The 60948-nt window shown below is 71.7% G+C and overlaps 13 protein-coding genes across 13 annotated transcripts; 9 read left to right on the forward strand and 4 right to left on the reverse strand.

Annotated features, from left to right (window-relative positions):
• Window positions 1-3042: 3042 nt before the first annotated feature.
• Window positions 3043-5658, forward strand: AURANDRAFT_37153 (hypothetical protein; the record flags this gene model as incomplete). Its single annotated transcript, XM_009037403.1, has 2 exons — window positions 3043-3198; window positions 3383-5658. The coding sequence occupies 2 exons, from the start codon at window positions 3085-3087 to the stop codon at window positions 5582-5584; spliced, it is 2316 nt and encodes a 771-aa protein (XP_009035651.1).
• A 1154-nt stretch (window positions 5659-6812) lies between these two features.
• AURANDRAFT_63290 (hypothetical protein) lies at window positions 6813-9868 on the forward strand (the record flags this gene model as incomplete). The annotated part of the gene is made up of 4 exons (XM_009037404.1): window positions 6813-6886; window positions 7107-7359; window positions 8413-8699; window positions 8875-9868. 4 exons carry the CDS (start codon window positions 6813-6815, stop codon window positions 9866-9868), a joined length of 1608 nt encoding a protein of 535 aa, XP_009035652.1.
• A 1195-nt stretch (window positions 9869-11063) lies between these two features.
• On the reverse strand, window positions 11064-12878 carry GPM (hypothetical protein; the record flags this gene model as incomplete). Its single annotated transcript, XM_009037477.1, has 1 exon — window positions 11064-12878. One exon carries the CDS (start codon window positions 12876-12878, stop codon window positions 11064-11066), a length of 1815 nt encoding a protein of 604 aa, XP_009035725.1.
• Window positions 12879-14997: 2119 nt separating this feature from the next.
• Window positions 14998-15600, forward strand: AURANDRAFT_23936 (hypothetical protein; the record flags this gene model as incomplete). Its single annotated transcript, XM_009037405.1, has 1 exon — window positions 14998-15600. A coding segment is annotated over one exon (603 nt), but the record flags the coding sequence as incomplete, so codon positions are not given.
• Window positions 15601-16164: 564 nt separating this feature from the next.
• On the forward strand, window positions 16165-16896 carry AURANDRAFT_24247 (hypothetical protein; the record flags this gene model as incomplete). Its single annotated transcript, XM_009037406.1, has 1 exon — window positions 16165-16896. A coding segment is annotated over one exon (732 nt), but the record flags the coding sequence as incomplete, so codon positions are not given.
• Window positions 16897-27642: 10746 nt separating this feature from the next.
• AURANDRAFT_63293 (hypothetical protein) lies at window positions 27643-31164 on the reverse strand (the record flags this gene model as incomplete). Its single annotated transcript, XM_009037476.1, has 2 exons — window positions 27643-28011; window positions 28276-31164. 2 exons carry the CDS (start codon window positions 31162-31164, stop codon window positions 27643-27645), a joined length of 3258 nt encoding a protein of 1085 aa, XP_009035724.1.
• A 4526-nt stretch (window positions 31165-35690) lies between these two features.
• On the reverse strand, window positions 35691-36575 carry AURANDRAFT_2438 (hypothetical protein; the record flags this gene model as incomplete). The annotated part of the gene is made up of 1 exon (XM_009037113.1): window positions 35691-36575. A coding segment is annotated over one exon (885 nt), but the record flags the coding sequence as incomplete, so codon positions are not given.
• Window positions 36576-36815: 240 nt separating this feature from the next.
• Window positions 36816-43652, forward strand: AURANDRAFT_71386 (hypothetical protein; the record flags this gene model as incomplete). The annotated part of the gene is made up of 7 exons (XM_009037407.1): window positions 36816-37569; window positions 37785-38013; window positions 38170-38944; window positions 39480-39665; window positions 39769-40063; window positions 40164-41865; window positions 42077-43652. 7 exons carry the CDS (start codon window positions 36821-36823, stop codon window positions 43613-43615), a joined length of 5475 nt encoding a protein of 1824 aa, XP_009035655.1.
• A 3040-nt stretch (window positions 43653-46692) lies between these two features.
• AURANDRAFT_53310 (hypothetical protein) lies at window positions 46693-47569 on the forward strand (the record flags this gene model as incomplete). Its single annotated transcript, XM_009037408.1, has 2 exons — window positions 46693-46926; window positions 47126-47569. Coding segments are annotated over 2 exons (678 nt in total), but the record flags the coding sequence as incomplete, so codon positions are not given.
• Window positions 47570-53098: 5529 nt separating this feature from the next.
• AURANDRAFT_7667 (hypothetical protein) lies at window positions 53099-53545 on the forward strand (the record flags this gene model as incomplete). Its single annotated transcript, XM_009037149.1, has 1 exon — window positions 53099-53545. A coding segment is annotated over one exon (447 nt), but the record flags the coding sequence as incomplete, so codon positions are not given.
• Window positions 53546-53552: 7 nt separating this feature from the next.
• Window positions 53553-54284, reverse strand: AURANDRAFT_24113 (hypothetical protein; the record flags this gene model as incomplete). The annotated part of the gene is made up of 1 exon (XM_009037475.1): window positions 53553-54284. One exon carries the CDS (start codon window positions 54282-54284, stop codon window positions 53553-53555), a length of 732 nt encoding a protein of 243 aa, XP_009035723.1.
• A 2382-nt stretch (window positions 54285-56666) lies between these two features.
• AURANDRAFT_24664 (hypothetical protein) lies at window positions 56667-57011 on the forward strand (the record flags this gene model as incomplete). Its single annotated transcript, XM_009037409.1, has 1 exon — window positions 56667-57011. A coding segment is annotated over one exon (345 nt), but the record flags the coding sequence as incomplete, so codon positions are not given.
• A 1436-nt stretch (window positions 57012-58447) lies between these two features.
• Window positions 58448-60240, forward strand: AURANDRAFT_24092 (hypothetical protein; the record flags this gene model as incomplete). The annotated part of the gene is made up of 6 exons (XM_009037410.1): window positions 58448-58692; window positions 58795-59019; window positions 59073-59233; window positions 59280-59427; window positions 59482-59706; window positions 59784-60240. Coding segments are annotated over 6 exons (1461 nt in total), but the record flags the coding sequence as incomplete, so codon positions are not given.
• Window positions 60241-60948: the final 708 nt, after the last annotated feature.

Consider the following 60948-nt stretch of genomic DNA (forward strand, 5'->3'; position numbering starts at 1 on the left):
GGTCTCGGGGGCGGGTATCGACTCGCCTGCATGGTGAAACGCGCGTGCTTTTTCCGGGAGCTCGGAGCTCGCGCAGGGCCTGGTCGAGCAGCGTCGTGGACCGATACATCCGAAGAGAGAGAGAGAAGCGTGTGGGTAGCATCTCAACTTGCACCGGCGGCGCGCGCCGGCCGCCGGCGAGACGCCGCGTGCACGCCTCCGCGAGGCCTTCCGCACCGGGAGTCCCGAGACCTGCGCCCTGGGCTAGGGGCCACAGGCGCCCGCAGCCCCCCCCCCAAAAAAACACGAGCCTACGATACCACGCAGTCCCCCCGCGCGCGCTTCTTCACCAAAAACGCCTCGCCGGCGTCGACGACCGCGGCGAGGAACTCGAGCGCGGCGAGGTCGACGGCCGCGTCCGGTTCGTTCTTGTGGACGTGGTAGTTCACGAGCGCGTGGATGTGCCCCTCCGGGAGCAGGTCGCCGCCGATGGCCCCGGCGAGCTGCTTCTTGATCGCGCCGAGGTCGTCGTCGAGGCCCTCGCCGACGCGCCGCGGCGACGCCGTCGGCGGCAGGTCGTCCTTGCTCCGCTCGAGGACGTCGACGTGCGTCAGGACCTGCGAGGGGGCGCGTCACGCGTCGCGCGCGGCGCACGACCTACCGCGAGGCAGCCGAGGCCCTGGGCCTTGGCGTGCGCGGCGATCTTCCGGTAGCAGCCGAGCTGCGGGTCGTCGTCGCTCGCGCGGAGCATCTTGAGGAAGCTCCGGAGCGTGAGGTCGAAGACGAGCACGACGACCGACGGGCAGTCGGCGGCCTCGGCGCTCCGGAGGAGGCCGCCGAGGCCGACCTTGCTGAGCAGCGCCCAGTAGCGCAGCGACGCGCGCTCCTGCGTCGACCCCTCGCGGACCGCGCCGTCGACGAGCCGCGCCGCGAAGGCTTGTTCTTTCGCGTCGAAGAACTGGTGGCCCTTGGTGTCCTGGGCGTAGAGGCCGACGGCGCCCGCGCCGAAGATCGGGCCGTCGCCGGGCGGCTGGCGCCGCTGCAGCGCGTAGGCGTTGAACCGCGTCGTGCCGTGCTTCGCCCGCAGGCCGCCGCCCTTGCCGCGCTCCGCCGCGCGCCGCGCGGCGTCGTCCCGGCTCCAGCCGAGCTGGAGCGCCGCCATGAGCGCGTCGCGGTCCTCGCCGCCGGCCTCCGACGGCCGCAGCGCGCGCCAGCACGTGTGGATCAGCGACGACTTACCCACGCCCGCCGGCCCCAGGAGCAAAAAGTTGACGTGGCGCTGCTTGCACTCCGGTCGCAGCTCGCGCGTCCGCAGCTGGCGCCGCGCCGTCGCGCAGAACGTGTCCGCGCCCCAGCGCGCCGCCGAGGCGTAGGCCGCGGTGGAGGAGGCGGGAGAAGATGCGGCGTCGTCGTCGTCGACCTGGCCGGCGGACGACGCCGGCGACGCCGGCGACGCGTCGCCGCCGTCGTCGTCGTCCCGGGGCAGGGCGACGGCGACGTCGTCCGACGACGAGGCTGCCTCCGGGCTGCCCTCCATCGTGCACCGAAAGTGCTCTCCGAAGCACGATGGGCTGCATCTCTATGGGTTGCTCTCCGAGGCGATGATGCGAGGCTGCGGCGCCGCGGCGCATGCGGCGTGATGATGCGCGGGTCGCTGCTGGTCGCCGCCGCGGTCGCCGCCGCCGCGTCGTCGTCGTCGTCGTCGTGGCTCGACGGCCACAAGGCCCTCGTCCGCGGCCGCACGCGCGGCGCCTGGGCGGCCCTGCTGGCGAACTACAGCGCGGTCCAGCGCGCGCAGCGGCGCCGCGACGACGGACGCTACGTCGTCGCCTTCGCCGACAACTACGGCCTCGGCAACCGCGTGGACACCGTCGTGTCGAGCCTCGCGCTCGCGATGCGGACCGGCCGCGCGCTCGCCGTGCGGTGGCCCCGCCAGGACTGCTCGAAGCACCTCGGCCACAACAAGCCCGACTGCGCGTTTCGGCGGCGTCCGAACTCGCGAGAGAGAACAATCTCGCCTCCCTCGAGACGCCGCCGATCGCGCGCCGTCTCAGGCGACCCGACGGGCATCCAGGACCTCTTCGAGCGGAACGGCCTCGTGGACTGGTCCCTGCCCGCGGACTCGCGCGTGCGCGACGCGGTGCGCAAGTGCCAGGAGGACGTCTTCCGGCGCCCCGGGCGCAAGGGCCTGAAGCGCTGGGCCATCAGCGACCCCCGCGACGCGAAGACGGCCGCCGGGTTCCGCGACGTCGGCGCCGACTGGCGCGCCAAGGATCCCGTGCTCTGCGCCTTCGGGTACTACTGGTGGGGCTGGGCGCCCGCGTGCGGCCTCGCCGCGCCGGAGCCGTCGCCCTGGGCGCGCTTCGGCGCGCTCCAGGACCTGCTCCTCACGCCCGTCAAGGCCGTCGCCGACGCCGTGGAGAGCGCGCTCGGCGGCGAAGCCTGCGACGTCGGCGTGCACCTGCGGAAGGCGGACGTCGAGGTCGGCCGCCGCGGGACGCGCGCGCAGGACAAGTGGGTCAAGCGCGTCCGCGACGCCGCGGCCGCGCGGCGCGCCGCGACGAACGCGACGCCCCGCGTCTTCGTCGCCGCGGACCCGCAGTCCGCGAAGACGAAGCGCCTCCTCCGCGGCGCCGCGCGATCGCTCGGCGTCGCCTTCCTCGGCGGCGACGGCGGCGCGGCGACGCGGTCCACGGTCGACGGCATCCGCGACGCCCTCGCGGAGAACTACGTCCTCGCGTCCTGCGCGGAGCTCCTCCCGCGCGAGGTCGGGTCCTCGACGTTCCACGACGTCGCCGCCGCGCGCGCGGCCTTCGAGCGCGGCTGGGACGCGAACCGCGTGTCCGCGTTCGTCGAGGGGACGAAGGACCGCCACCCCATCTTCGGGCCGGCCTTCTGCGCGGCGCTGGACGGGGGCGACTGGGGGACGAAGAAAGGTAAGAAGGGGGCGTGAGGCTGCTGCACCTCGCCTCGTCGTCCGCGTCGCCCCAGGCCGGGCCGGCGGCGGCCCCGGCCAATCGCGTCCGTTACGGGTCCTCTGCAGCGCTTCGGCCTCCACGCGTCCACACCAGAGGCGAATCGCCGCGAGCTTCGGCCAGCGCACCAATGAAGCTCAGCATCCTCAAGCTCGTCGCGCTCGTCTTCGGCGCCGTCGCGTCGCTCGGCACCGTCGCCTATGCCGAGGACGCCGGCGCGGCGCCCGAGACCTTTGAGTTCCAGGCGCGCGCCGGCGTCCCGTGGATCCGCCGCTCGCCGACCGCGCGCGCCGCCGCCGCGCCGTCGCGCCGGGGCGCGCGAGGCCTCTCCGGGCGCGCCGCGAGGCCAGAACGCCGCCCGGACGCGCGCGCGCGCCGCGAGCGCCCTCCGAAAGAGCCCCCGGACCGACGCTCGACCCCCGCCGTAGGCCGAGGTGAACCGGCTCATGGACATCATCATCAACTCGCTCTACAAGAACAAGGAGATCTTCCTCCGCGAGGTCATCTCCAACGGCTCGGACGCGCTGGACAAGATCCGCTTCCTCGCGGTGTCGGACGCGGCCGCGCTCGACACGAAGAAGGAGCTCGAGATCCGCATCTCGTTCGACAAGGACGCGCGGACGCTGACGATCCAGGACAGCGGCGTGGGCATGACCAAGGCGGACCTCGTCGCGAACCTGGGCACGGTCGCCAAGTCCGGCACGACGAACTTCGTCGAGGCCATGTCCGGCGACGCGTCGGGCGACCTGTCGCTCATCGGCCAGTTCGGCGTCGGCTTCTACTCCGTCTACCTCGTCGCGGACCGCGTGCGCGTGCGGTCCAAGCACAACGACGACGACCAGCACGTCTGGGAGTCCGCCGCGGACAGCTCCTTCACGGTCTGGCAGGACCCGCTCGGCGACACGCTCGGCCGCGGCACGGAGATCAAGCTCTTCCTCAAGGAGGACGCGGGCGAGTTCCTCGACCAGGACCGCCTCGAGGAGCTCGTCTTGCGCTACTCCGAGTTCATCACCTTCCCCATCTACCTCTACAAGTCGAAGACGGAGACCGTCGAGGTCGACGACGACGAGGACGAGGACGAGGAGGACCTGGACGAGGAGGAGGAGGAGGAGTCGGAGGAGGACCTCGAGGACGACGAGTACGAGGAGGAGGAGGACGACGAGCCGCGCACGACGACGGTGACGAACTGGGACTGGCACCAGGTCAACTCCGAGAGCGCGATCTGGAGCCGCGACGCGTCCGACGTCGACGACGAGGAGTACCGGTCCTTCTACAAGACGCTGAGCAAGGACACGGCGGACCCGACGACGTGGATCCACTTCAAGGCCGAGGGCGAGGTCGAGTTCAAGTCCATCCTCTTCGTCCCGGGCCAGGTGCCCTTCGACATGTACGACTCGTACCACACCAAGTCCGCGCAGCTCCGCCTCTACGTGCGCAAGGTGCTGATCACGGACGAGTTCGAGGATCTCGTGCCCCGCTACCTCAACTTCCTCCGCGGCGTCGTCGACAGCGACGACCTGCCGCTCAACGTGTCGCGCGAGACGCTCCAGCAGCACAAGGTGCTCAAGGTCATGGGCAAGAAGCTCGTGCGCAAGGCGTTGGAGATGCTCCGGAAGCTCAGCCAGCTCAAGGAGAAGGGCGACGACGACGAGGACGAGGACGACGAGGAGTCCGAGGACGCCGACGAGTCCGAGGATGACGACGAGGACCCCTACATTGGCTTCTGGTCGAAATTCGGCAAGAACATCAAGCTCGGCATCATCGAGGACTCCGCGAACCGGTCCAAGCTCACGAAGCTGTTGCGCTACAAGTCGAACAAGAGCGGCGAGGGCTACGTGTCCCTCGAGGAGTACGTCGAGAACATGAAGGACTGGCAGAAGGCCATCTACTACATCGCGGGCGAGTCCGTCGCGGCCGTCGAGGAGTCGCCCTTCCTCGAGAAGTGCAAGGCCAAGGACCTGGAGGTGCTGTACTTGGTGGACCCCATCGACGAGTACGCCATCCAGCACGTCACGGAGTTCGACGGCAAGAAGCTCCAGTCCGTGACGAAGGAGGGCCTCAAGTTCGGCGACGAAAACGAGGACGTGGAGAAGAAGCGCATGCAGCTCTACAAGGAGACCTTCAAGCCCCTCACGGACTACCTCAAGGCGCTCTACGGCGACGCCGTCGTCAAGGTGTCCGTGTCGCGCCGCGTCGAGACGACGCCGACGGTCATCGTCACGTCGCAGTACGGCAACAGCGCGAACATGGAGCGCATCATGCGCGCCCAGGCCTTCTCGGAGAAGCAGGCCATGGGCCAGATGTCGTCGCAGAAGACGATGGAGATCAACCCGCGCCACCCCATCATCGCCAAGCTCAAGGAGCTCGTCGCCGCGGAGAAGGACGACGAGTACACGTCGGACCTGAGCTGGCTCCTCCTCGACAACGCGCTCATGCAGTCGGGCTTCGAGGCCTCGGACGTCGCGGCCTTCAGCGAGCGCGCGCTCCGCATCCTCAAATCCGGCCTCTCCGTCGAGTCCATGGACCTCCTCCCGGAGATCGAGGTCCCGGACGAGCCCGAGGAGGAGGAGGAGGAGGAGGACGCCGTCGACCTCGACGACTTCGAGGACGCGGGCGAGGGCGAGCTCTAGGGCGCGACCGGACCATCCCCGCCGCCGGGCCTTCGCCGCCGCGGCCGCCCCGCCCTTTAAACTGACACCCCACCACCGCTCCTAGATGACGGGCAGGTCGACGACGCAGCCGAGCGGGGACGCCTGGAGGAACGCGGCGCTGACCTGGCCCTCGGTCGCGGCGTCCGCCGCCCGCGTCGCCCGGAGCGCGACGCCGCCCGAGTCGGGCACGTAGAGGGCGGCGCCCGTCGCGCCCTTCTTTCGCGCGAGGAACGGCGGCGCGGCGAGCGGCGTCGCGAACGTCGCGTGGGTGAAGGCAAAGTCCTCGCGCTGGTACCACGACGCCAGCGCGCAGGCGTCCGCGCGGCCGTGCGCGATGGGCAGCACGAGCGTCTTCAGGTAGTGGGGCGCGACGACGTCGTCGTCGCGGAGGCGGACCAAGACGTCGCCCCGCGCGCGGTCCCGGACCGCGGCGGACCCGTCGCCGCGCGCCGCGACGACCCGCACCTTCTTCCGGGGCACGTCGCTCGCAACCCGGCGGGGCTTGCGCCGCATCTCCTTGACGACGACGGTGGACGGGGCCACGGACGTGCCGGCGACGGTCGAGAAGTCGTCGTAGAGCTCGGGCCGGACGTTGACGTCGTCGCGGTGGAGGAGCGCGTTTGCGCGCGCCTGCTCCTCGTCCTCCTCCTCGTCGTCGTCGCCCTCCTCGACGAGTTCGAGGAAGTCGTCCTCGACGACGAGCTCGCGCCAGAGCTCGTCGTCGTCGTCGTAGCGGAGCACGAGCAAGTCGACGAGCCGCGCGTCGTAGTCGAGCGCCGAGAAGACGCGGAAGGCGTTCGTCACGCCCGCGGGCGTCGTCCGTTTGGCGTCGACGACCACGGTCACCTTGGGCCAGGCCACGCTCCCGGCGGGCTTGTGGTCGTCGCTGATCATCGTCTTCGGCGGCGCGAGCGCGTCGCGCGCGCGGTTCCTGCGGGTTTTGACGCGGTCGACGCGGTCGCGGAACTCGTCGCGGTTCGGCGCGCGGCGCCACCAGGCGAGCGCGCCCTCGCAGTCCGCGACGGCGACGAGCGCGTCGCCGAGCTCGAGGTCGCAGGCGCCGCGGTTGCCTAAAAGCGTCGCGAGCGCCGCGGCCCAGCGCTGGCCCTTGGTGAGGCCCTCGGGGAACGCGGACGCGTCCTCGACGGGGCACGCGGCCCGGCGGCAGCAGGCCAGCGCGTCGTCGTAGAGCGCTCGCGCGTCCGCCATGCCGTCGCGCTTCGACGCTTTGTCGCGGCTCCGCTGGGCGCTCGAGAAGCGCCGCGAGCCCCGGGTCTTGTGGTCGACCCACTCCTCGCCTGTGTGCAAATCAACCAGTGAGCTGGGACGTCGGGGCCAAACTTTGAAATTCTCTAGCTTGGTCAAATCGACGTCGATTCGGCTGACTTTTGGACGAATCGATTGCTCTCATCGAGTTCTCGAAGCACAGCGGAAGTGCTCGTGTCAAAACATTCGAATACGCTCACATTGAAGTCGAGTTGAATATTTGATTTGCACACAGCTCCTCGCTCGGCTTGCCCTCGCCGCGGTCGATCGCGCGGAGCTTCACCTTCTTCGGCGCGGCCTTGGGCGCGCGGAAGAACTCGGGCTTGTCGGCGTCCCTGATGGCGCCGGACTCCCACTTGGCCTGGAAGTCCATGGCGCCGTTCACGGGCGCCCACCTGGGCACGCGCTTGCGGCGCTCGTTGACGGCGACGAGCGGGTCGAGCATGCGGTCGAGGTACGCGCCTCCGTCCACGGGGAAGATGTTCGGCGTCCCGTAGGCGCCGACCTTTCTCAGGTAGGCCCGCGCGTCGTAGCCCACGGTCGCCGCGGCGGGGTCCACGAGCACGGGCCTCCCGCGGCCGCCGCAATTGCCCAAAACGCACGCGTACGTGTGGCACGCGACGACAAACCAGTCGACGCGCGGCGCCGCGGCCCGGAGCAGCGTCGCGGCGACCATGGCGGAGACGCGGCTGTGGCCGAGCATCCAGAAGTTGTCCGCGTCGTCGCGCTTCGCGGGCCAGCCGAGGTCGATGCGCTGGAAGCCCATCTCGCGGGGCACGAGCAAATCCGCGTCGTAGTCGTCGTCCGCGGCGCTCACGTCGAGCGACACGCAGCGCTTGATGTCGTTTCGCACGGCGGGCAGGTGGGTCGCTGCCCGCAGAGACACGCCCGCGCGCGGCGGCGCGGGCGCGGCGCCGGGGTTGCGCTCGCGGAGGAGCGAGACGGCCGCGGGGCGGTCCGCGGCTTTGAGGAACGCGACGACGGCGCCGAAGTTCGCCTCGGACGCCGGCGATCCGCCGAGCGCGTCGGCGACCGTCGCGCCGTTGACCGCGACGAGGAAGTCGCCGGGTCGGATGTCGCCGTCGTCCGCCGCGCCGCAGACGACCGCGGCGCCCCCGAGCGGCGCGAGCTCCACTCCCAAAGCCCCGTCGACGGTCACCTCGACGGCCTCGTAGTCCGCCTCGAGCGGGCGGCCCAGGGCCGCGTGGAGGTCCTCCGCGTCCCAGACCTCGCGCAGGTCCAGCGCCTCGACGCCGCCGACGAGCTCCTCGAGGACCCGGGCCTTGCCGTAGGAGCTCAGGCTGTGCGGCTGGTCCTTGTCCTCCGCCCCGTCGAGCTGCGCGAGGTAGTCCAGCCGGTCCCGCAGGGTCTCGAACTCGAGCGTTGTGTTTGGCGCCTCTGTTGCAGCGGCGAGCTCGGCCATTTGCGACGTCGAAAGGCGACTTCGGGCAGCCTCCGGAGAGCCTGTCGTCCATGGATCCATGGTTGAGGTCGATATTGACCAAAACCCGCCCGCGATGTCGATGGCTGATGACGCAGAGGCTGCCCCGGCCGAGCCGGAGACCGTGGGCTCGCGGGCGGAGCCGACGCGGAAGCTGAAGCGCGCCTGCGTGCTGCTCCTCGGGTCCCACGGCGACTGCCTGCCCTTCCTCGACCTCCTGGAGAATATTAGGGACTTCATGACGCCGTGCCTCTTCTGCAGCGAGGAGCAGGTGGAACTGGTCGAGAGCCGCGGCTTCGAGGCCGTGCCCTGGATGTCCATCGCGCAGTTCAACCGCGAGAAGCCCGACGTCTGGCGCCACCTCGGCATGCCGTTCGTCAAGGTCTGGTTTTCTTTCTTCTGCCAGCGCGACGTGATCTCGTCGATGACGGCCAAGGTCATCGCCGCCCACGAGAAAGAGCCCTTCGATCTCTTCTTCTCGCCGGGGAACGCGGACTTCATCGCGCGCGGGCCGGCGCCCGACGGACGTCCGCGCGGCGCGCGGCGACGGCCCCGTCCGCAGGTACCTGCTCCACGACAAGATCCCCGTGCCCTACGTGCGCCTCGACGTCGTCGAGTTCACGCCGAACCCGCACGCGCACCCCATCGTCGACGTGCGCTTCGTGCCGTCGTTCCTCATGCCCGTCGTCTGGCGCGCGTTCTACGCGTCCGTCCACGGCGTCGTCATGGACAGCGGCTACGCCGAGGCCTGCGAGGCCCACGGGCGGAAGGTGTTGACGGCCGGCGAGATGTACGCGAAGCAGCTCAACACGCCCACGGTCATCGGCAACGACTTCTCCGCCGCGCGCGTGGACCGCGGCATCGCCGAGGGCGGCGTCTGCAGTTTGGGCGGCGCCTTCGAGGACCTGGGCACGCCGACCTACGGCGCGCACGTGCTCTTCACGCCGCGCTGGACTTATAGGCCCGTGGAGGTGCCGTCGGACGCGCAGCGAGAAGCGGTAGACGCCTTCCTCGCGGAGCAGGGCGCCGCGGGCCTCGTGTGCTTCGGGTCCATGGTCCTCGTCGAGGAGACGGTCGCGGCGCTGCTGGCGTGGATCGAAAACTTCGACGGCGCGGTGATCGTCATGCGGGGCACGTCGAAGCTCGAGAACAATCTGATCGCCGCGCTCGAGGAGCGGAAGCTGCCCCGCGTCTTCCTCCTCCTCGAGGACTGCCCCCACGCGTGGCTCTTCCCCAAGTGCTCCTGGCTAATGTGCCACGGCGGCATCGGCACGACGACGCTCGCGCTGCGCTGCAAGCTCCCGACGCTCGTCGTGCCCTGCGTCGCGGACCAGGAGCAGACGATGAACGACCTCGTGAACCGGGGCCTCTCCGTGCGCATGCCTGCGAGCACGAAGGTCACGGCGCCCATGCTCGACTACGGCGTCACGGCGCTACAGCGCGACCACGCGGCCAACTGGAAGGCGCTCCCCGACGAGCCCGAGGTCGACTACAGCGCCATCGAGGCCTTCGTCACCAAGCACACGGCCACGGGGCGCTACGAGGGGCTGCACTAGGGCGGGGATATTAAAGGTCCAGAGCGTCCCCCTCCCAGTGCCCGCGTCTGCCCAAGGTAGGCGCGTAGGCGGGGTGTGTCGCATAGTGCGCTAGAGAGGCTCTAGAGAGAGAGAGAGAGCGCCCGGTCGATCGCCGACGGCCGGGTCAAAATCTCCACACCGGGACGGGCTGTCGACAATGGACGGCCCGCCGGATGAGGCAACGACCGCTGAGCTGCAGGCAGCGCTCGCACATGTTCAATCGGCTGTTGCGAACCTGGACATCGACAACGGGGCGCCGCCCCCGGTCTTCCGGCCACTTTCGGCTCTGTTGGGGCCGGTTCTCCAAGGACTGAGCAGCGCCGCATTGGTACGCCTCGCCGATGATATCGGGACCGGACAGCGTGGCGCCTCGTCTTACGTCGTGAGCATGATCAAAGAGGCGAGTGAAAGCGGCCCCGTTCTGATCGACCGAGTTGTGGATTTGCTCGCGGCTGTGGACGTCGACGCCGAGGACGAAGCAGGTCACACATTACTCTGCGCGGCCTGCCAGATGAACGCCGAGTACGCCGTGCGGATACTGGTCGAGCGCATCGGCGCGGGCCCCGACCTCTCTGACGAGCGCAACAAACGGCCCCTCGATTTTGCGGCGAGTCACTCGAATCTCGAAATCGCGAAGATCCTGATCGCGGCGGGCGCTGAGGTGACGCCTCAGGTCGTTCTGGTTGCCTGCGCGAGGGGTCATGTCAATTTCATGCGATGGCTGTTAAGCCAAGGCCATTGCGATGTGCCCCTCGAGCCAACAGGGCGAGAGCTGCTGAAAAGTGTCGCGGGGCTCGGGCTCGCTTTTGAGGACGGCGGAGAGACCGTCGAAAAGTGGCAGTGGCGGGCGGAAAAGGGCCTGACATTTCTTCTCCATGTCCAAGCCGCGGGCTCCTACGCGAACTACTTCGCGGAACCGCGCTACGAGCTCGTCCTCCTGCGCGCGCTGTGCTCCTCCGGCCGCGCGAAGTCGCACCACGAGCAGCCGTGGAAAGCAACGTCTGACTCTTCCTTCTTCAAGGAACACTACTACCTCGCCACGCGCCTCTTCGGCGCGGGCCAAGAACAGGAGCTCCCGCTCGGCTGCTTCGAGAACGTCCTGGACTTCTGGTGGCAGGGCTAGCATTAGACATGCCGCCCGCGCTACTAGTAGCAGCTTAACCACGCGCCGCGCTCACGTGATGACGGAGGGGCTCTCCCGGCCGCTGAAGGCGACGAGGTCCGCGACCTTCTTGCCCGCGTCGGCGAGGTCGCCGAGCGCGTCGGCGGCGACGAGGTCGAGGTCGGCCTCGGACGGCTCCGGGAGGGGCTTCTCGACGTAGACGCGGATCGTCGCGCCCGCGGAGCCCGTGCCCGAGAGGCGGAAGACGCAGCGGCCGCCGCCGTCGAAGGAGAGGATCATGCCCTGGTTCGTCGTCTCGCTGTTGTCCAGCGGGTCGACGAAGGAGAAGGACTCGACGCCCTCGAGACCCGGGTCCAGCGCCGCGAGGTCCGATTTCGCCGCGCCGCAGAGCTCGCCGAGCCGCGCCATCATCGCGTTCGCGCCCTCGGACGCGCACTCGTCGTAGTCGTGGCGGCAGTAGAGGTCGCGGCCGTAGGTGCGCCAGTGGGCCTTGACGACGTCGGCGACGCCGACGAGTTTCTCCGAGCCCGCGTTCGCGTCCGCGAGCACGCTCATCCACGCGAGCGCGGCCCACAGGCCGTCCTTCTCGCGGACGTGGTCCGCGCCCGTGCCGAAGGACTCCTCGCCGCAGAGGAAGGGCTGCTTGAGCTCCATGAGATTGCCGAAGAACTTCCAGCCCGTGGGCGTCTCGAAGCACTCGATGCCCTGCTTCGCCGCGACGCGGTCGAGCGCGCGCGACGTCGGCATCGACCGCGCGCACGCCGCGAGGCCGCCGCGGTCCGCGAACCACTTGACCGATTTGGCGTTCGCCGCGAGGACCGCCAGCGAATCGGAGGGCGACACGAAGAAGGCGTCGCCGACGATCATGTTGCGGTCGCCGTCGCCGTCGAACGCGACGCCGAAGTCGACGCGTCGTTCGGGCCGGTCCTTCATCGGCGATCCGTCGGGCTCGAGGCCCACGCGTCTCACGAGCTCGTCGGCCCACTTGAGGTTCGGGTCCGGGTGGGCGCCGCCGAAGTCGGGCCGCGGGTCGCAGCGGTAGAGCATGGCCGGGTCGACGCCGAGCTCGTCGACGAAGACGCGTTTCGCCGCGGGGCCCGCGGCGCCGTGCATGGCGTCGAGGAAGAGGTTCGGCTTCTTTTCCGCAATGAACGCCTTGAGCTTGTCGAAATCGAAGCACTCCTTGAGCGCCGCGACGTAGGCGTCGCTCGACTCGACGACCTCGACCTGCGTGTCGCCGACGGCGAAGGCGCCCGGCGCCGCGAGGTCGACGTCCGGCGCGTCCGCGGCGTTGAAGCTCTCCAGCGTCGACGACGCCTCGAAGACGGCCTCCGTGAGGAACTCCTTGGCGGGGGCGCCGTCGGGGCCCGTGTTGAACTTGACGCCGAAGTCGCCGTCGGGCCCGCCGGGGTTGTGGCTCGCCGTGAGCAGGATCGCGCCGTCCGCGCCGAGGCGCCGCACGAGCGCCGACGCCGCGGGCGTGCTCAGCACGCCGCCGACAGGCACGACGACCCTGGCGACGCCGTTGCCCGCGAGCACGCGGAGGATGCGCTGCAGCGCGGCGTCGTTGAAGTAGCGGCCGTCGCCGCCGAGCACGAGCGTGCCGCCGCCGGGAGCCGGGAAGCCGCCGACGGACCGCCAGCCCTCGACGATGGCCTGCGCGAAGTTCTCCACGTAGTTCGGCGTCTCGACCCAGACGCTCGTGCGCTTCCGCAGGCCCGACGTGCCGGGCCGCATGCCCTCGATGGGCGCCGTCGCCACGGCGCCGCCGCCGACGCGCACGCGCAGGGCGCTGCGGCCGGCGCGGCGGCCCAGCGGCGAGCTGAACGCGGCGACGGCGTGCAGGAGGAGGAGCGGGCGGAGCATGGCTGCGGTTGCGACGGCCGCCGTGCGAGGTGGAGCGCTCGAGCCGGGTGGTAGCAGTCGGTGCGGGCCCAGCGCGTCACAAAGAGATCGCGCAGAGCCGTCAACATTCAATGTTGCACTCACGGAGCACTGCCAAAGCTCGTAGCTCGGCAGCCCAATCAAACGAGCTCTCCCAAAAGATTACAAGCTCGGGGCGCCGATCGACGAAGCTCGGGGCGCGACCGTTTGCTAGCGCCAAGTCCGCCGCGTCCGCGACCGCGACCGGCCCCGGACCGCGGCGATGGACGGCCGCGCCGCCCGCGCGCCGCCCGCCGGGCGCGGGCGCGTCGTCGACGCGGCGCCCGCGGCGCGCCGCGTCGACGGGACGCGCGTCTCGCCGAGGGGCTGCCCCAACTGCCCCAACGGCGACCTCGGGCGACGGCGACGGCCCGAAGGCGCGGCGCGCGTCGCCGCGGCCCGGCGCTCGCGGCGCGTCCCCCGCGCGCCGCGCGCCGGGACCCGGATCGCATCGTCGAGGCGGCCGACCGGACCGGACCGTCGCGCGGGGCTCGGCCTCGGGGCGACCCCCGGCGCGAAGCGCCGGAAGAAAATTTTGCGCACGCGCCGGACGCCCCGCGCGTCTGGGTCTCGCCGCGAGCTCACGCAGCCCGTCGGATGACCGGTTACGGGCCGCGGACCGTCGCGCCACGGCGTCGTCCCCTCGGCGCGCCCGTGCAACCGTAAAACGGTTGTACTTTCGGACCGACGCGGGCAACAGCCCGCGGTCGAAGGCAACCACGCGGAGGACAAGGAGTCCATCGACATGCAGCTCGTGGACGTCGTCCGCGAGGAGTCCTAGCACCTCGACTACCTCCGGGCCTTCCGCGGGCCTCCGGCTCGCGCGCCGACCGTGCCCGAGGACTTCGAGACGGCCGCGTCCACGACTACAACCTCGACGAGTGCCCACGGGACTCGGAGCGATGGACTCCACGCACGCGACGGCCGGCGGGCGGCGGGAGATCGACGAAGATCCCGCCGTCGGCGTCGGCGTCGTCCCCTCGAACGTCTTCGAGACCGTCGCGCTGCTCGGCCGCGCGAAGCGCGGAGGAAAATTTTCCGCATCGCCGCCGCCACCTCGATGCTCGTGACGTGTCGCCCGGCCTCGGCGACTCGACTATCAGCGCGGAGTCTTCCTGGCTGCTACGCGGGCCGTTGCCCGGGGTGCGAAGCTCTGATCACGCCGCACCGCGCGAAGCGCGGAGCCTCTGCCACCGCGCTGGTGCTGCCCCGGCGCCTGACTTGCCCCGGCGCCTGACTTGACCGCAGCGACGAGGGCCATCGATGCCGCGGACGCGTCGCCCAGCTCGGTGGGTCGTCTGCGGAGCGGACCCGCGACCTGCCGAGGCGCGCTCGCCGGCGCTGTCGTGCTGCCGGCGCTGGGTCCCGAACCGGCCGCCTGCCCGAGCTCGCCCCGCCTCGCCATCCTCGCATTGCCCGACCCGCGGCCTGACATTCCCGTGGCGCGGGGCCGTCGCCTCCGCCGCGCCGGTCCCCCGCCCCGGTCTTCCCCGCCCGGCCCCCCCCGCCCCGGTCTTCCCTGCCCGGGGCTCCGGCCCCGGTCCTCGGGCTGGCTCGGGGCCTCTGGCTCGGGGCCTCCGGCCCCGGCCTCCGAGCGCCTCCGGCGCTCGGGGCTGCGCCCCGAGCTTCGGGGCTGCGCCCCGAGCTTCGGGGCTACCGCCCCGAGCTTGTAATTTTTCGCGCGGAGCCATCCCATCGTCGCGCGCGACGCGCACGCCGCCGCATGGCGACAGCGCCGCCGCCGCCGCCGCGCTACATGGAGCGGCGGCAGACCGACGACGGGCCGCGCACGCCGAAGCGGCGCTTCCAGCGCTACAGCGCCATGCCGCCGCCGAAGCCGCAGCGCGAGGAGGGCCGGGCCCTGAGCCGCGTGGACCTGGCCCACATCGAGGTCAAGTGCGTCTACTTCGTGCCGCACCCGAAGCGCGTCTGGGTGAAGGTGCTCGTGCTGGCCCTCGACAAGAGCCGCTGCCGCGTGCGCGACCTCGAGGACGGCGCGGAGCTCGACCTCGAGCCCGCGCTCATCCCGTTCCTGCCGGTCAACGAGCACACGGCCGAGGACATGACGACGCTCTACCACCTCCACGACCCGGGCATCATCGAAAACCTGGAGCAGCGGAGCGACCTGCGGCAGCAGCGGCCCTACACGCGCATCGCGAACGTTTTGATCGCCGTGAACCCGCTCCGGCCCGTGCCGGACCCCGACGAGGCCTCGTTCCGGGGCGGCGCGCTCTCCGACGCGCCGCCGCACCCCTGGGCCATCGCCGAGACGGCCCTGCGGCAGATGGTGCTCGAGGAGCGCGCGGCGATCCGGGGCCGCGCGAACCAGTCCGTCGTCATCTCCGGCGAGTCCGGCGCGGGCAAAACGGAGACGGCGAAGATCGTGCTCGGCTACCTCTGCCGGCGCGTCGCGTCGGCGTCCTCCGGGCCGTCGGACCTCGACCGACGGTTGCTCGACTCGAACCCCATCCTCGAGGCCCTGGGCAACGCGCGGACGCTCCGCAACGACAACTCGAGCCGCTTCGGCAAGTTCTTGAAGCTCCAGTTTTCCCGCGCGACCGGCGCCGTCGCCCTCGCCGGGGCGACGGTGGAGACCTACCTCCTCGAGCGGAGCCGCGTCGTCGGCCAGACCGACGGCGAGCGCAACTACCACGCGCTCTACCAATGGGTCGCGGGCGCGTCCGCGCTCGACGCGTCCAAGCTCAAGCTCCTCAAGAAACCGTCGGACTTCCGCTACCTCAGCGCGTCGTCCTGCGCGACCATCGCCGGCGTCGACGACGCCGCGGCCCACGGCGCCACGGCGCGGGCCTTCGCCGCCGTCGGCCTCGCGGAGCGCGACGCCGCGTCGCCCAAGAAGCGGGGCCGCGGCGCGTACTTCGACCTCGTCGGCCGCTGCCTCGGCGCCGCGCTCCACCTCGGCAACGTCACCTTCGATGGTCTGGAGACGGCCGAGAGCGGCGACCGCGCGTCGGCCGTGTCGTCGCGCGATCACGCGGCGCGGCCCGCGCTCAACGCCGCGGTCCACTGCCTCGGCGGCGACGTCGCCGCCGACGCGCTCGAGGCGCTGCTCGTGCGGCGCACGATCGCGGCGCCGTCGACGCGGGGCCGGTCCCAGTCCTTCTACGTCAAGGAGCGCGACGCGGAGGCCGCGGCGCTCGCGCGCGACGCGGTCGCGAAGGACGTCTACGCGCGGTGCTTCGACGCCGTCGTCGCGGCGCTCGGCGCGTCCATGACCGCGGCGACGGACGCGGCCCTCGACTTCATCGGCGTGCTCGACATCTTCGGCTTCGAGGCGTTCGCGCGCAACGACCTCGAGCAGCTGCTCATCAACTTTGCGAACGAGTCGCTGCAGGCGACGTTCAACAAGGCCGTGCTCGTCGCCGAGCGGGACGTCTACGCCTTCGAGGGCATCGTCGTCGAGGAGACCGTCGCCGCGCCCGACGACACGGAGGCCTGCGTCGAGCTCATCGCCGCGCGGAGGCCCCCGAGCGTCTTCTCGATCCTCGACGACGCGTCGAAGCAGAGCCGGAGCGACGGCGCCTTCTGCCGCGACCTGCACGAGGCTTTGGCGGGCAAGACCTGCTTCGCGGCGCCCCACAAGAAGGACGTCAAGGACACGTTCGTCGTCGCGCACTACGCCGGGGCCGTGGCCTACACGACGGGCCGCTTCGTGTCGAAGAACTCGAACAAGGTCCCCGAGGGTCTGGGGGAGTTGCTGGAGGCGTCCGCGGCGTTCCGGGGCTTGGCGGCCTACGGCCGCGCGCCGGACCGCGCGGGCGACGACTCGCTGTCGCGGAATTTTGCGACGCAGATGCGCGAGCTCTGCGGTCTCCTCGACAGCACGACGTGCAGCTTCGTCCGTTGTTTAAAACCGAACCACAAGATGGCCGTCGGCGTCTTCGACCGCGCGTGCGTCGCGTCGCAGCTCCGGGCCCAGGGCATCCCCCAGACCTGCGACGTGCTCCGGTGCGGCATGCCGACGCGCGTCAACTTCGAGGCCATCGAGGCCAAGTACCGCGAGCCCGCGGCGAAGCTGGAACGAGAGGCCGCGGGCTTCGACGCGCTCGCGAGCTTGGACGCGCGCGGCTTCACGGCGGCCGTGCTCTGGGCGCTGTCCATCCCGCCGGCGTGCTACCGCATGGGCAGATCCAAGGTCTTCTTCCGCACGGGCGCCATCGCTCTATTGGACCGGCTCTACGCCGTGGACCTCGGGTCGCCCGACGGCCTGGCCTTCGCGGGGCGGCTCCGCTACTTCGCCTCCCGGCGGCGCTGGCGGTCCGCCCTGGCGAAAGTAACAACCGCGCGCGCGCTCCTGGACGCGTGGCGGAGCCGCGCGTCCGTGGCCCGCGTCGCGCGCTTCGTGCAGGCGCGGTACCGCTACTACGTGACCTTCGGGCGGGGCAAGCGGCGGCGGCGCGCGCGACGAATCTGGCGCCGCGCGCTCTGCAAGGTGCGGTGCCTGCGCGTGTTCCACGGCGAGTACGACCTGATCCGCGCCGCGCGGCTCGAGCGCGAGCGCGCGGAGCTCGAGGCCGCGGTCGCCGTCGAGGACGTCCGCGCGGTCGCGCGGCCCGCGTCGGAGATCGTCGCCGAGCGCATGACGCGGGGCGAGATCGGCGAAAAAAAGGGCCGGGCGCTCCTGGACAAGATCGAGGAGGAGCGCGCGGGCTTGGAGGAGGACGACGGCGCCTTCGCCGTGGGGGGCAACCCGCTCCACGGCCACGCGGGCGACGCGGAGCCGGGCGCGCCCGACCCGGCGACGCCGCGCGTGCGCGCGTCCGTGGCGAACCTCGGCGGCGTGCGCGTCGACGACCTGCTCCGGGACGCGGGCGCGCTCGAGGACAGCGTCGGCGACGAGCGCGTCGCCGCGGACATCCGGCGGGCCATGGGCCGGCTCCAGCTCGCCAAGGGCGCGCTCACGCGCTGGCACCGCGTGCGCCTCTACCGCGCCGTGGAGCGCTGGCGCGACTTCAACGAGGCCGCCCTCTCGGCCAAGTTCGACGGCGTCCTCGAGGCGCGGCTCGCGCCGACGAGCCCGCGCGACGCGCGCGAGGTCAAGTCCTGGGTCGACCGCGACGTGCGCGCCAAGTCGGACGAGGGCATCGAGATGCGGGAGCGCGAGACGCGGGTCGGCGACGCCTGGTACAACGCGGACCTGCGGTCCGCGCTCCACAACCTGCGGGACGTGCTCGCGAAGGCGCCGAAGCTCGTAGCGAAGACCGAGGAGCTCGACGAGGCGGGCCTCGCGGCCTACCTCGCCCCCGACGCGCCGGAGCTCACGGACGACGAACTGGTGAACCAGATCTTCCGCCCCGCGGGCACCGGCGCGGCGCCGCGGCCGCGCGCCGCGGCCGTCGACGGGGCCCCCGCGGAGCCGCGGTCGCCGTCGACGCCGACGCGCAAAAAGTTCGTCCGGCGGCCGTCGAACTCCTTCGACAAGTCCATGGAGGTCGCGCGGCGCAACCTGTCGACGTCGTCCGAGCGGCGCCGGAGCCTCTCGGGGCTCGGCAAGGAGAACGCGGCCGGCGACGGCGACGACAAGGTCACGTCGCTGCAGCAGCAGATCGCGCTCCTCAAGAAGCAGCTCAACGCCGCGGGCGTCCAGGCCGTCGAGCTCGTGCCCCTCGCCGAGGCGCGCGAGAAGATGAACGCGGCCGTGAAGCGCCTCATGGACGGCGACATGGACGCGGAGAAGGACGTCGAGAAGTACGACCAGATCATCCGCATGCACCCGGACTACGAGAAGGAGGAGGCGGCCAAGGCCGAGCAGTGGGTCAAGGACACGAGGCCCGCGAACGAGGCCGCCCAGAACGCCATGCGCTGCCTCGTGCCGCCGGACGTGCGGTCCGCGTCGCTCGCGGATTTGGGCGACAGCGGGTTGCCGCCGGGCGTCGTGCGACGACTGTGGACGAAGAAGGCGACGTGGCTCGTGCGCTTCCACCCGGAGGACACGGCGAAGCTCCACATCGCCGACCTCCTCTCCAAGTACAACAACCAGGGCCTCGACATCGTCGAGATGCGCGGCGTCTGGGCGTCGCTGCCGGACGTCTTCGACAACGACGGCGACGGCAAGAAGGCCCAATGGAAGGCCAACTTCCGCACGAAGCTCATGGAGCTCGTCACGAAGGAGGGCCAGGGCCGGTTGTCGCGCAACGAGGCGCGGAACCCGGGCTACAAGGACCTGGAGCGGGACAAGCGCTACTTCGACCCGGACGCGCCGCTCGTGCGCGCGGGCATCATGAAGAGCAACCCCTACGCGGCCCAGGAGAAGCCCGTCATCAAGGTCGACGCGTCCGTCAAGCCCAGGGAGAAGCCCCGCGACGAGGCGCCGGTCAAGGCGGGGGACGTCGCCGCGTCGGGGACGCTCGGCGACGGCGAAACGCTCGAGCCCCGCCAGACGTTCCTCGTGTTGGTCAACGGCGAGCTCCGCGCCTACGACAAGGAGTCGGACCTCAAGCTCGCGAAGCCGCCGGCGTTCGCCGTGCCCGTGCGCGGGCGGCGCTCCGACGCGGCGCTGGGGGAGTGCGACGGCGGCTTCGAGCTCGCCGCGGGCGCGCTGAAGCTGGCCTTCGCGGCCGCGGACGCGCCCGCGTGGAAGGCCGCCGTCGCCGCGGAGCTCGACTACGTCGACCCCAAGGCGAAGATGCGCGCGGAGCGCGAGGCGAAGCGCAAGGCCGACGAGGAACGGAAGCGCAAGGCCGAGGCCGAGGCCGCGGCGGCCGGCGGCGGCGGCAAGGGCGGCAAGATGAGCGGCGGGCTCATGGCCGCGCTCGCGGGCCGCGGCGCCAAGGGCGGCGGCCGCGGCGGCCTCCTCGACGCCCTCGGCGGCCGCGGCAAGGGCCGCGCGCGCGGCGGCGCCGCCGGCGGGCTCATGGGCGCCATCGCCGCGCGCGGCCGCGGCGCCAAGGGCGGCCGCGCGCGCGGCGGCGGCGGGCTGATGGACGCCATCGCCGCGCGGGGGCGCGGTAAGGGGTCCTAGCGGCGGGTTGATGGACGCGATCGCCGCGCGGAAGGGGTCTAGCGACGGTCGAGCTTACGCCCGCCGGAGCCGCCGGAGGCGGCGGAGCGCGTGGCGATCACCCCCTGGATAAGCGGCACTGTCATCCTTACGCCCGCCGGAGCCGTCGGAGCCGGCTCCGCGGGTCGAAGGCCCACCCCTTCGCGCGCGCGACGCGCTCGGCGTTCGACGCGAGCGCGGCCGCGTCGGGCGCGGCCGCGTTTCGCGTCGCGAGGAGGACGCAGTTGCCCTGGTAGCGGACGTCGACCCGGGCCAGGTCCGGGAAGACGGCGCCGAAGTTCGCCGCGGCCTCGGCTAAAATCGCGTCCTCGCCGCCGCCGACGTGGAAGTTGGCGACGAAGGCCCCGCCGTCGGCGAGGGCGTCTCTGACGCCCGCCGCGAAGGCGACCGTCGCGAAGGCCGCGGGGACGCGGTTGTCGTCGTCGTAGACGTCGAGCGCGACCAGATCGTACGCGCCCGGCGCGAGTTCCCGATGCGCCGCGGCGTCGCCCAGGACGACGTCGACGCCGTTGAGGCCGAGGTGCGCCTCTGCCAAAGCCGCCGCGGATGCGTCGAGCTCGACGGCGACGCAGCGCGGTTTGTCCGCGCCCTCGCGCAGGAGCATGGGCAGCGTGCCCGCGCCGAGGCCGAGAAAGAGCGCGCTCGCCGGCGCGCGGCCCAGGGCCCCGACGGCCGCGGACGCCATGACTTTGACGTACTCGTTGGCGACGACGCCGTGCCGCGGCGCGCCCGCCGCCGCGTCCCAGGCCGTCGCGCTCTGCACGCTCCCGTGTCTCATTAGCACGCGCCACGCGCCGCCGCCGCGCGCCTCGACGCGCGTCGCGCCGTCCGCGCCCAGCGCCGTCGCCGGCCCGAGGGCCCACTCGTCGTAGACGCGCGTCCACCGCCCGGGGTCCGACGAGTCCCAGTCCGACGGCGCGCCGTCCTCGTCGAGCGCCGACAGCAGGAGCCCCGCGGCGGCGGCGGCGGCGACCGGCGCGGCGGCCAGCGCGAAGCGCGCGTCCAGGATCGCCGGGTCAAAGCCGTCTGTGCGCGGCAGGATGAGCGCGACGACGAGCGCGAGGCGCAGAGGTGCCATGCAAATTGCCGCGCGCGAGCTAGAGCTAGACATGCTCATGGCTCGAGCCCTCGACGGCAAGGTGAAGTACAAGGTGGGTTCAACAAGCATTACGAGGCATTATCAAAGCCCGAGCGGTCCGTGGGCTCGCCGTCGGCGCAGAACCAGTAGCGGCCGTAGAGGTCGCCGCTCCAGAAGTAGACGCAGAGCATGTCCTCGTCCGCGCCCGTGCGGACCGCGTGGGGCGTGCCGCTCGGGTGGTGCAGGTAGCCGCAGCGCGGCACGGCGAAGGCGCCGGGCTCCGAGACGTCCGGTTGCACGGACCACATTGACGTCGCCCTCCCTAACACGACCATGAAGAGCTCCGAGGCGTCGTGGCAGTGCGGCGGATACGACGACCCGCGCCGCATCCACATGAGCCCCGCGAAGATCTTCGCGCTCTCGACGATGGCGCCGTGCCGGCGGTCGCCGACGAGCATGGCGCTCCGCATCGCGCCGGGCCCCAGGATCTTCGCGTAGCTCGGCGACAGGCCCTTGGGCTCCTTCCACGGCAGCGCCGCGAGGTCGCAGCGGGATAAAGCGCTGGCGACGCGTCCGGCCGCCGCGTCAACCGCGGGCTCCCGGAGCTTCGCGTCGAGGCCCGGCGGCGGCGCGACGCGCTGGCCGTAGGGGTCCGTCCAGGCGGGCACGGCCTCGTCGCGGTCGCGCGCGTCGACGACGGCGCGCAGCACGGCGCCGTTGTTTCGTACGCGCACGTCGTCGCTGGCCGCCCAGCACTCGGCGACGGCGAGCATGGCGTCCACCGCGGCCGCGGCGTCCATAGTTGCAGCTTTCACGATCTCGAATCGCACGCTTGCGACATCGAGATCATCTGCGAGATCATATGTCGGGGCAGCCTCTCGTCGCCTCAACAAGCCAGACGATCACTTCACCTGCTGATGTTTGACCGCTTGCTGGCACCAGCGCATCGATCTGGGCCAGCACCAATACCACCGCAGCGGCGCTCCGCCACGATGGCCGGCTGCACGCACATGCTCCTCGTCGCTGCGACGGCGCAGGCGCTGTCGACGGCGACGACGACGGCGCCGGCGGCCAAGGCGCGGCTGCGCACGCTCTTCGCGCCCGTCGCCGACGCCGTGCTCTGCGACCCGGAGACGAAGGCGCCGCTGGAGAAGACGGTCAAGTTCGTCGGCGGCCCCGTGACGACCTACGCCTGCGGCGAGACGGGTACGGCCTACGGCGAGCGCCTCGGCACGTTCGTCGACCTCGTCGAGCCCAAGCGCGCGCGCACCGCGTCGGAGCTCGCGGACGAGCTCCGGTCCGCGGTCTTCCGGTCGAACGCGGAGCGCGTGCAGATGGACACGTTCCGCAACCCCTTCGTGTCCTTCCTCTACGAGCGCGGCTGGCGCGACTCGTTCAAGCGGTCCGGCTTCCCCGGCATCGACGAGGAGTTCGTCGAGGTCTGCGAGTGGTTCGAGCCCGCGGCGCTCGCGTCCGACGACCGGCCGTCCGTGGTGCTGGACCTGTCCTGCGGCACGGGCCTCATGGCGCGGCGCCTCGCGGGCGCGCGCGCGGCGTCGACGCGCCTCATCGCCGCGGACTACAGCGAGTCGATGCTCTTGGAGACGAAGCGGCGCTTCGTCGAGGCCGACGTGGACCTGGAGCTCTACCGCGTCGACGTCGCGAAGCTGCCCTTCCAGACCGGGTCCCTCGACGCCGTCCACGCGGGCGCCGCGCTCCACTGCTGGGTCGAGCTCGAGGCGGGCTTGGCGGAGATCGCGCGCGCGCTCAAGCCCGGCGGCCGGGCCTTCTTCACGACCTTCCTCGTCGGCGCCATGGGCACGAACCGCGTCCCGGAGCAGGTCCGCCGCCAGGGCTACCGCTTCTTCACCGTCGAGGAGCTCGAGACCCTCATGGCCGACGCGGGCTTCGGCGACGTCGACGTGCGCCGCGAGGACCCGGCCTGCGCCGTCATCAAGTGCACCATGCCCGAGGAGGACGCGTAACATAACTGCCGGCGGGATATGTTAGCCGCCGCTTCAAATTAGGTCATGATCACGCCGCCGCCTTCACCGCGGTTCAATAGCGGTTCATGATCGCGCGCGCGTCGATGGCCCGCAGCGCCGCGGAGATGGCCGCGCCGGCGCCGCCGCGCGCCTCGCCGTCGCCGCGGAGGCCCCGCAACGCCTCGCCTGTAGGCACACGAAACCACAGAGCTACAGCGCCACGTCGCCGGGACCGCTGCTGTCCTCAGGGACGATGAGCGGGTCCGGCGTCGACGCGGCGGGGCTGAACCAGCGCGGCTCCTGCTGGGCTGGCGACGAGATGCGCTCGTGCACGTCGAAGTATTCCCGGCGCGGGTCGTCGTGTCGTGACGCGACGGGCGCGAGCTGTAGCTCTCCGGCGGAGTACTGCCGAGTTTCGACTGCCGCTGGCTTGGCCAGCAAGCGGCGCGCCGCGACGACGCAGCATCCGTGCGGCCGGCAGCAGCAGCGCGTCGCGAAGATCCGTGCGAGGTCGAACGCGGTGATCACAAAATTGATCACGCCCGTGACCTCGAGGCGCTCGCCGCGGTACACGGACGCGACGACGAGCGCTAGCTCCAGGACCTCGCGGACGACGAGCGCCGCGAACGACACGCGCGCGATCTCCTTGCTCGGGAAGCCGTCGGCGGCCGCGATCCGGTTCGCGTTGTTCGTCTCGAGCGACCACGGCAGCAAGGGCATCAATTCCATTTCAAAGGGCACGAGGAGCTCGAAGCACGTGTGGACGTAGTACGCCTTGGCGTGCTCGTCCGCGTCGAGGTAGTAGCGGTCGCGGACGCACCTCGCGTAGTAGTAGGCAGAGCCGCCGACTGAGCCGCCGAGGAGCGCCGTCGCAGTCGCCGCCAGCGGCGTCCGGCCGCTCAGGTAGAGCTCGTGGAGAAAGAGGAAGCTCGAGCTCCACGAGAGCAGCGAGAGTGTGAGAATCAGCCGCTTCTGCCGCTCTCCCAGGAAGAGGCCCGCGCCGCCCTGGGCCACCTCGCCCGCGTCGGACGTGATGAGGTTGTAGATCGTGGCAACCATGAGGAGAATTGAGTAGGCCACAAGATACCACTTGGCGCGCTTTCGCTTGACCATCTTCTCGAGGGCCTCCTCCGAGAAGAGCGGCGCCGCGCTCGTGGGGCGCGGCGTCGACGCGGGCGACGGGGCGGGGGAGGTCGTCGGCGGTAGCGTCGGCGTGGGCGCCGGTGCTGCCGTCGGCGCGGCCGTCGGCTCGTACGTGCAGGCGGCGACTTCGTTGAGATTGATCTCTCGATCTTCGCCCGGGAGCACAAGAGTCAAATACCGGCCATGGGCGCCACAGTGTACGAGCAAGGGGTCGACCTCCCGTTGGTTCGGCGCAGTCGCGTTGGCGCAAAGTGTGGCCGAGGATGAGAGCACATCGCGGGCACCAGAGCTCGGCAAAGACGCCGAAGTCTCGCCAACCCAGATCTCGAAGAAGTCGAGGCGGTCCCAACAGCAGTTTGCGCGATTGAATACGTATACTTCATCAACGCCGTACGATGCCCCGAAGTCGATCTGAAGCCACGCGTCCGTACCTTCGTTCGAGTGGCACCCGCCACCATAGCAGCTTTCGTGTGACGAATAGCTGTTATCGATGCAAAGCTCCGCTCCACAGCCCCAACCGATCGTGCTCATGGATGCGGAAACCCGCGGAATCTTTCGGCAACCCGCGTTGATTGGCAACCGCTCCAGTGTGGGGGCCGCGGTCGGCGGGAGACAGCTCGACGCGAACGTGATACCGCAATCTGCGACCGAGCAGCTACCGCCGATGCCGGGATCGGAAAACGAGAAGCACCAGCCGAGGTCCTGGTCGAAGGTAGTCGCTCCGTCGAACATGTTGACCATGCTCGTGACGGACGACGTGTCCCAGGCGCCGATGTCTTGGTCGAACGCGGGATTCGTCCGGAACATGTTGACCATGCTCGTGACGGACGACGTGTCCCAGCCGCCGAGGTCCTGGTCGAAGGCGGAGGCCCGGTAGAACATCCCGCTCATGCCCGTCACGGCCGACGTGTCCCAGGCGCCGATGTCCTGGTCGAAGGCGTCAGCGTCGTTGAACATGCGGCTCATGTCCGTCACGGCCGACGTGTCCCAGGCGCCGATGTCCTGGTCGAAGGCGTTAGCGCTCAAGAACATGCTGAACATGCTCGTCACGGACGACGTGTCCCAGGCGCCGATGTCCTGGTCGAAGACGTTAGCGTTGTAGAACATGGCTCTCATGTCCGTCACGGCCGACGTGTCCCAGGCGCCGATGTCCTGGTCGAAGGCCCAAGCACCGGAGAACATGGAGCTCATGTCCGTCACGGACGACGTGTTCCAGCCGCCGATGTTCTTGTTGAAGTTGTCAGCACGGACAAACATCGAACTCATGTCTGTCACGGACGACGTGTCCCAGGCGCCGATGTCGTCGTTGAACGTGGTGTAACGTGGATGAATAGAGAAGAGCCCCGACATGTCCGTCACGGCCGACGTGTCCCACGTCGAGATGTGGCCGTACGTCGTCGTCGCCGCGCTCGAATTCGCGAGCCATGCGTCGACGGCGGTCTCGAGCTCGCTCTTGTCCGCGAAGCTGTACGAGCAGGTCGACGAGAACGTGACGCCGCAGTCGGCGACCGTGCACCCGGCAGATGAGGCGAAGCCCGAAGTCGAGACACTGCACGAGAGGGACCAGCCGAGGTCCTGGTCGAAGGCGGAGGCGCCTTCGAACATGCTGTCCGTGCTCGTCACAGACGACGTGTCCCAGGCGCCGATGTCCTGGTTGAAGGCGTCATTGATGCGGAACATCTCGCTCATGCTCGTCACGGACGCCGTGTTCCAGGCGCCGATGTCCTGGTCGAAGGCGCCAGCGCTGCGAAACATCCAGCCCATGTCCGTCACGGACGACGTGTCCCAGGCGCCGATGTCCTGGTTGAAGACGTAAGCATTGGCGAACATCCCGTTCAAGTCCGCGACGGACGCCGTGTCCCAGCCGCCGATGTCCTGGTTGAAGGCGTAAGCATAGGCGATCATCCAGCTCATATCCGTCACGGACGACGTGTCCCAGCCGCCGATGTCCTGGTTGAAGGCGTAAGCGAAGGAGAACATGAAGTTCATGTCCGTCACGGCCGACGTGTCCCAGGCGCTGATGTCGTCGTCGAAGGACTGCGCGTTCATGTTGTAATGCGTGCAACCAGCGTAGGCACAAAAGAGCTCCGACATGTCCGTCACGGTCGACGTGTCCCAGGTCGAGACGTGCCCGTACGTCGTAGTCGCCGCGCTCGAATCCGCGAGCCATGCGTCGACGGCGGTCTCGAGGTCGGCCTTGTCCGCGAAGCTGTACGAGGTCTGGAGCCGCCTCTTCTTCGGCGCGCCGCCGTCCGCGGCGCGCTCGGCGGGCCGCTCGAAGGACGACGTCTCGAAGACGCCCGCCCGCCGCTCGTTCCGCGCCTCGCGCGCGTCCCGCAGCCCCGAGACCCCGCCCGAGATCGTCAGGAGCACGAGGCAGCAGCACATGATGCGATAGCATGACCCAACCATACTGGACCAGAGATTTCTGACCCGCTCGGCGTCACGGGAGGTCAAAGGAGCTCGCGCGCCGCGCCCCGCGGAGCAGATCTCCGGCTGCCCCCCGCGGCGCGCAACCCGCGCCGGCTTAAAGGAAGGCTGGCACCACTCCTGCGTCGAGGAGTGCTGTAAAAAAAACGCGGAGGTTGAACGGCAAGTTACAGCATAATTCCGGGTGTCGTCGCCCCGGCGCGTGATGGCTTTGTTCGCAGAGCTGCCGCGCATGACGCCACCGGTGCTGCCCGGCGCGTGGGCAGCGATGGCTCAGGGCGCCTCCCTACTTGCGATCTCCTACGCGAACGTCGTGCGCCACGACGCGTCCAGGATTCCGCCCGTGCCGGGCGTGCCCAAGAGCGCCTTCCTCACGGTGCACACGCTCGCCTGGGAGCTCGCCCACGCGAGCAGCTCGCTTTTGGCGACGCTCGGCCTCGCCCCCGCCTGGCTGGCGTCCTTCGCGCACGGCTGCGACGCCTTTGTGTGCGGCCTCGGCGGTCTGCTGTTCTGCGCGTACTACGGGCTCGTCCACGGCGAGATCGCGAGCGAGGCTGAGGCGCGCGGGACGCCGTCCTACCTTTTCGACAACCACATCATCCACGCGCCCACGATGCTCGTGCCCGTCGTCGTCGCGGCGGCCAAGGACCCGCGCGCGCTCGCCGCGAGGCCGGGGACCGCGGCCGTCGTCGCCGCGGCCGCGGCCTACGGCGCGGCCTACGCGGCCCACGCGACGGCCTGCGCGGCGCGGTCCGCGCGGGCGCCCTACGCCTTCATGCGCCGCCTCGACGGCCCGGCGAAGCGCGTCGGCCTCTGGGGCGGCGGCGTGCTCTTCGCCGCGGTCCCCGCCGCGCTCGCCGCCGCGCGCCTCGTCGACCGCCTCGCCGCGCGATAGTACGACGCTTTCGCTGGCGCGACCTGTGTCGCTTCCGGATGCGATGCTCTCTTCCATCTTAGTCCGTCGGCCCGCGGGCGCGCCTCGGGACGAGACGCTCGCGGCGCGGCGCGACGAGCGCGCTCGCGGCGCTCCGCGACGCTCGCGGCGCTCCGCGCCTAGAGCGGCTGGCAGGTGTACTCCTGCGTCTCGACGGAGGAGATGCCCTCGATGGCCTTGAGCTTCGCGAGGATCTCGGGCGCGGGCGCGTAGTCCGCGGCCTTCCACGCGTCGTGGTCGGCGCAGGGCTGGTTGACGACGATCTTGAAGTCGTGGCAGCCGCCGCACATGACGCGCGTCACCTCGGCGCCGGGCAGCGCCTTGAGCGCCGGCAGGTACTCCTGCAGCAGCGCCTCCGCGGCCTTGAGGCTCGCCGAGTTCGCCGGGCCGCCGGACTCGTCGCCGGCGTACTTGCAGCGGAGCTCGTAGGCGACCTTGTCGAAGGACACGCCGCAGGGCTCGATGGTCGGCATGGTGCGGTAGCGGTGCTTTGCAAAGTAGTCGACTAGTGCTGATGCGGACTACGGTGGGGAGAGCGGCGAAATCCAGAGCTTGCTGCACGTCGTCGTCAACTTGCCTTCAAGGACGCACCGGAATCCGCTCCGCTTACTTCCGAGAATTACGTGTTTTGGGGGGGGGCGTCATCATGCTTGGCGGGGCTCGAGGGCGAGCGCGGCGTAGGCGCCCGGCGACGCCGGGCAGCCCGCGTCCGAGTCCGCGGAGAGCGTGAGCGCGCCGGGGTAGGCGTCGACGCAGGCGTCGATGCACTCGTGGCAGCCGTCGGCGCCCGACGCGGCGCCGCCGCGCGTGTAGTCGTAGTCCGGCGTGAGGCAGGACTTGAAGAGGTCCGGCGTGTTGAAGAGCGTCGCGAGGACGGGCTGCGCGCAGGACCGGCGCTCGTCGGGTCCGAGGTCGAGGTCCGGGTCGTCGATCGCGTAGAAGCGGTCGACGACGCAGGCCTCGGAGCAGCTGAAGACGCCGCTGTAGGCCAGGTCCTTGCCGCGCATGGCCGCGTCCTCGTAGGTGCAGGTCTTCTTGAAGTGGTACGCGCAGTCGCCGCCGGCCGCGCAGGCGTCGCGCATCTCGTCGTAGCCGTCGACGGCGGGCCGGAGCGCCGCCAGATGGTCGTAGGTGAAGGTCGGGTCGAGGTGGTTGCTGTGGAGGCCGCCGTACTGGCCCCGGTCCGTGAGGAGCATGCCGCCCCAGGGCTTGCCGCCCGTGTGGAAGCCCGCCTTGGCCTGGAGGAGCGCGGGGAAGAGCGTCGCGCCGTCCGGGTAGCAGAGCGCGTCGCCCGAGGTTTCCTGAACCTTGAGCTCGAGCACCTGGCTGCCGTCCTTGACGCGCTGCTTCGACGCGGGCGCCTGCTTCTCGACGGCGCCCGACCGCGTCCGCAGATCCTTCTTCGCCTCCTGGACCGCCTCGAGGCCCCCGGAGAGGGCGGCGACGTAGACCGACGCGTCGTTGCGGCTGAGGCCGCCCTCGATCGGGATCTCGCCCGTCATGGACGCGCCCGCGACGCCCGGCGCGTCCGCGGAGGCCTTGCCCGCCGCGGCCTCGATGCTCTCGAGCGTGTCGCCGGGCTGGCGCGTGCGGTCGAAGTTCCCGGCGAAGAGGCCGGAGAAGTCCTCGTCGCAGTGCTCGAAGCGCAGGTGGTGGAAGACGAGGTTGTCCGCGCCCGCGTTCCGCGGGTCCGCGGCGTCGACGACGGCCTCGTTCGTCTTCGCGGCCGACGCGACGGTGCGGTCGACGTCGACGTAGAACGTCGAGTAGCGGAAGTGGCCCGCGCAGCAGTCCTCCGGGTCCTCGACCGTGCCCTGGCCGTCGCTGAAGCAGTCGCCGATCGCGGGGATGCACGCGTCCGAGGAGCCGTCGACGGTCGCCCAGTCGTCCTCGTAGGAGAACGCGGGCATGAGCCGCTTGATCTGGTAGTAGCGCGCGAGCGTCGGGTGCACGAGAAAGAAGGACGGGTCCGTCGTGCCCGAGGCCTCGAGGTGCTCGCCCTTGAGGAACGTCGACGCGCAGACCGCGGCGCCGACGGCCGCGAAGCCCTCCGCGTCGAGCGCGGGCACGCTGTGGTCGCTCGGGCACTTGTAGTTGGACATGGACCAGAGGCCGATCTCCGCGAGGCGGGACGTCGGCAGCGCGTCGCAGTCGAGCTGGCAGGCCCGCAGGTCCTCGGACGTCGACACGGCCATCGGGTCGCACGCGGGCTTCATCTCGCTAAAGTAGTTGCGCCAGAGGTGGCGCTCGGCGACGGTCTGGTAGCAGGACGCCGCGCTGGACCCGACGGCGTCGTAGGCGTCGAGCATGGCCTGCGTCGACTCGACGTCTAAAATCGTGCCGCCGAGGACCTGGTGCACGTTCGCGTGCACGGTCATGTCCTCCAGGTGCGTCATGAAGTCGACGGCCGTCGCGTTGGGCAGCAGGAAGTCGTACAAATTCGTGCACGTCGGCCACGACTTCGCCGGCGACAGGCCCGCGTCGACGTCGTCCGCGTCGTACTTGAAGTTGACGCGCGTCACGTAGGGGCTCGGGTTGTTGTTCCACGGCGACCGGAGGAAGCCGTAGGAGTTGAGCGGGTAGGAGACCCCGCTCACGTCGTCGTAGCGCTTCACCGTCGCGTAGGCCCAGCGGCCGTCGCGGATGGCCCAGGCCTCGAAGCCCCGGCGGAAGAACTCGTCCGTGCTCAGGCCGTAGTGGGGGCCGACGACGACGGGCGCCTCCGCGTAGTTGAGGCTCCCGAACCAGTCCGCCGTCCACAGCGGCGTGTCCAGGGGCGACGAGATGACGCGGTCCTCGACGAGCTTCGACTCGATGGTCCAGTCCCAGTAGGGCGTCGAGATCGACGCGTCGACGGACTGGAGCGAGTCCAGGACCATCTCGTCGAGGCGGAGGTGCTGGGCTAAGAAGCCCGCGCCGTTGTGGAAGTGGTCGTTGTCGCGCAGGGCGCTGTTCGTCGCGTGGAGCGCCAGGAGCTCGTCGGAGCTCACGAAGCGCGCGTCGTACTTTTTCCGGCCCTCGTCGCCGTCGACGGTCCACATCAACGCGAGCGCGTCGAGCCACGTCGTCCGGTCGGCCTCGCTGAGGTCCCGGAGCTCGCGGCGCACGTAGCGCACGGCGACCGTGCCGCCGCCGGAGGCGGCGACGACGCCGTCGACGCTCACGGACGTGACGCGGAGCGCGTAGTCGCCGACGGCGACGAGGACGAGGCCCTCGGCGCGCGGGCCGTAGTGGGTCGACACCTCGCGGTCCGGCGCCTCCAGGCTCCAGGCCACGGTCTCCTGGGCCCGGTGGTCCACGGTCAGGGCCAGGGAGAAGGGCCTGAGGCAGTCGACGACCTGGAAGTCCGCGCCCTGCCACGGGTACTCGCGCGCGATGGCCCCGAGCCGCGCGGTGTACTCGTTCGCCGCCTCCCAGGCCAGGGCCGGCCGCGCCGCGAAGGCGGTCTGGGCGCGCGCCGGCGCCGGCGCGTCGCGGGCGCCCGCCAGGGCGACGACGGCGAGGGCGCAGAGGGCGCCGGCGGCGTAGCGCCGCGTTCTCGCGTGGGACGGCGCCGCGGCCGGCGACTGCGCGCCGTAGTCGGCGATGGGGCGCGAATCGTCGGCGAGCAGCGACGCCGCCTCCTCGCCGGCGGTGAACATGGCCGCGACGACGACCACGGCGCCGACGAGCTGTGTTCGAGTCGATGATGGGCAGCCCGATGGAATCCCTCCGAATTCGGATGTTTGACGGCATTCTAATGATTTCAGGTCGGGGTTTACTTCAAGTGACTTGGTCAACGAGCCAAAGGTCCAGAGGCAGCACCGAAGTCAGCACCGACTTACCCAGAGTATCTCTTATCGGCCGACGGTGACGCACGGATCGGACGCCGCCCGTGCCCCCCGCGACCGGTCCGACCCACGTCCGCACGCTTAGTCGCTCGGGATCGAGTCCGCCGGGTCGCCGTCGTCCTCGCCCGGCGGCGCGGACGCGAAGCGGTCCTCGTAGGGCTCGGGGACGGCGTCGTCGGCGTCGATCTGCGCGTCGGCCTTGACGAAGACGCGGAGCTCGCGGAGGAGCGGGTTCGTGCCCCGCGACACGCGGATCGTGTCGTCGCAGTAGGTCGTGTCGAAGAGGCCGCCGCCGAGGGCCGTCGCCGCGAGCGCCGCGTTGGCCGCGCGGACGGGCTCGGGCACGTCGACCTCGCTGAACGTGGGCAGGAAGGTCGCGAAGAGCGGGCTCGCGGACTCGTCGAGGTCGCTGAGCGTGCGCTCGACGCGCTCGAGCGCGATCTTGAGGCGGTTCGTGCCCGCGGCGCGCCGCGGCCCGCCGTCGGAGCCGTCGCCCTCGACCGTGAACGCGTGGTCGAGCTCGAGGCGCACGGACGCCTTGGCGAGGGCCGCGATGGGCCCGCCGACGAGCGGCAGTTTCTCGAGGAGCTCGCCGCCGGGCACGTCGTCGCCGACCGGCCAGGGGTTGAGCGTCACGCAGTTGACGACGCGGCGGTTCATGACGTCGATGCGCTGGACGACGTCGCGGCCCGCGAGCCGCCCCGCGGCCGACGGCGCCCAGTCCGGCGGCGGCGGCGGCGCGTTGTTCGTGTACTTGAGCGTCCACTCGCCGTCGATGAGCATGAGGTCGCGGGGGAACGACGGCAGGTCGTCCTTGGACGCCGCCTTCTCGAGGTTCGCCACGGCCTCCTCGATGGACGACTGGCCGGCGACGGACGCCGTGAAGCGCTCGGGCACGGGGATCTCGCGGGCCAGCACCTGCAGCAGGTTCGTGCGCGCCGAGGCCGTGGGCCGCGCGCTCAGCGCCGCGGCGCCGGCCGCGAGGCAGGCGATCGCGACGAGCCGGAGCATGGCTGTCGCAGCGCTCGATGCTCGAGCGGTGGCGCTCTCGACGGTGCTCGCGGTGGCGCTCTCGCAGGTGCTCCTCGAAGTGGAGATCCTGGCCGCCAGCGCAGGCGAGCGCGCCGCGATGGCCGCCAGTGGCGGCCTACCCTCGAGGCCTCGGCACTAGTGCTCGGTCACGCGAGCGCTCCTTACGCGACGCCCACGCGCCACCGGTCGCCGTAGGCGCGCCAGAGTTTTGGCCAGACGTCGGCGGCGCACTCGTCCCAGGGGAGGACGCCGGGCACGGGCCGGGCCCTGCCGCGGAGCGCGCCGCGGACGACGCGCCAGATGTCGCCGTCGTCGGCCTCGGTCCGCGCCGCGAGGCGCCGCGCGACGGCCCGCGGCACGAGGCTCGCCTGGACGTCGCGGCCGGGACCGCCGAAGACGCTCTTCCGGAACTGCGCGAAGGCCGCCCGCTCCGCGTCGTCGGGCGGCGCCGCGGCCGCGGGCGCGAGGTCGAAACGCTTTCGCCGCGGCGCGTCCGCGGCCGCCGCCGCGTCGCGCCGCCGCCGCCGCTCCCAGGGCGTCGCGCGCTTCGGCGACGGCGGCGGCGCGTCCCGGCGGCCCGCGACGCAGGACCCGTAGGCCTCGGCGAACTCGGCGAAGGTCACGACGGGCCACGACGCGGCGATCGCGCGCCGCGCGAGCGCGTACCAGCGCAGCGTCGCGCACTTTCGCGCGGCGCGGCGCGCGAACGCGTTCGCCGCCGCGTCGCCCCACATCCGCGGATCCCGGTCGAGCGCCGCGGACACGGCCGTCGGCGCCGCGAGCTCCCGGAGGACCGCCCGCTCGCCGGCGCCCGCGAGCGCGCCGCGGCGGCCGCCCGCGACGTCCGCGGCGAGCTCCGACACCGACGGGCCGTTGCGCAGGAGCACCGCGAGCGCGCGCGTCGCCTCGACGACGGACGCGAGGGGCTCGGCGCCGCGCGCGGGCGACGCGTCGCGCGCGGGCGAGGCGGCGTCTCGCGCGCGCGCCGTCGCTTCGTCCGCCGTCGCGTCGAGGGGCCACGCGACGCCGCGCGCGAGGAGCTCGCGGCGCCGCGCGCGGAGGAAGCCCGCGCGCGGATTCTCCTCGTCCTTGGACTCGTCGCCCTTGGACTCGTCCTTCGACTCGTCCTTGGACTCGGCGGCGGCGCGGCGGCGGCGCCGCCGCCGGGGCGCGGCGAAGAACGACGGCGCGCGCCGCGCGTCGCGCCGCGGCTCGTCCTTGGATTCGCCGCCGTCGCTCGCGTCGTCGTCGTCGTCGCGGGGCTCGTGCCAGCGGCACTCGCGCCAGGGCCGGTCCGCGTGCGCGCGCGCGGCGGCTCGGACGTCGCGCGCCCAGGACGCGCGCTTGTCGCCCGCGGAATGCTCCGATCGCGACAGGAAGTGGCGCCGCAACAGGCGCCACTCGTCCTCGTCCACGTCGCACAGCGCGCCGCGGGGCGCGGCGGCCGGCGGGTCCGCGGCCTCGCCGACGACCTCGGGGTGGCGCGACGCGGACGACGCGAGGCGCGCGCGGCAGCGCGCGCCGGCGCAGACGAGCTCCTTGTTCCGGAGCGCGGCCTCGACGGCCGCGGCGGCCGCGTTCGACGACCAGACGCTCAGGATCACGCTCGCGTAGGCCGTCGGCGCGCAGGCGACGCGCGTCGTCCCCAGCGGCGCGAGCAGGGCCGCGGCCTGCGACGCCAGCGACGATGCGACGGCGTCGCCGTCGGCGTCGCCGAGGATGGAGACGGCGAAGGTCAGCGCCGTCTCCGTCGACGTCCACGGCTCGAGCATCGCGACGGGCTGCCCTTACATCGGCAAACGGATGTTCAAGATAGGTACTTCTTTGGCTTCACTTGGGCAGCCCACGCGATGGTGCCGTGATTTTGTTGGCCATGGGCGCGGCCCGCCGGCGCAGCAGCGCGCTGCAAAAGAACATCATCCTATCGATGCTCGTCGCCGGCGTCTTCGTGCTCATGTGCCTGACGCACACGCATCTCGACCTCGACACGCCGGCGCGAGCGGCGCCGGCCGACGCCGCGCCACGCGCTGCGCCCGCGCCGCCCGCCGTCGTGGCAGCGCCGAGAGCCGCCGCAGCTGCAGCGGCTCCGGCAGCGCCTCGAGCCGCCCCAGCGCCCAGAGCCGCAACGCCACCGGTCGTCGCCGCGCCGCCGCCCGTCGTCGCCGCGACGCCTCGAGCCGCCGCGGCGCCCGGAGTCGCGATGCCGCACCCGGGCTGCGTGCCGTCGGTCGCCGTCGTGCCGCCCGCGGCGCCGCGGCGCCACATCGTGCCGCCGCCCGCCGGGCCGACGGCCCTGGTCTGCTGCGCGACGACCAAGGGCCCGCTGTCCGTCGCCGTGCGGCCGCGGTGGGCGCCGCGCGGCGCGACGCGCTTCGTGGACATGGTCCGGTCGGGCCACTTCGACGACGGCGTGCCCATGATGCGCTGCCTCGCGAACTTTCTGTGCCAGTTCGGCCTCAGCGCGAACGCGTCGCGGAACCGGTGGCGGCCGTTCCCGGACGACCCGCCGTGGCTCCCGCACGGGCCCGACTACCGCGCGGACGCCTTCGGCAACCAGCGCTTCAAGACGGGCTACGTGGCCTACGCGGGCGCGGGCAAGGACTCGCGCGCGCAGCAGCTCATCGTCGGGAACCACGACGACTGCTGCCTCGCGGGCGGCCAGCCCTGGGAGACGCCCTTCGGGGAGCTCGTCGGCGCCGCGTCGTTCGACACGCTCGCGCGCATCTACACGGGCTACGGCGAGAGCGGGCCGTCGCAGGGCCACCTGCGCGCCGAGGGCTGGACGCGCGACGACCCGGGCCGCTTCCCGCTCCTCGACCACATCTCGTCCTGCGCGGTCGTCGACGACGCGACGACGGCCTCGGACTGGCGGCCGTATCCGGGCAACTACCGCCACGCGACGTTCCGCGGCCGCGCGAGCGTCGCGGCGTACGTCGTCGAGGGCGCGCCGCCGTAAAAAAACCGGTTTACGAGACGGGCGCGATGGCGCCGCAGGGCGGCCAGGGTTGGACCGTCCCGATCTTCGCCGCGCCGGAGACGGCGGCGCACTCCCAGTCGCCCGTGCCGACGTGTACGTCCTCGAGGTAGACGCCGGCGATGGGCGCGCCGTCCTGGCCCGTGAGGCGCACGGCGTGCTGGGAGCAGGCCGCGTCGCGCGCGTCGATGCGCACGAAGGACACGTTCGCCGTCGCCGGCAGCGTCGCGTTCCAGGAGGCCGGGCACGACGGGTTCGGCGACTTGTAGTGGCCGTCGACGAGGATCGCGTCCTCCAAGGCCGCGCCGTCGGCGGTCATGTCCTCGAAGCGCACGTTGCGCACGTAGCCGCCTCGCGTCGGGCCCGTCTTGACGTGCGCGATGCCGTTGGCCTTGCCCAGGATGTTGACGCGCTGCACGAGCACGTCCTCGACGCCGCCGGACATCTCCGAGCCGATCGCGATGCCCGCCTTGGAGCCCGTGCAGTTGACGTCGCGGATCGTGATGTTCCTCGACGGCTTCCCGTAGGCGACGCCGAAGCAGTCCCAGCCGGACTTGATGGCGACGCAGTCGTCGCCGCCGACGTACGTGCTGTGTTCGACGAGCACGTCGCGCGCGCTGTCGGGGTCCCAGCCGTCGGTGTTGGGAGAGTTGTCCTTGGCGGAGATGTGGACGTTCCGCACGTGGACGCGCTCGCTGTCGTAAAAGTGGTTGTTCCAGAAGGGCGAGTCGCGCATGGACAGGTCGTAGATGCGGATGTCCTTCGAGTACATGAACTCGATGAGGTGCCCGCGCGTGACCGTCATCGAGTGGACCTGGTCCCACCAATACTGGCCGTTGCCGTCGAGGACGCTCGTGGGCCCCTCGCCCTGGATCGTGACGTCCTCGACGTGCTCGCCGTGGACGAGGGACGTGTAGCGCGGGCCCGGGTGGTCGCGGCCCTGGCCGTAGGACGGCGCGCCGGGAATCAGCGGCCACCGGGCCGCGTCCGCGACGCCGGCGACGGTCGCGTTCGCGGCGATGCGCAGCGTCGTGTGCGACGTCAGATTGATCGGCGCGATGAGGCAGCGCGCGCCGGGCGGGACCAGGATCGTCGTGTGCGCGTGGGCTCCGGCGTGGGCGAGCGCCGCCTCGAAGGCCGCCGTGTCCTCCGTCGCACCGTCGCAGCGGGCGCCGTAGCTGGCGACGGAGATGGTCTCTTTGGCGGTAGTGACGGCGGCGCGGGCGCCGTAGCTGGTCTCGGGTTTCGTGGCGGTGGTGACGGCGGCGCGGGCGCCGTAGCTGGCGACGGAGATGGTCTCCTTGGCGCTGGTGACGGCGGCGGTGGCCAGGAGAAGGAGCATTGAGTTCGGACCAAGGGCGTGAACCATGCCACGAGCCTCCCAAGCGTCAAGACCCAGGATGTTGCACGGCACGATCTGCTTGGCACGGCACGATCTGCTTGGCTGCTCGCGAGGAGACAATGCTCGAGCCCGACGTCGACGACGGGCCGACGGGCCCCGCGGCGGACCTGCTCCGGCGCAAGGTCAAGGAGACGCTCGAGCTCGACCTCGACGCGCCGGAGCTGCACGACGCGCTCGAGGTCGTGAGCGAGTTCTGGCAGGGCAACACGGCGGAGAACCGGCGGAACCTGCGGAGCGACCTCGAGCGGCGCACGGTGGAGCAGGCCGAGGCCTTCGTGGCGCACTACCGTCCCCTGCGCGACGCGCTCGCCGGGAGCGAGGCCATGGCCGCGGAGCTCGAGGCGCACGTCGCGGCGACGGCGAGGGAGCTGCGGGACCGCGAGGCCGAGAACCGGCGCGTCGTCGCGGCGCACGACGCCCTCGTCGCGGAGCGCGACGCGCTCGCCGCGAAGCGCGAGGCGACGGTCGCGTTCCTCGCGCGGTTCCAGCTCGGCGAGCGCGAGCGCGACGCGCTCGCGGCCGGCGACTTCGCGCGGGCCGAGGACGCCGACGACTTCTTCGCCGCGCTGGCGCGCGCGGCCGGCGCGCTCGCGGACCTCGACCGCGCGCTCGCGGACGGCTCGCGGTGCTTCGCGGACGCCGTCGGCTGCGGCGAAACCGTGCGGCCGTCGGACGGCGTCGGCGCGGAGCTCCGGGACCTGCTCCGGGAGGCGACGGACGGGGCGCACGAGCGCCTGCTGGCCTTCGCGCTCCGCGCGCTCGGCGGCGACGCCACGACGGCCGCGGACGCGGCCGCCGCGGCCGCGGCGTGCGAGGCGGTCGCGCAGGACCCGGGGCAGGAAAAGGGTGATTCAACGTCGCTTCAACGTGAGTGTTCCGCGCGCGCGCGTTCCGGAAACAGCACCCACGCTTCGAGAGCGCTCCGAGAGATGATCGCTCGTCCAAAAATCAGCCGAAACGAGCGGAAAACGACCGAGATAGGAGCCTTTGAAGTTGGGAATTTCGCACCCTTTTGCTGCCCAGGCAAGACCCGCGGAGCGCTCCGCGGCGCGCGCTCGAGGCGCTCCGGCGATCGCCGGCCCTCGACGCGCGGTGCCGCGACGCCTGCGCGCCCGCGCGGCGCGAGCTCTGCAAGGCGCGGCTCCGCGACGCGCTCGGCGCCGCGTCGCCCGGCGGCGACCCGGAGCGCTACGCGGCGGACCGCGCGGACACCGACCGCCGGTTCGGAACGCTCGAGCTCGGTCGCATCGGAGTCGATTCGGCCGATGTTTGGACGGATCGATCGCTCTCGTCGAGTGCTCGACGGAGCGCCGAAGAGTCCGGTCCACCCCGTTCGCCGAAGAGTCCGGTCCACCCCGTTCGCCGACGCTCGCGGTGACGTCGGGTCGACGTTTCGATTCCCACGCAGGCGGCGGACGTGCTCGCGTGGACGCACCAGGCCCTGGCGTCCGAGGGCGAGGTGCTCCGGGGCCTCTTCTTCTCCGACGCCGCCGGCGGCGACGGCGAGGCGGCGCTTCTAGCGGCCGTCGTCGAGGGCCTGGGCGAGCCGCTCGCCGCGCGGCTCCGGTCCGCGGTCGCCGCGCTCGGCGGCGACGTCGCGCGCGTCCACGGCGTCGCGCGGCTGCTGGCGTTCTACGCGGCCACGTTCCGCGGGCGGCTCGGCGGCGACGCGCTGCCGGCGGCCGTCGCCGCCGTCGCCGACGAGGCGCGAACGGCGGCCGAAGCGGGGGCGAAGGCGCTCGGCGACGAGGTCCGCGCGTCCGACGTCCGGCGCTTCGGGCCGCGCGGCGACGCGGCGGCGCCCGCGGCGGCCGCGCTGCGCGCCGCGGGCGCCGTCCTCCGCGCGGACGCGGCGCGGCCCGACGGCGGCGACGACGGCGACTCCGCGGGCACGCTCCTCGCGCTCGTCCTCGACCCGGTGCTGCAGTCCGTCGACGCGGCGCTGGACGCCGCGCCGCTCCGCGAGTTCGCGGGGCCGGCGACCGGCGCGGCGGCGGACGCCGTCGGCGCCGAGCCGCGCGGCGGCGCGCCGGGGTCGGCGGTGGACGCCGCCGCCTGGGCCGTCGACGCCTTCGGCTTCTGCGCGGCCGAGCTCGAGGCGCTGCCGCGGGGCGACGTCGTCGACGCGTACGCGGCGCGCTTCGCGCGGCGCGCGGCGGCCGCGCTCGCCACGCCCCCAGCAGGTGCGCGTGCTCCTGGACGTCGAGGGGTGAGGGCGTAATACGCGCCTAGACGCGCGCAGCAACCCTGTAATTTTTCGACCTGTCCTCACTTCCCGCAAAGTTTTCAGAAGTGAGCCAACGACCTTCGGGCGCGGAGGCGGGACCCGACGACAACCCAGCGCCGACGCCGCGCGCGGCGGCGCAAGAATCGAACACGCAGACGTACGACTTCACGTGAGAGCAATCGAGTGCGTGCGCGCTTCGTCGCGCACTCGCCGAGCGCACACGACCATCGAAACATCGGTTCGATGTGACGGAGCTCGAGAGGTTTCGACGTTCGGTCGGGCGTCCGGGCGCGAGCGCGTCGCTCCCGCCGCGCGTCCGAGAGCGACGCCCGCGTCTCATCGCCGACCGTCCGCTCGCAGGCGACCGACCGCCATTTGCAAGAGCGAGGCCGTGCCACATCCGCCGGGCATCGCGACCCCCTACCTTCGTCAGATGTGCCCATCGCCCTGCCTCGCGCCCGCCCCGATGACGAGCCCCGACGGCATGAAAGATGACTGCTTCGAGCCCGACTGCGGCTTGCGCGGCTACAAGTTCCTGAGCTACCGCCTCGCGCGGGAGGCCGTGCTCCGCGACCGGCCGGGCGTCGTCGCCAAGGACGGGTCGAAAACGCCCTACGGCGTCTTCGCCGACTTTGGCTTCCACGGCGCGTCGTGGCTCGGCCGCCGCCGCGAGACGCGTCCGCTCGTGCGCTATGGCCTCGGCCAGCGTCGAGCGACAGGAGTGTTTTTTCGCGTGAATTTCGCCTGAAGATGTGAATCCGACCCCGTCGCGCTTGGTAGGCCTCGGCATCGACCTTTATTTTAAGAGCATGAAGGTCTGGCTGCTCGTCTTCTTCGCCGTCTCCGTGCTCTCGCTCGCGCCCCTCCTGGGCTACTGGCGCAACAGCGAGCTGACGGCGGCGCGGCGCGACGCGTCCGTCGAGGCGCGCGGGCCCTCGGCGGCGTTCTTCGCGCTCTCCGTGGGCTCGCTCGGCCAGTACGCGACCGTCTGCGGCAGCGCGGAGGACGGCGAGACCGTCGAGCTCAGCTGCCCGGCGCACTACGAGATCCAGGAGGTCTTCGCGCGCGGCGCGGCGTCCGAACGTCGACGTCTCTCGGGCTCGCTCTCCGCGCGATCTTCGCGTTCGAGTCCGGTCGCGCGTCGCGGCCGCTCGCGTCTCCAGCGCTCGCCGCAGGTACTACGGCGCGCCGGCGGGCGACTGCGCGTGCCCGGACGCGCAGACCGTGGACTCGCGCGGCGAGTGCCCCGGCGACATGACCCGCGCCATGGAGTGCGAGGGCGGCGACGCCTGCGTCAAGGGGACGACGGCGCTCGGCGACGCGTGCTGCGCCTTCTCCGCGACGCGCGGCCGCGCGGACTTCGACGGCGTCGACCCGGGGCCGGGGCCCGCGTCCTGCGCGTCGACGTCGGCGCAAATCGTCGCGCAGGGCGTCTGCCTGGGCCGGCGCGCGTGCGCGCTCGCGGCCGACGGCGACCGGATGTACAGTTGGGAGGACCGGGGCCGCTACGCGTCCTGCGGGTCCGAGGACTTTCGCGCCGGCGCGGGGGGCTGCGCGGCGTCGCTCGGCGTCGGCGACTTCTCGGGCTGCGCGGAAACGCGGCGCCTCCTCGCCGTCGCCTACTGCGGCCGCGCGGAGCTCCGGACGTCGGCCGCGGGCACTACCCGGCTCGACACCTTCGGGTTCCGCTGCTCGCTCCTCGACGCGTTCTGCGCGTTGCTCGTGCTCGTCGCGTCGCGGTTCCTGCTGCGGACGCAGGAGCGCGCGGAGCGGACCTACGGCACCTACGTCTGCACGCCCGCGGATTATACGGTGGCCGTCGACGGCGGCTCGCTGCCGACGGACTACGCGTCGCTCGAGGCCGCGGCGGCGTTGGTCGGCGACCACTTCGAGCGCGTGCTCGGCGCCCAGGCGCCGGTCATCGAGCCGGGGCCCGTGCGCGTCGCCGACGTCTGCTTCGCCATCGTGAGCGACCGGACGCTCGTCCGCGCGCTCGACGCGCGCGCCGCGGCCGCGCGGGCCCTCGACCGGTCCCGCGCGGCCGCGGACGTCCGGGAAGCGTTGAAGCGACCGACGGAGCAAGAGGACGAGCCCGCGGCGCTCCGCGATGCGTTCGCGAAAGCGTCCGCGGCCGTGCAGGACCTCCTCGACGAGGGCAGCAAGGGCGCGGCGCGCGCGGCCGTCGCCTTCGTGACCTTCGAGACGGAGGAGGGCTTCCAGCGCTGCCTCCACGCGTACCCGCCGTCCCTGCGCCGCTGGCCGGGCTTCTTGCAGCCGCGGCGCCTGAAGCTCCAGGGCAAGGCCGTGCGCCTGAGCCGCGCGCGCGAGCCCCGGAAGCTCCGCTGGGAGAATCTCGGGCTGCCGCTCGGCGCCCAGGTCTGGCGGCGCGCGCTCAGCGCGCTCGCCGTGCTGCTCCTCCTGCTCGCGACGTCGGGCGTCGTCTTCTGGGCCCGCAAGTTCGAGCAGGGCATGGTCGCGCAGCACCCGGCGCGCGACTGCGGCGTGTTTCCGCGCGTCGTCTCCGACGGCGACGCGGCGTTCGCGTTCTCGCCCGCGGGCTCGGGGACGCTGACCATGGCCGACGTCGTCAAGGACGAGCGCTTCGAGGACTACGGCCTCCCCGCGGGCGAGACGGGCAAGCTCGGCTGCTTCTGCGACGCCGTCGCGGCGGACGCGTCGCCGCGCGCGGCGACGCGCTACCGCTTCCGCGACCCGGAGACGCGCGGCGCGCTCGGGACGTGGTGCCGCGGCTACTACCGGGACGTCTGGCTCCTGCGCGTCGTCCGCGCGATCGCCGTCGCCTTCGTCGTCGCCGTCGAGGTCTCGCTCAAGGTCCTGGCCAAGTGGACGACGACGTTCGAGCGCCACCCGTCGACGGTCGACGCCTGTGTGGAAATCAAATCTTCAAACCGACTTCAATGTGCGCGTAATCGAACGGTTTGGACCAGACTCTTCGGCTATGCTTCGAGAACTCGACAAGAGCAATCGATCCGTCCAAAAATCAGCCGAATCGACTTCGATTTGACCGAGCTAGAGAATTTCAAAGTTTGGTCGGGACGTCCCAAACCAGTGGTTGATTTCCACACAGGTCAACGCCGACTTCTCGACGACGCTCAAGATCTTCGTGTCGTCGACGATCAACACGGGCCTGCTCGTGCTGCTCCTCAACGGCAACGTCGACGCCGTCGCGCCGCGCTTCGACGCCTACGGCCTCGACGGAGACCTACGCGTCCGCGCGACGGACACCTACGGCCTCCTCGGCGGCGCCTACTACGACTTCACGGCGCCGTGGTACGCGTCCGTCGGCGCGGCCCTCGTGTCCGCGATCATCCTCGGCGTCGCGGGCGAGCTCGGCTACGCCGTCGCCGTCGTCGTCATGCACAAGCTCGAGGTCTGCCGGGACCGGGGCTGGTCCTGCGACGCGTCGGTGACGCGCGCGCTCACGCAGGACGAGCTCGTCGCGACGCTCGCGCCGCCGCGCATGACGTTCCCGGCGCGCTACGCCTTCCAGCTCAAGGTCCTGTTCGTGTGCCTGCTCTACTCCGGCGGCATCCCGCTGCTCTGGGCCGTCGCCTGCGCGACGTTCGCGGGCTTCTACGCCGTCGACAAGGTGCTCTTCACCAAGTTCCTGTCGGCGCCGCCGCCCGTCGGCGCGCGCCTCGCGATCTTCGCGAGCTCGCTCGCGCCGCTGGCCGTCGCCGCGCACTGCCTGGTCGCCGCGTGGATGCTCACGAACCCGGAGATCTTCGACCAGGACGACGCCGACGGCACGCTCATGCGCACGTGGTACGATCCCCGGCCGCCGCAGGTCGCGGACCTGGCCTTTGCGTCGACGAGCCGCGAGACGTCGCTTGCGGACCGCGCGGACCACTGGAACGCCATGCCCCAGTTCTTCGTCCTCGCGCTCTGCGGGCTTTTGGGCGCGCAGCGCGCGGTCCAGAAGCTCGCGGCCCTCGCGCGCGCGGCCAACGACGCCTTCGCGGACGCGCTCCAGGCGCGCTGCGGCTGCGCGCGGCTCGCGGCGTGCCTCCGGGAACCCGCGGCCGACGTCAAGGACCTGCCGCCCTACGTCGAGGCCGTGCCCGCGGACGTCATGGAGCGCCGGATCCGCGCGGGCGTGCTCAAGCCCCACGTCCTCGCGGCCTACGCCGAGGAGCTCGCGCGGCGCCGCGCGGACACGTCCCGCGACGGCCTCTTCGCGGCGAACGGCCGCCTCAAGGTCCGCATGCAGGGCCTCGAGACCTACGAGTTCCGCGCGAACGACGTCTACGTGCGGCGCTTCGCGCTCGACGCGCGGTGCCTCGCCGAGGGGCCCGGCGGCGACGACGAGGCGCCGCCGTCGCCGCCGTCGCCGCGCGACCGGCGCCGCGAGGAGCGCGAGAGCGACGCGACGGAGGACGCGCACGCGGCGGCGCTCGAGGCGCGGCTCGCGGCCGAGGACGAGAACGACCGCGCGGACTTCCTCGGCCGCCTCTCCTTCGGGAGCCGGTCGCCGACGCGCCGCCGCGGCGCGCAGCGCCGCCGGTCGTCCGAGGAGCTCCTCTCCGCCAACGCGCGCCGCGCGCTCCAGCACCTCAGCCCGACGCGGCCGCGCGAGCCGAACTCGGACGACTCGCTCGCGCTGTGAGAGAGAAGCACTACCCCGTGTTAAAAAGTGCCTCGATAGTGAGAGACGCGCCGCTCGAGGCAGCCGCCGGCTCTACGCGCGGCCCCCCGCCGGCGGTCCCCGCGCGAGCCGCCAGCACTAGCCCGTGTTAAAAAGGGCCTCGATGGCCGCCTCGCCGTCGCGGCTCAGCCGCGTGGCGCCGATGCCCGCGTAGACCCCGCTCGGCCGCGGCGGCGGCCGCGCGAGCGGCGTCCACGCCTCGCGGTCGACGTCCCACGCGTTCCAGCGCCCGTGCGTCGCCGGCACGACCTTGCAGCCCGCCCAGCCGTCGGTCGGCGAGTCGTCGAAGAAGAACAGCCGGCATCCGTCGCCGTCCAGGAAGCGATCCACGTAGAACTGCGCCGCGAAGCCCGCGCCGCCGCCGACGTCGAGCGCCGGGACGTCCCCCGGCTGGCGGTAGCCCACGGCGTAGACGGCGCCCGCGCGGCACACCTGGAGGTAGTTGCGCTTCGACGCCGCCCAGGCCTCCGGCGCCTCGCGGCGCGCCGCGGCCGCGGAGTCGAGCGCGCAGACCACCCGCGGGTCGTCGAGCGCTCCTTCGTCGACGCGGTAGACGGCGAAGTCCTCGACGGCGCGCACGCTCGGCTCGTTCGTCGGGCCGAGCAGGTGCGCGGCGCGGTGGCCGGCCGCCAGCGCCGCCGCGCCGAACACCGTGTCCGCGCCGTCGCTCGCGCCGCTGAGCAGCAGCGGGTCGTCGGACCGCAGGGGGTCCTCGGCGGACCCCAGTTTGTTGCCCAGGATGAGCCGCGCGAGCTCGGAGCCGCTGCGATACATGTTGCGGGCACGCGCGAGCGAGCAAAGCTACCGATGGTGCTGCCCCATTCCCAGCGAGCTCTCACACTTCGTGGTTGCTGCACCATCACCTCCAGGTGCTGGCTGGGAGAGGCAATGCGCTCTCTCTGAGCCTCCCGTCCCCCCGCGGCCTCCCGGGCCCCCTACGTTTAGAGACGCGTCAAGGCAATGCGCTCTCGCGGCACGCGGTCTCCGTGCGAGGGCGAAGCAGCGGTTGCGGCCGGTGCACCACCATCCGAGCAATGTGGCGTCAAGGATGTGTTCATCGCGATCGCGTTGACGGCGTGCGCATTGCTGCTGCGGGAGATTGTTTTTACCAGCACGCCGCATTTTGCGCCTCCAGCCGCAGCGACGACCGTGCTCAAAGCGGCGCCGGCGCTGCGAGGAGCCGCGGCGGAGGTACTCCCAGCGATCGCCATCGCGCCGCCGGCGCTGCCGGAGATCGCCGTCGCGGTTCCGCCGGTCGCGCCGGTCGCGCCGGTCGCGCCTCCGCCGCCGGTCGCGCCGGTCGCGCCGCCGCGGCCGGTCGCGCCGCCGCCGCCGCCGCCGTCGCCGCCGAAGCGCGAGCCGCACTTGATCTCCGGCGGCAAGCCGGCGATCTCGGACGTCCGGGGGAACCTCGCGGACCCGTCCGTCGTCACGAACGGCAAGCAGGGCGACTGGCTCAAGGACCGCTGGCAGGCGGCGAAGAACATGCAGGGCCTCGCCATCCCCGGGCCCCACTTTTTGGAGGTCGACCTCGAGGCGACCTGCGTCATCGACCGCGTCGTCGTCGACTACGAGAAGGCCTACGCCAAGGACTACGCCGTGATGGGCCTCGCGCCGTCCGGCGGCTGGGCGAAGCTCGCCGCCGGGCGCGACGCCGCGGAGGCGCGGCCCGCGGACCAGCACATCGTCCACACGCTCGCCGTGCCGTCGTCGGCGGCCTTTACGAAGATCAAGCTCGACGTCGTCCGGCCCGCGGCGCGGTGGGGCGTCTCCGTCTGGGAGCTGTCGGTCTACGGCGTCTGCGATTAAGGCGGGAGGGCGGAGCCTAGTAGGACGTCGATCCAGCGCAGGAACTCGTGGAAGCAGGCCGTCCCGTGCTTGTGGTGGTGCTCGTGGGCCTTCGCGCCGCCGAAGATCCCGGGGGCGACGTTGTGCATGCACCAGGGCGCGTCGTAGCCGCTGTGGATCTCCACGAGCATGTAGGTCACGACGACGTTGTGGAGGCACCGCGACAGGTCGTGCTTCGGCGCGCCCGAGAACAGGGGCAGCGACCGCCGCTGCACGAGCACGTTGCAGAGCACCTGGAGGAACCCGTCGACGAGCGAGTGGTGCGTCGTCTCCCGCGCGCGCAGCGCGCCGCCGTCCTCGCGCCGGTGGTGCTCCGCGTGGAGCCGCCGGAGCCACGCGGGCGCGCGACGCGCGTGGAACGCGCGGTGGATCCCGTAGAACAGCAAGTCGTAGCAGAAGATGCCCGCGGCGAGCTCGCCCAGGAGCCGCGCGGCCGTCGGCGGCGCGGCCGCGGGCGGGGCCTTGGCCTTGAACGCGTGGTAGACCGCGATGCCGCCGAGGTAGAGGCCCGCCTCGAGGCCGCCGCGCCGGCTGTCGGACGAACTCGCGTAGGGCACGGGCGCCGACCGGTCGAAGCGCCAGCGCCGCGCGGCCTCCGTGCTGTCGAGGAACTGGTAGAAGGCGATGGCCTGGAAGAAGCCCCACGTCGCGAGCGCCGCCTCGAAGAGACAGTGGTGGACCAACGGGCAGCGGAGCGCGCGGGCCCAGGCGCGGGCGACGACGGCGTCGGCCAGGGCGGGGGTCGCCACGGGCGCGAGGCACGTGAGCGCGACGACGGCGCGGACGATCCACGTGGCCGCCCGCTCGCGCGCCGTGGGCTGCCTCTCCGAACTTTGGTCCGATTCGGGCAGCCGCTCGATTTTTTCCTCCGGCAATTTTGCCTGAGAGAGCATCGGCGCGTCGCGCTGCGCGATGATCGAGTCAGGAGCTCGGTCACGGCGTCGCGCGGCCATGCTGCCACGACACAGAGCGCCGAAGGGCGCGAAAGCGCGGTGAAGTGAAACGCTGGCCCGCTCCGAAGGCAATGTTCAACGTCACGAACGTTGCACTTTGCGACCACACCGATGCGGTTGCCGAAGATGGACAACGATCTTGCTGTTGGACAGTGATCTAGCGACTAGGACGCTCACTTTTCGGGGTCGGACGCCGCACCGGTGGCCGCTTGTCGGGCTCGTGCGACGTGATCTCCCATGTGCCGCTGGCTCGTCTACTGCAGCGCCGAGCCCATCGTGCTCGCGGACCTCGTGCTCAACAGCCACCACAGCATCGTGCGCCAGTCCTTCTCCGGCGGGTTCCACCCCGACTGCAGCGACAAGAACAACATGCGCATGAACGCCGACGGCTTCGGCCTCGGCTGGTACGGCCTCCGCGAGAGCGGCGCGTCGGCGGCGATCTTCCGGAGCATCACGCCCGCGTGGAGCTGTGTGGAAATCAAATCTTCAACCCGACTTCAATGTGCGCGTATGCGACCGTTTCGACGCATGGCTTTCGGCCGTGCTTCGAGAACTCGACGAGAGCAATCGATTCGTCCAAAAATCAGCCGAATCGACTTCGATTTGACCGAGCTAGAGAATTTCAAAGTTTGGCCCCGACGTCCCAGCTCACTGGTTGAATTCCACACAGGCGTGGAGCAACCGGAATTTGCGGGAGCTCGCGGGCGTCGTGAGCAGCCGGTGCTGCTTCGCCCACGTGCGCGCCGCGACGCCCGGCTCCGTCGTCTCCGAGGAGAACACGCACCCCTTCCGCTACGGGCGCCTCCTCTTCCAGCACAACGGCCACATCGAGGGCTTCGCGCGCGTGAAGCGGCGGCTCATCGAGAAGCTCCCGGACGGGCTGCTCGCGTGGGTCGACGGCTCGACGGACTCCGAGTACTGCTTCGCCCTGCTCCTGGCGCAGCTCGAGCGGCCCGACCGCGCGGACCGCTTCCCCGTCGCGGAGCTCGAGTTCGCGGTGCTGCGGACGCTCGCGATCCTCAAGGCGCTCGGCGACGACGAGCGCATCGTCGACGGCTTCTCGACGTGCAACTTCGCCCTCGCGGACGGCGCGTCCGTCGTCATCACGCGCTACTGCGACAAGGCGCCCGAGATCCCGCCGCCGTCGCTCTACTACACGTTCCGCTGCTCGAACGAGCTCAAGGCCGCGCTCGTGTCCGGCGCCGACGACGCGCCGCGGCCGGCCTACGGCGTCGAGGCCGCGCGCGCGGCGACGCGCGCGCCGCCGCCCCGGGACGCGGGCGAGCACTGGGCGCTCGTCGAGGAGAACACGATCATCAGCTTCTCGCTGCCCGCGCGCGGCGCCGCGGAGCCGACGCTGCTCCGGGGGCCGCTCTGCTGCCCCGACGACGACGACGGCGCGAACTTCAGCGACGACGACGGCGAACTCCCGCCGACGCCGCCGAAGGCGGGCGTCGGGTCGACGAACGTGACGGCGTCCATGCTCTCCTTCGTCGCGAAGCTCCAGAGCGCGGACTCGTGGCGCCGCAAGTTCATCGAGCGGAGCCTCGCGCCGCCGCGGCCGCCGCCGCGGTCGCCGCGGCCGCCCCTCGCGAGCGCGCGGACCTACGCGTGCGGCGACGACGCGGGCCGCCTCCTCGCGGCGCGCGCCAAGGAGCTCGCGCGCGACCACCGCGCGAAGGGCGCGGCCAAGGGCAACCTCGTCACGGAGTTCGGCCTCCGCACGCGGCCCCTGACGCGGTCCGCGAGCTTCGGCGCCGCGGGCCAGCTCAGCCGCGGCTCCTCCGCCTCCGTGGACTCGTCCCGCGACGCGTCGCCCGCGTCGTCGCCCGTCGCGCCCATCCGCCGCGGCTTCTTCGCCTGACGCGGCGTCCGCCCTCTCTTCGGTACATAATTCGACATACTCCAGTAGGAGCTTCGGACGTCCATACCGGACTAGGCCTCGGACTCCGGAAGTTCTTCCGAGTGCACCGGTCTTCAACGACGACTCGTACCTCAACATTCTCAATTTCGGCGGGGTGTGTGTCACACGATGTTCGCGGCCACGCCGGACGCGACGTACGGCACCGGGAAGCTCGTCGTGCAGCCCGCGCCGGGCGGCGCCTGGCGGCGGCGGGCCCTCCTCTGCGCGGCGGGCGCGCTCGGCTTCGTCGCGCTCGGCGCCGCCCCGACGCCGGCGGTCCTGCTGGCGTCGACGACGACGACGACCTGCGGCAACTTCGACGAGGTCTTCGACGCCTGCGCGACGACGGGCGGGGAGCCCGCTTTAGCCGGCATGGACGTGATGTCCTACTTCAGCCACGGCGCGCCCACCGCGGGAGCGCGGTCGCTGCGGTACCGCGACGACGCCACCGGGGCGACGTTCTACTTCTCGTCCCGGTTGACGCGGTCGCGCTTCGCCGAAGACCCGGAGTCGTTCAAGCCCCAGGCCGGCGGCTACTGCGCGTTGGCCCTCAGCGGCCTCGACCCGAACCTCGGCGACGGCTCGTCGTGCTCGTCGATCTCGCCCGTCGACCCGTACGTCTACGTCGTCAACGAACTCGGCCTCTTCCTCTTCCGCATGGAGGGCGCGAAGGACATCATGGAGTCCTACGACGCCCAGGGGCTGGAGCCCTACGCGGCGGCCGTCGCGGCGTGGGCGGACCTCGCGGCCCTCGGCGCCGGCGAGGACGCGGCGGAGACCGCGCCGATCAACGGCAACGACGCGCGGTGCACGAAGGTCTACGGCGCGACGAACGGCGTGAAGACCGTCCCGGGGGGGCGCGCCGTCCGCGTCGCGCCGCGATAACGTCATGCGTGTGTATCTGTGTTAGGGAGGGCCTGCGGCAACTTGACTGCCTCGAGACCGCGCCTCCGCCGTCGCCGCGCGCGCCGCCGTCGCTGCCAGAACTAGCCACAAATAGCCGCAATGGCGGCGCCCACGAAGCGCGCGCGCCGCGCGAGCGCCGCGGCCATGCCGCCGCCGCCGCCGCGGCCCGCGACGTCGGCGAGCGGCGGCGCGCCGGCCTGGAGCAAGGCCGACTGGGAGCGCTGGTCGCGCGCGCCGCGCATGGCGACGCTCGAGGTCGGCGAGGGCTGCGCGCTGCTGCTCATGAAGGCGCCGCTCGGCGAGCGCTACGAGGACCGCTACGGCGGCGAGGCGTGCGTGCACACGCCGCACATGGTCGTCGAGCGGCTCCTCGCGAAGAAGCGGCGGCTGGCGCTCGTCGTCGACGCGACGCTGCGGTCCAGCTACCTCCACGACGCGCGCGACTGGGACGACTGGGACGCGACGCACGTGAAGCTCGGCGCGCGCCGCGGCCCCGCGGACCGGCTCGTCGACGCCGCGCCGACGCGGGAAGAGGTCGACCGGGCCGTCGCCGCGCTCGCCGAGGCCTGGAAGAGACCGTCAGTCGCTGCGGTCTACTCGCTCGACGGCTGCAACACGCCGGGCCTCATCGCCGTCGTCGCGCTCGTCGAGCTCCGCGGCGCGCCCGTCAACGCGGCGTTCAACGCCGTCGCCGAGCACCGGCCGTTGTTCCGGCCGAAGCACGTCGCGTGGCTCAAGGCGCGCTACCCGGCCCTCGCCGCGGCGCCCGCGCCGCGGCCCGCCTGGCTCGGCGGCGGCGACGACGGCGACGACGCCAGCGACGGCGAGGAGCCGCTCGCGGCCGCGCCGGCGCCCGCGGCGGCCGCGGACGCGGACGCGCCGAAGCCGAAGCGCGCGCGGCTCCAGCCGGCGGCGACGCGCGCGCACCGGCTCTTCGTCGTCGGGCCCGACGGGAAGCGGTCGCTCCTCGCGACGTTCGACGCGGCGCTCGCGCTCTGCCCCGCGGACCTCGAGTCGACGCCCGAGGGCTACGACAAGGACCTCGCCAAGGTCGAGGGCTACCCGTCCTTCGACGCGAAACTCACGTCCGACGCCGCGAAGCTCGCCGAGTTCTGCAAGTACCTCGTCGCGCGCAAGAAGGCCGCGGTCGTCTCCAAGGCGCCGCGCGTCTACCTGCCGCCGCAGGCGCCGACCGCGGCCGGCGGCATCGTGCTGCGCTATCGCACCTAAGATGTCGGGTGTCGTCTTTTTGTGCTCGAAGGTCGTCGGCTGCGTTGCTTACGCATCCGGATCGATTCCGCAATGTGCCGAAGTTGCATCCTTGTTGACCAAGACTTGAAGTCGAGCAGCTGTGAGGGGCCACTGGGTGCCCGCTCTGCCTCGGCTGCCTCGGCTGTCTCGGCGCGCACAAGCTCTCGTCGCCTGCGCCAGCATCGCGCGCGACTGCTGCGTGCACCTGGTGAACGTCGGCTGCGACGATGCTGCTGCGCCTGCTGCTGGTCGCTGGCGCGGCGCTGACGGCGCACGCCGACGACGCCTACGCCATCCTCGGCGTGCCGCGCGGCGCCTCGACGGCGGAGATCAAGGCCGCGTATCGCAAGGCCGCGCTGAGATACCACCCCGACAAGGGCGGCGACCCGGACATGTTCGTCAAGGTCGCGCAGGCCTTCGAGGACGTCGGCGATCCCGCGGCGCGGCGGCGCTACGACGCCGGCGGCGGCCGCGCGCCCGCGCGGCGCGGCGGCGCTACGACGCCCTTCCGCGCGCGCGAGATGTTCCGCGAGAGCTTCGGCGACGAGCTCTGGCGGTCCTGGGAGCCCGGCGCGACGGTCACGGGGTCGCTGCGCCGCGACGGCGAGCGCGTCGACGTCACGATCAACCCGGACGGCAGCGTCGACGAGCGCACGACGGCGGCGCGCCAGGGGGGGAGGTCGACCTACTCCAAGGTGACGCGCACGGGCCCCGACGGCCGGTCGTCGTCGTCCGTGTCCATCAGCCTCGACGGGTCCCTCGGCGAGGCGTTCGCCGCGGCCGTCGTCCCCGACTGGCTCGCGCGGCTCCCCGGCGCGGGCGCGCTCGTCGTCCTCGCCGCGACCTGGACGCCGAGCCTCCTCTGCCTGAGCTTCTGCTGGCGCTGCTGCCTCAAGCCCAAGAGCCACGACGCGTAACTTAATTTTTCTCATCTCCGGAGGTAGCGCTGCGCGGCCTTGGCGACCGTCGGCGTCAGGGCCGCGGTGAGGGGCACCTTGATGGGCACGAAGAGCTTGGCGATGAGGAGCGCGGAGACGAAGGTCGAGCCGCGCGTCATCTTCGGCGACGGGTTGTCGTCGTCGTCGAGGAGCTCGACGGACCGCATCCACGGCTTGACGTCGACGCCCGCGGCCGCGGCCTTGTCGACGACGCCGAGGACGAGGGGCGTCGCGTCGTAGCCCGCGCTCAGCGTCGCGTAGATCGTCGTGAAGAAGGTCGTCGTGACGACCGTGTAGGTGCCCAGCGCCGCCGGGCCGTACTTGCTCGCGAGCGCCTTGAGGCTCATGGCTCGTTCTCCGCGCGCGCGCGAGCGGTGCGCGGCGTGTGCGACGCGCGCAGCGAAAGTGGCGAGCGCGTGCGTGCGGGTCGGCGCGACGGCGGCGACGGTCGACTATTGCCACACGAGCCGCGCGCCAATGTTGTAGTTCGATTTACCTGCAAGCCACCTCCGGTCCCCTTCGACCACTCAATGGTAGCCCGAAACTGAGCCGGCGACGCTGCCCCGACGCGACCATGGTCGGCTACTACAAGGTGAAAGCGAAGAAGGGCCTGCTCGTGCGCGAGGGCGCGGCCCTGGACACGCCGGAGGTGACGACCCTCGACAATGGGCTGCGCATCACCTGCGAGGAGGAGGCGACCGTCGACGGCAAGGTGCGCCTGCGGCTGACGTCGCCCGTCCGCGGCTGGGCGTCGAAGAAGCTCATGGACTTTGAGTGCAAGCTCGGCGCGCGGCCGACGGGCGCGACGCCGTGGCTCCGCAAACTCGCCGCGCCGGACAAGGCCGAGAAGCGGATCGTCTTCTTCAACTGGACGGGCAACCGCGGCGGCTACGGGAGTTCGCACAACTTCAAGGACTGGCCCAAGGGCCTGGCCGGCTTCGAGTGCTACGAGGTGCAGATGACGGGCCGCGGCGCGCGCATGAAGGAGAAGCTCCGCGCGGAGCCCGCGCCGCTCTTCGACGACGTCGCCGCGGCCCTCGACGACGCCCTCGCCGGCGGCCCGCCCTGCGTCTTCCTCGGCTTCTCCTTCGGCGCCATCGTCGCCGCCGAGGTCGGGAGCCGCCTCAAAGCCGCGCCGCTGCGCCTCGTCGTCGCCGTGTCGTGCGAGGGGCCGGCGTTCCCGGGCCGGTCCGCGACGAAGATGGCCGCGCTCGGCGACGACGCGTTCGAGGCGCTGCTGCGCGAGAAGAAGGGCACGGAGTTCATCCTCAACGGCGGCGAGGCCATGAAGAAGATGTACCTGCCCGTCGTCAAGGCCGACGTCGCGCTCGAGGAGGCCTACGCGCCGCCGGCCGCGCCGCTCCTCGCGTGCCCCGTGCTCGCGTACGTCGGCAAGAAGCCGGGCAAGGACCACGAGAAGACGACGGTGTCCGAGGCCGACGCGGCGCTCTGGGACGGCGCGACGACCGCGGGGGCCAAGGTCCACGCCTTCGAGGACGACTGGTACGTGCTGCTCCACGAAGCCGACGTCACCAAGATCATCGCGGACGTGGCGACCTTCGACTACGCCGCGGCGCCGGCGGCCGCGGCCGCGAGCTACAGCGACTTCGCCGTGGCGCCCCTCGGCGGCGGCGGCGCGGTGACGCTGTCGACCTACGCGGCGAGGGCCCATTTGATCTTCAACTCGGCGTCCAAGTGCGGCATGACGCCGCAGCTCGGTGGCTTTCAGGCGCTCCAGGCCAAGTTCGGCGACCGGCTCCAGGTCCTGGCCTTCCCCTGCGACCAGTTCAAGCAGGAGCCGGGCTCGCCCGCGGAGATCGCGGCGTTCTACGCGGACAAGTTCGGCGTCACGTTCCCCCTCTTCGCCAAGGGCGACGTCAACGGCCCGGACGCGCACCCGCTCTTCGCCTTCCTGAAGGAGGCGACCAAGGACCAGGCCGCGCCCGTGCCGCCGTGGAACAACAAGGGGCAGGCGGCGACGGACGTCATGTGGAACTTCACGAAGTGGCTCGTCGTCGACGGCACGCCGACGAAGCGCTACTCCTACGACGTCAAGCCCGAGGCCATCGAGGCCGACATCGCCGCCGCGTTGAACTAACCTAGTCGCCCTTGCAGAGCGCGACGACGTTGAAGTCGAGGCTCTCGGGGTCGCGGGCCATGAAGTCGTCGCGGATGACCTTCGCCGCGTCCTCGACGAGCGACTCCGGCGTCGTCGGCCCGTGGTCCACGGGGAACGCGCGTCCGGCGCCGTCGAGCGTGCGGCCGTCGAGCTCGAAGAGGCGGCCGCCGTGCTCGACGAAGCAGATGAAGTGGCGGTTGCCGTGGTCCTCCGTGCCCGCGCCCTCGGTCGCGCCCGCGCACGCCGTCGCGTTCGACGCCTCGTGCATGTAGGACGCCGCGACGAGCGCCGCGCCGCGGTCCGGCGCGCTCGAGCCCGCCGTCTCGGCGACGAAGCGGCCCAGGAGCGACCCGTCGTCGAGCGCGAACGCGCCCGCCGCGGCCGCGTTGCCGAGCGCGTGCATGCACGCGATGGTGCCGCACGCGTTGCCGCAGCCGTCGAGCTGCTGCGTGAAGAAGAGGCCCGCCTCCGAGTCCAGCGGCGCGCCGCGCTTGGCGCGGAGCTCCGCGCGCCGCGGCGTGCTGATCTTGTCGCAGGGGAAGAGCAGGCACAGCGCCACGCAGGGCCGCGGCACCATCATCAGGAGCTCGGGGTCCATGCCGAAGACGTCGCAGAAGCTCCAGTCCGTCGGGCAGCCGAGCTTGCGCAGGAACGGGTTGAGCACGTCCGGGTTGCTCTCGAGCGGCAGCCACGCGGGCGTCGCGGCGGCCATCGTGCACACTGTGGACAAGGCTTGTGGCGAAGTCGCCGAGCTGCTCGAGCACCTCGCGAGAGGACGCCGCGCGCCTGGGGCAGCGCGACGCCGCGGACTTCGGGGCCGTCGATCCGCTTCGGACGCGCCGTCTCCAGCGCGGCTCGGCGCTTCGACCGCGCCGGCGCGACGCGATGATGGTGCCCCCGGGCGGCGGCGTGTGCCAGGAGGTCGACCTCAAGTGCGGGCCCGCGTGCATGAACGGCGACAAGTGCACGAACTCGCGCGTCTACGTGAGCGGCCTCCCGCGGGGCTGCACGGCCGACGACGTCTCCGACATGTTCGGCGGCATCGGCGTCATCGCGCGCGAGCGGCCGACGGGGCGCGGCGTCTTCCCGGACATGATGCCGTACCGCGTCAAGTTCTACGGCAACGACGACTGCCTCGTGCAGTACGAGGACTCGCACGCGGCCCACGCGGCGCCGTCCTTCTTCGACGGCCAGGACCTCAAGGGCGCGACGCTCAAGGTCGAGATGGCGGAGAAGAAGCCGAACCAGGGCCTCCCCGCGGGCACCTACGTGCCCCCGTCCCAGGCGGGCCCGAAGGCCTACGGCGGCGGCGGCTACGGCGGCGGCGGCGGGGGCTACGGCGGCGGCGGCGGCCGCGGCGGCTACGGCGACCGCGGCGGCGGCGGCGGCGGCGGCGGCTACGGCGGCGACCGCGGCGGCGGCTACGGCGGCGACCGGGCCGGCGGCTACGGCCGCGACGACCGGGGCGGCGGCGGCGGCTACGGCCGCGACGACCGGGGCGGCGGCCGCGACGACCGCCGGGACTACGACCGCCGGGACCGCGACCGCGACCGCCGGGACCGCGACCGCCGCGACGACTACGACCGCCGCGACCGCCGAGACGACCGCCGCGGCCGGTCGCGCTCCCGCGACCGCCGCTACTGAGCCGGCGGCGCGTCGCGCGCGGCGGTCCCGTCGGCGGCGGCGGCCGCGCGTCGTCCCCAGTGTCGCGGGGAGCGACGAAGCGCGGGGAGCTAAGAATGGCCGCATATGTGGAGCTCCAGAGGGGGGACATGTATGTTGGGGGCACGGGTACGCGCGGCTAGCCCAGCGCGCGTCCTCGAGCTCACGTGTCGAGCGGCTCGCCCCGCGCCGGTAGCCTGCCGGTGCTAAAATTTGGGTGCACTTCATATAGAAAATAGTTATATTATTGAAAAATTAAAACCAGTCGGACTTTCCAGCGATTTCATTGGTCGGACGGCGCTCGAGCAAGGCCGAGCTCGAACGCGTCGAGCAGCCCGTGCCGGCAGTTGATGGAGGGCGGCGCCGCGGCGCCCGTGGGGCCCGCCGCGCCAATGCAGCCCCCGGCCCTCGCGGTCGACTCCGTCCTGCGGGCCGCGGCGACGGACGTGGATCGCGAAGCGTATGATCGCGCGGTCGGGGCCGGCGTCGACGGGATGCTGGTCCTCGGCACGGTCGTGCGCCTCCCGACAAGCGCCGCCGTCGGCGCGGTCCGCTGGAACTGCATCGGGCTGCGGTCCGTGTCCTTGGTGGTCGCGAAGGGCTGCGTCGCCGCCGCTCATACTAACTAGCGGACGGAACGAGAACCGTTTAAGACGAAGCTATGGTTCGAGCGTCTTTATCAGCCCCCGACCACGCGATAATGCGGAATCATGCAACGATCCCAGTAGCTTCGAGCTCCGCTAGTGTGAGCCTGACGCACGTGCGCAGACGCGAAGTGCTGCCGGTCGCGTGGTGACTCGAACCGTCCTTCGAGGGCTGGGATGGGGCGCGTTTGATCCCCCCGACCCCATATGTCTATCGACCTCTCGCAGCATCGGAGATCGTATATCACCATCCCCAGTCAATTCCCTTCAGTAGGGCTGGGTTGGTCGGTCGTCGTCGTCGTCGTCGCCGCCGCCGCCGCCGCCGCCGCCGCCGCCGCCGCCGCCGCCGCCGCCGCCGCCGTCGTCGTCACGCGCGCGTGGAAATTCGAACCCACAATCAAGGGCAGCGGACGTCCGGAGATAGCATTTCAATTCCACCCGGGAAGGGCGAATTCGTACATAAACCACACGAAACGACCGTCGACCGAGGGGCTGCCCCGTTCGACGTGAAGGTGTCCACCTCAGCCATGCGGAGCGCGTCCCACAGCGGGCCCCACACACGGCGAGGACTGCGCGGGCACCGGTGATGCGCGATCGCCGCGCCGCGGCGCCGCGTGCGCTCGAGGAGTGAGTCCTGCCACCGAATGACGGCGGGCAGCCTCGCCGCAGCGAGGCGGGCGCGAGCCGATCGGCGACTCTGGTTTTTATAACTTAACCATTTTCTATATGTTGCCAACTCCCGGGCACTGGGGCTGCCGAAGGGCTGGGCGTGGACGGCCGCACCCGCCATGGAGTCGGTCAACTCCGAGGACTCGAGCGTGGACAGCCGGAGCATCGTCGTCGAGGCGCCCGTGGCGCCCTTCGTCCAGCAGCTTTTTAAGATGGTGAACACGGGCACGCTCATCCAGTGGAGCGAGGACGGCGAGGCCATCGAGGTGCCGGACCCGGGGCGCTTCGCGGCGGAGATCTGCCCCCTCTACTTCCGCCACAAGAACTGGAACTCCTTCGCGCGCATGATGAACATGTACCAGTTCACGAAGCTCAGCAACGAGGGCAAGTCGAAGCGCGCGCGGTTCTCGCACGCGCACTTCCGGCGCGGCGGCTACGACGTCCTGTGGAAGATCACGCGCCAGAAGACGACGGCGGCGCCGCGGAAGAAGGCCAAGCCCCCGGCGCCGGGGCCCGAGCTCCCCGCGCCCGGGGGCACGCCGGGCGCGGCGCCGCCGACGGCCGAGGCGTGGCGCCGCGCCAAGGGCGACGTGCTCGCGTGGCTCGACTCGGCGCCGGCGACGCGCGACTTCTCGCCCGCGGACCTCGCGCGGGCGCGGGACCTCGTCGCGTCCGAGACCGTGGGGCCCGACATGTCCGCGTGGGTCAAGCGCGCCATCGCGCTGGACCGCCGCGTCTGCGAGCTCGAGACGGAGAACGCGATGCTGCGCAACCTGCGCACGCTCAAGATTCCCCGGGGCGCGTCGGGCGCCCTGGGCGAGGAGGGCCGCTTCCTCGAGAAGGAGCTCTCCGAGGACACGAAGCGGTTCCTCGTCGACGAGCTCTCGCCTTCCGGCTTCGCGGCCGCGGACCGCGCGCTCTTCTCCGGCGACGTGCCCCGGTCCCGCAAGCGCGACGCGCCCGCCGGGCCCCGCCGGAGCGAGAGCTCGTCGTCCGTCGGCGAGGACGTCCTCGCGTCCATGTCCGACATCTTCACGAACATCAACGCGAGCTTCGACTGCCGCGCGGGCGGCATCATGGCCTGCGGCAGCACCGACGCCATCCCGGACATCGCCGACGACGAGGGCATGGACGAGGTCATCGACGGCGAGCCCCGCGGCGCCCCGGCCTACGGCTGGTGCGGCGCGGCCTAGGCGCCGCGGCGCCGCGCCGTCCTCTTCGCGCGTCTCAATTAAGTCCCCCTTCCTTCTCGCATGCTGGGCGGTGCCGAGTCGAGAACGTCCGCTCACTTGAAGACGAGTGCGATCGCGCGTTCAATCGCGTGGTAAATTTAAATCGCGCGCGATCCAGGTAACTTCGAGTGTGCCTTCAAGGTGCCTTTCTGCTTCTGAGCCCGCAACGACGGCAGCCCCATCAACCGCGAGCCGTCCGCGACGATGGAGCCTCTCCCGCGCGCGCGCCGCCTCTACCTTGCACGCTTCTTCGTGCTCGGCGGCTGCATCCTCGGCCTGGTCTGCGCCTCGACGCTGTTCCGGCCGGCCGCCGTCGAGCCGACGCTGCTCCTCGGCGAAGGCGGGCCGCAGGGGCTCACGCACGGCGTCGTGCGCGGCAGCCATGGCTACGAGGTCGTCCTGCTCGAGGACGCGGACGACGACGCGCTGCTGGCCTCCGGAGGCTACAGCGCCGGCGCGTCGCACGCGTCGGGCTTCGGCGTATTGAAGGTCGAGGCCGCGGCCGGCGGCGCCGACGGCTTCTACGCGGCCGGGTTTCTCGAGGGCGCGGCGCGGCGTCCCGCGCCACCCGCCTGCGGCTTGCTCCTTGGACCGAGCGCGCAGCGCTTGGCCGGGGGTCCGCGGGCTGGTGGTCCCGCGCGCGCGTGTCGTTCCCGACGTCGTTCGTAGGCTACCTCACGCACCGCGAGATCGTCGCGCACGCCATCAACGCGCGCTGCGAGATCGCGTGCGAGGGCCGCGTGCCGCCGCGCGTCGCCGCGTTCCTCCGGGAGCAGGAGGCCTGGACGGCGGCGACCGTGGCTGAGCGCGCGGCGTCGGACCCGCTCTGGCGGCACGTGCGCGACGTGCGCGACCAGTTCGAGGGCGTCGTCGACGGCGTGGACGCGGCGGTGCGCGCGGACGCGTCGGGCGCGTTCGGCCCGGGCGGCGAGCTGTCCTGGGCGCCCTTCGCGGAGATGCTCCACCCCGAGGACCTCCGCGCGTTCGGCGGCGCCGGCGACGACGCGGCCAAGAGCGCGCTGCGCATGGCCGTGCGCCTCGTCAACTCCATCGGCGAGCTCATCGACGTCGTGCCCGCGGTGCTCCACCCCGGCGAGCGCGAGGACATGTCGGGGACGCCGGCGACGCCGAAGGAGCGGGCCGAGGCCGACTCGGAGGCGCTCGCGAACTCGGGCCGCTGCACGGTGCTCATCACCGTCGCCGACGACCTCGGCGACATCTTCTTCTCGCACGCGACCTGGTGCGTCGCTCGCCGGGGAAACGTTCGCGACGGCGTCACGCGCCGCCTCCCAGGTTCCACTACGCCATGATGAACCGCATCTACAAGCACTACTCGCTGCCGGGCGTGCCCGGCGCGTCGCAGTCCTTCTCGTCCTACCCGGGCACGCTGAGCTCCTTCGACGACTTCTACCTGATCAAGGAGACGTCGCTCGTGATCCTGCAGACGACGAACGGTGGGTGTTCAGCGGCGCCGGCTCGCGCGATCCCGCGGACGCGTAGGCATCTACAACGCGTCGCTCTACGGCGCCGTGCGGCCCCAGAGCCTGCCGTCGTGGCAGCGCGTGCGCGCGGCGAACGCGCTCGCGGCCACGGGCCCGGCCTGGGCCTCGATCGTCGGCCGCGAGAACAGTGGCACCTACAACAACCAGTGGGGGCGCCGGCGTCGTCGTTCTCTCTCCGCCGGTTTTACCGGCGCGCGCAGGTACATGATCCTGGACCTCAAGCTCTTCGAGCCCGGCAACGCGCTCCCCGACGGCCTCCTCTACGTCGTCGAGCAGATCCCGGGCACGATGGTCTCCGGCGACGCGACGGCGGAGCTCGAGCGGGGCTACTTCCCGAGCTACAACGTGCCCTACTTCGAGGAGATCTACGACAAGAGCGGCTACCCGACGCTCGACGCGCGGCGCGGCCGGAAGCGCGGCTCGGCGTCCTGTGGCCGCGACGAGTTTCGAGAGATTTGGGGTGGGAAAACAACGAAAAAATCGTTACCGTCGTGCTCGGTAGGCGCGGCTCGGAGTACCAGCTCGCGCCGCGCGCGAACATCCTGCGCCGGGACTTCCCCAAAGCCAAGAGCCTCGCGGGCATGCGCCGGGTCATGCGCGCGAACGGCTACGGCCGGGGCGACCCCTTCGCGACGGACCCCTGGGCCGCGGTCTGCGCGCGCGGCGACCTGCACCCGACGAAGGCGTCCCTGGCGGGGTGCCAGGACGCCAAGGTCGGCTCCGCGTCCCTCTTCCGCGAGAATCGCGGCGCCTGGGTCGTCCTCGGGCCCACGGACGACGGCCAGCCCGCCTTCAGCTGGAAGGGCATCGAGCAGCTCGACTTCTCCAACGCGACGGGCTCGACGCAGTCCGAGGCCATCAACGCGGCCCAGACCGCGACGCGCCTCATGTCCGGCTCGCCGTCCCACCTCCTCCAGCCGGACACGTTCGACTTCGCCTACGAGCTCATCGCGCCCTAGGGCGTGGTCGTAAGGAACTGAAAGCGGCGTCCGTGGCGGCGCATGTTACGCCGTCTAGATCTCGAGCGACAATCACGTCAACTTGTACTGCAATATGGGATCGCGTGTCCGATTACAGATCCCTCTCTTGCTACGCGCCAACCGAACTTCGTCCTTCGTCGGGCGCATAACTAAAATAACAATGGGCTTCTCCAAAGCTCTCACCCTTTCGCTCCTCACCATCGCGTCGGCCTTCAAGGCTCCCGCGAAACAGTGCATCTGCGGGGGCGGAGGATGCCCTGCCTGCCTCGGTGGCCTCTCGACCCTCCAGGCCACGGCGACGCCGCTCATGGACGTCGCGAGCGCGGACATGTGCGAGTGCGGCGGCATGGGGTGCCCGTCCTGCGGCGGCGGCCTCATGCTCGCCGCAAAGCCCGACATTTGCGAGTGCGGCGGGCTCGGGTGCCCGTCGTGCGGCGGCGCGCTCGCGGCCCCTGTCCCCATCAAGCGGGCCAAGAAGTCGCGCCGGGTGCGCATGCCGACCTTGTAAAGCCCGACGTCGGCGCTGAAAAAGATGCGCGCCGTCCCTGGACGCGCCGCGCGACCCGCGCGCGCGGCGTTTATGTACGTAAGGCGCGCCGCGGCGCGGGGGCATTCATGTCCTCGGGGACGTCCTCCACGATCGTCGGAGAAAGATAATCCGCCGCTTACCAGAAACGGCGGCGGGCG

This window comes from Aureococcus anophagefferens, assembly GCF_000186865.1.
Source record: "Aureococcus anophagefferens unplaced genomic scaffold AURANscaffold_6, whole genome shotgun sequence".
Classification (NCBI taxonomy): domain Eukaryota; class Pelagophyceae; order Pelagomonadales; family Pelagomonadaceae; genus Aureococcus; species Aureococcus anophagefferens.